The sequence below is a fragment of the Loxodonta africana genome, chromosome 10 (genome assembly GCF_030014295.1).
Source record: "Loxodonta africana isolate mLoxAfr1 chromosome 10, mLoxAfr1.hap2, whole genome shotgun sequence".
NCBI classification, from domain to species: Eukaryota; Metazoa; Chordata; class Mammalia; order Proboscidea; family Elephantidae; genus Loxodonta; species Loxodonta africana.
In genome coordinates this window covers 32,885,406-32,957,494 of record NC_087351.1, presented here as the reverse complement: position 1 = coordinate 32,957,494, position 72,089 = coordinate 32,885,406, and the positions used below count along the sequence as shown (strand labels likewise).

The following is a 72,089-nucleotide window of genomic DNA, read 5'->3' as shown; positions in this document are numbered from 1 at the left end:
TTGCGGCAAATTTTCCCAATGAATATGTCACTTGATTTCTTGATCAGTACTTCCATGAACATCGATCAATTGTGGATCCAAGTAAAATGACACCTTTGACAACTTCAATCCTTTCTCCATTTATTATGATGTTGCTTTTTGGTCCAGTTGTGAGGATTTTTGTTTTCTTTATGCTGAGCTGTTATCCATAATAAAGGCTATATAGTCTTTGATCTTCATCAGGAAGTGCTTCAATCCCTCTTCACTTTCAGCAAGCAGGGTTGTGTCATATGCATATTGCATGTTATTAATGAGTTTTCCTCCAATCCTGATGTCGCATTCTTCTTCATATAGTCCAGCTTCTCTGATTATTTGCTCAGCATACAGGCTGAATAGGTATGGTGAAAGGATACAAACCTGATGCACATGTTTCCTGATTCAAACCCTTGCTCTGTTTGAATGGCTGCCTCTTGGTTTGTGTAGAGGTTCCTTGTGAGCACAATTAAGTGTTCTGGAATTTCCATTCTTTACAATGTTATACATAATCTGTTATGATCCATAGAGTTGAATGCCCTTGCATAGTCAATAAAACGTAAATAAATATTTTTCTAGTATTCTCTGCTTTCAGCCAAGATCCATCTGACATCAGCGATGATATCTCTCATTCCACATCCTTTTCTGAATCCAGCTTGATTTCCTGACAGTTCCTTGTTGATGTACTGCTGTAATCATTTTTGAACTATCTTCAGCAAAATTTAACTTGTGTGTGATATTAATGGTATTGTTTGATAATTTCCTCATTCTGTTGGATCACCTTTCTTTGCAATGAGCACAAATACAGATCTCTTCCTGTCGGTTGGCCAGTTAGCTGTCTTCCAGATTTCTTGGCATAGATGAGTGAGCGCTTCCAGCGTATAATCTGTTTGTTGCAACATCTGCAAAAATTCAACATATACATTAGTGGTTATAAACCAGGAGAGACTTTGTATTCCAGAAGACAATTAACAATGTTTGGAGACATTTTTGATTGTCACACCTGGGGAAGCAGTGCTACCGGCATCCAGTAGTAGAGGCCAGAGACACTGATAAATATCCTACAACATACAGAACAAACCCCCAACAAAGAATTATCTGGTCCCAAATGTTAATAAAGCCATTTCTCAGTAGCTTTGATATAACAATGCTTTTCGGTTCAAGTAATTCTCTGCCATTTTCTTCTCCCTTTTATCTCTTTCCCAGTCCTTCCCAGCTGCACCTTACCTATTCCTTTTTTCTTTATTTCTTTTTATTTTTCTTCTCTTTGAGGTTCTGATCTTATACGAGGTACAGGTATGGTTTAGAGAAGTACAGAGGTTGGAAATAATTTCTGGACAAATAAATGGAAACTCATATTGGTTTCTGATAGTAAGAAACATGGATTTATGAAACTATAATATTAAAGAAATACGAACCAAATTGTTCTGTTTTCATCTCAAGCTTTATTTTGACTCTTGGAGTCTCTCTTGGGGTTAAAAAAGCAGAATCAGTGATAAAAAAAAAAAAAGGATCATGTAACTAAGTTGAAAATACATGGAATATATTCCTTCTCAAGTGTCATTAAAAATTTTGGGGGTCTACATACCTCTTGATCCCCCACTCATGCCCTGGGCTATACTATTAGTTGTCTTCCTTTTTCAGACATTTTCAGATTTCTTTCAGCCGTTAGTCCTCCTGAAAACCTAAAGAAAGTTTCCTCAGGTTAGCCTGCCCTCTTGTGGACTAAAGCCTAGAGCTAACACCACTTCATAAGCAATGCCTCAGCCCAACTCAGGGTTTTTGAGTCTAGTCTTAGGCATCAACAGTGTATTTTTAGGAAGGCACAGAGTGGTTCAGGAGAACAGAGAGTGGCCAAGTTTCTTTAGAAATTGTTACTCTGGATGGAGATTTTAGGTCAGAGCAGTCCACAAGTTATGACCCCTGGAGAATGTTGGCTATGGGAACTAAGAGATCACCCTTTATTGCCATAAGAGGGAGCTCCTTGGAAAAGAAGAATGGTATCCTCTCTGTATTCCCTGTACTTAACATGTTTCAGCACACAGGTGAAGTTTTGAATTTACCTTTTGGAGACTATGATTCTCATTTTCAGGTTTTTATATTTTTTAGTTCATCATGCGAGGCAGTTCACAAAACACTGCTAATCCTCACAATAACACTGTAAAAAAAATACTTATAAATTCCTACAATACTTATAAGTAAATTGATACTCACAAAGTTAATATAAAATGCCCAAAGTGACAGGCCAGTAAGTGGCAGAGCCGTAAGAAAACCCTCACTTTTTTCACAGTGTCATGTTGCTTCTCAGGGAAAGTGACATGTAAGAATAGTAATTATGAAAAGACACTGGGTGATCTTTGGAATGGGAGTTCAATGGATGAAACTTTAAGGGGAAGCTTTTGGTGTGGGCTACTGGGGTAGTGTATAGGTTAAAAATTTAATTAAATAACTTTTGGAATCTAAAAGTAAGTAAAATGTAAGACTGTAATTTTTAATTATTTAAATAAGTGGCTGAGTCCACAGACTGGGACTCTCTTATATATAGGTGGTTATAATGTTCCTTGGTATTGACTATGGATTTTTATCTTCCTTTTTGCTGCATTTTTGAAACTATATAAAAAAGGATATGAGATATAGAAATTGACATTAACTATGGTTAAAGGACTTAGATTGAAAAACTATATTCCATAGTCTTCCATGAGTGTAAGAGATTAAAACCAGAAATTTAAAAACTAGACCTCTCTAAATGGAAGGTGAAGTTTTTTTTTTTTAATAAAAAAAAAATTGTAGGAACAACGTAGTAGTATAGACAGAAGCACCATGCCATCAGGCTGCATCAAAGACCTGAACAACTAAGTAAAACAGATACAAATGTCAGTCCTAGGATCTTAAGCCTCAAATGAAAGGATAAAGAAGTCAATCAAGCACCAAATGGAAAAGAAACAAACAAACAAAAAAAAGCAGAGAATGAGCAGAGCTATGGAGTGAAGATCCTCTACAGCTATCTTGGCACAGATTTGTCATCTTGGACTATAGCCACCAAGGAACACAGACAGGGAGTACAGGAAGGCAACTTCATGGAGCTCCCAACAGAGACAGAACACCTGCTCCACAGATCACATCATCTCCCTTTCCTCCTGTCTGCACCCTGCACCAAGCTCTGGGCCCTGAGCAGCACTGGCACAGACCCCCAGACACCTGGACACCTGGACCCTGCTCCACACTGCCCCCCTGCTCCGTCTTGTTGGCCCCAACTCATGCTGCAAGTGACTTACCCCTACCCCTCCCCCCCACTCCCACTGGACCTGGCCTGTTGCACCATAGCTGAGTGACGGACCCTGCCCACCTGGACAAGGTGGTGAAAAGTATCATGCCCACAGATGAGCATGCAACAAAACCCACCCAGTCTGCCCACTCTGACATAACCAAAAAAAACAAAAAAGCAGGATGAAACAAACAAATCTACAATCAATAAATGAAGCAAATAATTCCTGAATGTCCCAGAGACAGCAGCCAATACCAAAACATATAAAAACAACAGGATGGCTCCAGAAAACGACTGAAATAAAACACCAGATGGCCTTCCAATAGAAGAAAAGGCACTAGAACTACCTGATAGGGAGTTCAGCTCTAATATTCAGGCATCTCTGAGGGATTAGGAATGAGATGAAGGAAAAGGCAGACAAAAATAAGGAAAAAATAGACAAAATCATGGAAAATACAGACAAAATCATAGAAAATACAAAGAAATGGAAGAATTCAAGAAAATAATACAGGAATGAAATGTCAAAATAAATACACAACTAGAAATCATACAAAAGAGCTATTAGAAACCCAAAATATAAACACAAGATTTCAGAGATGGACAGTGCAATAGAAGGTTTTAGGAGGAAATTTGAAACTGTGGAATGCAGCATCAGCAAAATTGAAGACAAATCCTTGGATACTACTTTGTTGGAGGAAAAATCAGAGAAAAGGATGAAGAAAAATGAAGACACCTGAGAACAATGTGGATACAACCAAAAGCAAAAATTTGCATGTGATCAGAGTTCCAGAAGAGGGTAAGAAAATGGCAAACAGAGAAGAGTGTTGAAGATTTGCTAACAGAAAACGCCTCTAACATCATGAAAGATGAAAAGCTGACCATCCAAGAACCTCAAAGAACCCCGTATGGGATAGACCCCAAAAGAAAGTTACGAAGACACATCATAATCACACTCACCAAATCAAAGACAAAGAAAGAATCCTGAGAGCAGCTTGAGAAAAACAAAATTAAAGCTAATTCTATTTACGACTTTTTTGTAATTAGGTGATTGTTTTTAATTTCTAAAAAAAAAAAAAAGCAAAATCTCAGGAAAAAATTACAAGAACATTAATACTTCAACAAATATGTATGACCAGTATAAATAAAGATCCCTTCTTTGTACATGCACAGCAATGTGTTCATTTTTTTTTTTCTGCACTTACACCTAAAAACATAAAATTACAAATCTGATTCATGTCAGCCATTTTTCAGTTAAGATTATGTTTAGTGCAAGTAAGAAAAAAACAAATATTGGTTTATTAAAATTTTCCTGCCAGAATAAATCTGGGGGCAAGATTTAACTTGGCATCGAAAGGACTGTCAGGCATGGGATTTGAGGGGAGAATGGGTTATGATTTTACTTTCTTTACATAAAGTTATCACTTCCATGTTTCAAGAAGAAAAAAGGAGGAAGAGGACAAGAAGACATAGTGCTTGTACCAGGAGAGCAAAAACATAATAGGAAATCCCTACCAGATTTCTGATTAAGTCTCATTGGTCAGAACTGTGCTTATAGCAATCCCTAGGTACAAGAGAGAGTACAAAATGCAGTGTTTTGTTGTTGTTTTTAAGCTGGGCATAGAGTTGCCCAAATAAAAATTCATAGTCCTTTTAATAAGGATGCAGAAGGGAATGGTGATTAGATTTGCAACTTTTGGTGTCTGCCCTCTTAACTACTATGGGGTCTGAGGTTATTTAACAGAGATTAGCTCATTGTCTTGAGGAGTCAGTAAACATCTTGGAGTAGGCATAGCATTAGTTAGGGGAATTAATAATAATATTTATGATTATTTATGGGGCTTTTTACTGAGTACTTGTGTGAACATGTTAGTATACATTATATATATAATTTCACATATTTTATCTCATTTAATTCATAACTATTGAGCAAGTTTCCAGTTGTGGTCAGCCGATGGGCTAGCAGGAAATCACAGGAATGAAGAAGAGTGAAGTCAGGCTATTTATTCCCCTGGTTTCTTCTCTGGAGGGTTGCCTTGGATTGTCTGATTTCCCCCAGCCTAAAGGCACAGCTTATTTCAGTGCAGCCTCTCCACAATGCTTTCTGCTCCTGGTTTCCCGTGATTCTTCCCATCCCTTTCAAACCTATGGATGGTACTAGCTCAGCTGTTTCTGGACCTTTGTATTGCACTATCCCTTCTGATTTTCCTGCACACAGTTTATAATAATTTCTTTATTAAACTTTGAGTTGTCCTAATTCGTGTGTGCCAACTATTTTCTACTCAGATCCAAACTAAGAGAGTTTTTCACACTCATTTTTTCCCCAAAGTGCATTGAAGACTACTGAGTAAGTCTTTACTCAAAAATTTACTTTACCCGAGAATCAATTGTAATCCTGAGCAAAGTTTCCCTTGGAGAGACTTTTTAGCACACTCTTCCTTGTCTTGTGCACCTTCAGAACTCAGTTCCATAGTAAATCTGGCCCAATTTTTGTCTTGACACCTGATGAAGCACCTGGAATACACACCCATCAAGTAAAACCAAGTCATTCATAGCATTTAACTTCAGAAATACTGACGTTTGGGGTACCCTGAATCCTCCTGCTCCTACTCATTCAATCATGATTTGTAGGCAAACTGCAGAGCCCAAATTTCACCCATCTTTTTCTACACAGTCTCAGAATATCAAATACTATGATTTGAAACAGCAACTTGATATAAACATATCACACACACACAGACACACAGACACACACATGAAATGCCTGAGGATTGATTTTCATTCTAGTTAGCAGACCCCCCAAGTGTACAGTAGCCATACGGACTGCAGTTTGTGGGTACAATGTCTTCACCTCCGTCACGAAGAGATTTCAAAACAATTTAGAGAAAAATTCTTTTTCCTTACTAAATACTGCTTTCTTCTCTCTTTTAGATCAAATTTGAGAAATATTTAACAGTTATAACTGGGTATTATATAAAAAACCAAAAAACAAACCCATTGCTGTCAAGTCAATTCCGACTCATAGCGACCCTACAGGTCAGAGTAGAACTGCCCCATAGGGTTTCCAAGGAGCAGCTGGTGGATTCAAACTGCCAAACGTTTGGTTAGCATCCAAGCTCTTAACCACTGGACCACAAGGCAGACTATAAAATCAAGAAAAGCACAAAAGGAGGATAACTGAAACATTAACTTGTGAAAAGCCATACACTTAGTAGATGATGGATTCAGTATTTTAATTGGTTTGTTCCATGATCTGCAGGCAAACTGAAGAAATTAGGATCTTAATCAATTTATATGCTGAAATCTGATCCTCTAAGACTAGAAAATTTTGTTGGGGCTATATCATAAGGGGTGTTGAAAGTGTAGTTAAAAAGTTCAAAATTTAGTTAGTTATGAACATTAAAAGCAAAGCCAAGCAATGTCCTGTTTCCTCATACAGCAGTTTTGAACGTGTGCTACTCCCTACATTTCTATAGGGAAAATGTTCAGATTTCCGTATTTGGCTTTTCTGGGAATATATGGTTTTATTATTATGCTTTATTTTTTTTTAGAATTCACTTTCTTGTCTTCATATAAGATTTATTATCTATTTAGTAGATGTATTTATTTGTTTTATCTGTTACTTATTATATCTGTTTATTATCTGTGATTTTTATTTATTTATTTATTTTATCTGTTACTTATTATATCTGTTTATTATCTGTGATAATACATATCCACCTGGAAAAATGCATTCCCCATGGAGGAATAATTCATAACATTATTCCCATTGTGCAAGATGTGATTTTAATTTGCATTTTGAATAATTTTACAGAGCAGTCGTCCTGGGAGCTTCAAGTTTATTTTGACGTCTGCTTAATTCATCTGCTTAACAATCAAGTTATGATGCTACAATTGTGCTGTCAAAAGAAACCATCAATGCTATACTAGTCTTAGCTGCATTGCCTTCTAGGCTTTTGTAGAAATCTAACCAGCAAAAGGCACAAACAAGCATTTGGGGTATAGAATCATAAACTGACTTCCAGATTATCTGGCCAGTTGTTTAACCATATTTTTTTTTTATTTTATTTTTATTATTTTTTATTTTTTTTATAATAACTTTTATTAAGCTTCAAGTGAACGTTTACAAATCCAATCAGTCTGTCACATATAAGTTTACATACATCTCACTCCCTACTCCCACTTACTCTCCCCGTCTTGAGTCAGCCCTTTCAGTCTCTCCTTTCTTGACAATTTTGCCGGCTTCCCTCTCTCTCTATCCTCCCATCCCCCCTCCAGACAAGAGTTGCCAACACAATCTCAAGTGTCCACCTGATATAATTAGCTCACTCTTCATCAGCGTCTCTCTCCCACCCACTGACCAGTCCCTTTCATTTCTGATGAGTTGTCTTCGGGGATGGTTCCTGTCCTGTGTCAACTGAAGGTCTGGGGAGCATGGCCGCCGGGATTCCTCCAGTCTCAGTCAGACCATTAAGTTTGGTCTTCTTATGAGAATTTGGGGTCTGCATCCCACTGATCTCCTGCTCCCTCAGGGGTCCTCTGCTGAGCTCCCTGTCAGGGCAGTCATCGATTGTGGCCGGGCACCAACTAGTTCTTCTGGTCTCAGGATGATGTAGGTCTCTGGTTCATGTGGCCCTTTCTGTCTCTTGGGCTCTTAGTTGTCATGTGGGCTTGGTGTTCTTCATTTTCCTTTGCTCCAGGTGGGTTGAGACCAATTGCTGCATCTTAGATGGCTGCTTGTTAGCATTTAAGACCCCAGACGCCACATTTCAAAGTGGGATGCAGAATGATTTCATAATAGAATTATTTTGCCAATTGACTTAGAAGTCCCCGCAAACCATGTTCCCCAGACCCCCGCGCTTGCTCCGCTGAGCTTTGAAGCATTCATTTTATCCCGGAAACTTCTTTGCTTTTGGTCCAGTCCAATTGAGCTGACCTTCCATGTATTGAGTGTTGTCTTTCCCTTCACCTAAAGCAGTTCTTATCTACTGATTAATCAATAAAAAAAACCCTCTCCCACCCTCCCTCCCTCCCCCCCTCGTAACCACAAAAGTATGTGTTCTTCTCAGGTTTACTATTTCTCAAGATCTTATAATAGTGGTCTTATACAATATTTGTCCTTTTGCCTCTGACTAATTTCGCTCAGCATAATGCCTTCCAGGTTCCTCCACGTTATGAAATGTTTCAGAGATTCGTCACTGTTCTTTATCGATGCGTAGTATTCCATTGTGTGAATATACCACAATTTATTTACCCATTCATCCGTTGATGGACACCTTGGTTGCTTCCAACTTTTTGCTATTGTAAACAGAGCTGCAATAAACATGGGTGTGCATATATCTGTTTGTATGAAGGCTCTTGTATCTCTAGGGTATATTCCTAGGAGTGGGATTTCTGGGTTGTATGGTAGTTCTATTTCTAACTGTTTAAGATAACGCCAGATAGATTTCCAAAGTGGTTGGACCATTTTACATTCCCACCAGCAGTGTATGAGAGTTCCAATCTCTCCGCAGCCTCTCCAACATTTATTATTTTGTGTTTTTTGGATTAATGCCAGCCTTGCTGGTGTGAGATGGAATCTCATCGTAGTTTTAATTTGCATTTCTCTAATGGCTAATGATCGAGAGCATTTTCTCATGTATCTGTTGGCTGCCTGAATATCTTCTTTAGAGAAATGTGTGTTCATATCCTTTGCCCACTTCTTGATTGGGTTGTTTGTCTTTTTGTGGTTGAGTTTTGACAGAATCATGTAGATTTTAGAGATCAGGCGCTGGTCGGAGATGTCATAGCTGAAAATTCTTTCCCAGTCTGTAGGTGGTCTTTTTACTCTTTTGGTGAAGTCTTTAGATGAGCATAGGTGTTTGATTTTTAGGAGCTCCCAGTTATCGGGTTTCTCTACATCATTTTTGGTAATGTTTTGTATTCTGTTTATACCTTGTATTAGGGCTCCTAGGGTTGTCCCAATTTTTTCTTCCATGATCTTTATCGTTTTAGTCTTTATGTTTAGGTCTTTGATCCACTTGGAGTTAGTTTTTGTGCATGGTGTGAGGTATGGGTCCTGTTTCATTTTTTTGCAAATGGATATCCAGTTATGCCAGCACCATTTGTTAAAAAGGGTATCTTTTCCCCAGTTAATTGACACTGGTCCTTTGTCAAATATCAGCTGCTCATACGTGGATGGATCTATGTCTGGGTTCTCAATTCTGTTCCATTGGTCTATGTGTCTGTTGTTGTACCAATACCAGGCTGTTTTGACTACTGTGGCTGTATAATAGGTTCTGAAGTCAGGTAAGGTGAGGCCTCCCACTTTCTTCTTCTTTTTCAGTAGTGCTTTGCTTATCCGGGGCTTCTTTCCCTTCCATATGAAATTGGTGATTTGTTTCTCTATCCCCTTAAAATATGACATTGGAATTTGGATCGGAAGTGCGTTAAATGTATAGATGGCTTTGGGTAGAATAGACATTTTTACTATGTTAAGTCTTCCTATCCATGAGCAAGGTATGTTTTTCCACTGAAGTATGTCCTTTTGAATTTCTTGTAGTAGAGCTTTGTAGTTTTCTTTGTATAGGTCTTTTACATCCTTGGTAAGATTTATTCCTAAGTATCTTATCTTCTTGGGGGCTACTGTGAATGGTATTGATTTGGTTATTTCCTCTTCGGTGTTCTTTTTGTTGATGTAGAGGAATCCAAGTGATTTTTGTATGTTTATTTTATAACCTGAGACTCTGCCAAACTCTTCTATTAGTTTCAGTAGTTTTCTGGAGGATTCCTTAGGGTTTTCTGTGTATATAATCATGTCATCTGCAAATAGTGATAACTTTACTTCTTCCTTGCCAATCCGGATACCTTTTATTTCTTTGTCTAGCCTAATTGCCCTGGCTAAGACTTCCAACACGATGTTGAATAAGAGCGGTGATAAAGGGCATCCTTGTCTGGTTCCCGTTCTCAAGGGAAATGCTTTCAGGTTCTCTCCATTTAGAGTGATATTGGCTGTTGGCTTTGCATAGATGCCCTTTATTATGTTGAGGAATTTTCCTTCAATTCCTATTTTGGTAAGAGTTTTTATCATGAATGGGTGTTGGACTTTGTCAAATGCCTTTTCTGCATCAATTGATAAGATCATGTGGTTTTTGTCTTTTGTTTTATTTATGTGATGGATTACATTAATGGTTTTTCTGATATTAAACCAGCCTTGCATACCTGGTATAAATCCCACTTGATCTGGGTGAATTATTTTTTTGATGTGTCGTTGGATTCTATTGGCTAGAATTTTGTTGAGGATTTTTGCATCAATGTTCATGAGGGATATAGGTCTATAATTTTCTTTTTTTGTAATGTCTTTACCTGGTTTTGGTATCAGGGAGATGGTGGCTTCATAGAATGAGTTGGGTAGTATTCCGTCATTTTCTATGCTTTGGAATACCTTTAGTAGTAGTGGTGTTAACTCTTCTCTGAAAATTTGGTAGAACTCTGCAGTGAAACCGTCCAGGCCAGGACTTTTTTTTGTTGGGAGTTTTTTGATGACCGTTTCAATCTCTTTTTTTGTTATGGGTCTATTTAGTTGTTCTACTTCTGAATGTGTTAGTTTAGGTAGGTAGTGTTTTTCCAGGAATTCATCCATTTCTTCGAGGTTTTCAAATTTGTTAGAGTACAATTTTTCATAATAATCTGAAATGATTCTTTTAATTTCATTTGGTTCTGTTGTGATGTGGTCCTTCTCGTTTCTTATTCGGGTTATTTGTTTCCTTTCCTGTATTTCTTTAGTCAGTCTAGCCAATGGTTTATCAATTTTGTTAATTTTTTCAAAGAACCAGCTTTTGGCTTTGTTAATTCTTTCGATTGTTTTTCTGTTCTCTAATTCATTTAGTTCAGCTCTAATTTTTATTATTTGTTTTCTTCTGGTGCCTGATGGATTCTTTTGTTGCTCACTTTCTATTTGTTCAAGCTGTAGGGACAGTTCTCTGATTTTGGCTCTTTCTTCTTTTTGTATGTGTGCATTTATTGATATAAATTGGCCTCTGAGCACTGCTTTTGCTGTGTCCCAGAGGTTTTGATAGGAAGTATTTTCATTCTCGTTGCTTTCTATGAATTTCCTTATTCCCTCCTTGATGTCTTCTATAACCCAGTCTTTTTTCAGGAGGGTATTGTTCAGTTTCCAAGTATTTGATTTCTTTTCCCTAGTTTTTCTGTTATTGATCTCTAGTTTTATTGCCTTGTGGTCTGAGAAGATGCTTTGTAATATTTCGATGTTTTGGACTCTGCAAAGGTTTGTTTTATGACCTAATATGTGGTCTATTCTAGAGAATGTTCCATGTGCGCTAGAAAAAAAAGTATATTTTGCAGCAGTTGGGTGGAGAGTTCTGTATAAGTCAATGAGGTCAAGTTGGTTGATTGTTGTAATTAGATCTTCCGTGTCTCTGTTGAGCTTCTTACTGGATGTCCTGTCCTTCTCCGAAAGTGGTGTGTTGAAGTCTCCTACTATAATTGTGGAGGTATCTATCTCGCTTTTCAGTTCTGTTAAAATTTGATTTATGTATCTTGCAGCCCTGTCATTGGGTGCGTAAATATTTAATATGGTTATGTCTTCCTGATCAATTGTCCCTTTTATCATTATATAATGTCCTTCTTTATCCTTTGTGGTGGATTTAAGTCTAAAGTCTATTTTGTCAGAAATTAATATTGCTACTCCTCTTCTTTTTTGCTTATTGTTTGCTTGATATACTTTTTTCCATCCTTTGAGTTTTAGTTTGTTTGTGTCTCTAAGTCTAAGGTGTGTCTCTTGTAGGCAGCATATAGATGGATCGTGTTTCTTTATCCAGTCTGTGACTCTCTGTCTCTTTATTGGTGCATTTAGTCCATTTACATTCAGGGTAATTATAGATAAATAAGTTTTTAGTGCTGTCATTTTGATGCCTTTTTATGTGCGTTGTTGACAATTTCATTTTTCCACATCCTTTTTTGTGCTGAGGCGTTTTTCTTAGTAAATTGTGAGATCCTCATTTTCATAGTGTTTGACTTTATGTTAGTTGAGTCGTTACGTTTTTCTTGGTTTTTGTCTTGAGTTATAGAGTTGTTATACCTTTTTGTGGTTACCTCATTATATACCCCTATTTTTCTAAGTAAAAACCTAACTTGTATTGTTCTATATTGCCTTGTATCACTCTCCATATGGCAGTTCAATGCCTCCTGTATTTAGTCCCTCTTTTTGATTATTGTGATCTTTTACCTATTGACTTCCATGATTCCCTGTTATGTGTATTTTTTTTTTAATTAATCTTAATTTGTTTGTTTTTGTGATTTCCCTATTTGAGTTGATATCAGGACGTTCTGTTTTGTGACCTTGTGTTGTGCTGATATCTGATATTATTGGTTGTGTGACCAAACAATATCCTTTAGTATTTCTTGTAGCTTTGGTTTGGTTTTTGCAAATTCTCTAAACTTGTGTTTGTCTGTAAATATCTTAATTTCGCCTTCATATTTCAGAGAGAGTTTTGCTGGATATATGATCCTTGGTTGGCAGTTTTTCTCCTTCAGTGTTCTGTATATGTCGTCCCATTCCCTTCTTGCCTGCATGGTTTCTGCTGAGTAGTCAGAACATATTCTTATTGATTCTCCCTTGAAGGAAACCTTTCTTTTCTCCCTGGCTGCTTTTAAAATTTTCTGTTTATCTTTGGTTTTGGTGAGTTTGATGATAATGTGTCTTGGTGTTTTTCTTTTTGTATCAATCTTAAATGGGGTTCGATGAGCATCTTGGATAGATATCCTTTCGTCTTTCATGATGTCAGGGAAGTTTTCTGTCAGAAGTTCTTCAACTATTTTCTCTGTGTTTTCTGTCTCCCCTCCCTGTTCTGGGACTCCAATCACACGCAGGTTATCCTTCTTGATAGAGTCCCACATAATTCTTAGGGTTTCTTCATTTTTTTTAATTCTTTTATCTGATTTTTTTTCAGCTATGTTGGTGTTGATTCCCTGGTCCTCGAGATGTCCCAGTCTGCATTCTAATTGCTCGAGTCTGCTCCTCTGACTTCCTAGTTCGTTGTCTAATTCTGTAATTTTATTGTTAATCTTTTGGATTTCTACATGTTGTCTCTCTATGGATTCTTGCAACTTATTAATTTTTCCAGTATGTTCTTGAATAATCTTTTTGAGTTCTTCAACAGTTTTATCAGTGTGTTCCTTGGCTTTTTCTGCAGATATCCTAATTTCATTTGTGATATCATTAAGCATTCTGTAAATTAGTTTTTTATATTCTGTATCTGATAATTCCAAAATTGTATCTTCATTTGGGAAAGATTTTGATTCTTTTGTTTGGGGGGTTGGAGAAGCTGTCACGGTCTGCTTCTTTAAGTGGTTTGATATGGATTGTTGTCTCCGAGCCATCACTGGGAAACTAGTTTTTCCAGAAAATCTGCTAAAAAAAAACTGCAGTCAGATCCCTATCAGAGTTCTCCCTCTGGCTCAGGCTATTCAGATGTTAATGAAGCCGCCTGGGGAGGGTGGGGGAGGGAACAGAGAGATAGGAGAGTAGCACCTCAGAATATAGCCAGAGTTGCTTGTCTTGCTTGGAATGACTGTTATATCTGAGATTCCCGCAGGCGCGTCGCCTATGTGTGCTGGCTGTGTGGAGATTGCCCCCAGGGAGTATGGCCCGCTGGAGTCACGGTCAGATCCTCCGCTTCCAGCCCCACGCCCAGCGTCAAGGCTCCCCTGCTGGGATGGTGCACTCAGGACTCCAAAATCAGTCGCTGCCTCCCGGGGACTTCTCGTCCCTCTAGCCGCGTGGCCGTGCCACCTCCGTAAACCAGGTGGGCCCCCTCCCGGGGTTAGTTCAGATGGGTGGAGTAGCTCCCCGTGCTTGTGCCGCGACCGAGTGTCCCAGCTGGAACGCTCTTCTCCCCGCTCCAATACCAGTCGCTGCCTCCCGGGGACTTCTCCTTCCGGCTGCGTCCCACGCCGCCCGCGCGACCCGGCTGGTTCCCTTCCCGGGGTTAGTTCAGGGGGTGGAGCAACCCTCCGTGTTTATGGCGTACCTGCGTGCAGTCCAAATCCCTGCGGGACGGTTCCCCGGCTCGGATGCTGCTCTTTCTGCTCCAAGATCAGTCACTGCCTCCCAAGGACTTCTGCTACCGGCTGCGTCCCACGCCACCCGTGGAACCGGCTGGTCTCCCTCCCCGGGTTAGTTCAGGGGGGTGGAGCAGGTCTCTGTGCTTGTGCCGTACCTGACTGGTACGCTGGCTCCAGGCTCTGGAAACTATCGCTGCTTCCCCGTATTAGTTCGTTCTCCGTCTCTAAATCTGTGTTTGTTGTTCAGGGTTCGTAGATTGTTATGTATGTGATCGATCCACTTGTTTTTCCGTGTCTTTGTTGTAAGAGGGATCCGAGGTAACGTCTGCCTAGTCCGCCATCTTGGCTCCCTAACCATATTTTTAATATCTCAAGGTTTTGAATAAAATGAGAAAAGCTCAAAAAGAAAAAAAAAAAAAGAAAAAGAACATTAAAAGCTCAGGGTTTAGTAAGCAGGGCTGGGCTGTAGAGAGTTGAGTTCTAACAATCCTGCACCCACCATACTCCTCTCAAGAGAGCCCAGGTGGAGGCAGCAACTCCAACAATTCTCAGGGGCAAATTGCTATGATCAAGCGACTTGTAAGCTCAAATTTTTAGTGCTTCAAGCAGTGGTCCACATTTCCAGAGGTTTGTTTTCTCACAGAGGGTGCTTGTTCGCCAGTGGATGTAGCAAATGTTTTCTGGAATGGCGGCAGAAGGGTTTCACATGGGGCTGAGGCTGTTATCATCGGTCGGGCCAAGCGCAGTGTGAGGAGGAGCTGGAGCAATGCAGCTTCAGTGGAACTGGGGCCCTGTGGCAGGGTTTGGATACAGGTGGCAGGTGCCCTGAGAGTGCTGTGCTCCTGCACAGAGGTAGAAGGCTGTGTCCTCAGGCTGCACTACAGCAATGTGCAGGGAGCTGTCCTTTCTTGCCTCACCAAGCTGAGCTGTCAATCTCTTCTGCTTCTTCATGTCTCCCCCCTTAGTTAACACCAACACGAGGACAGGGCCTTCTCCAGGCTTCTGCCTGTACCATTGAAATGTGGTAAAAACGCTTGAGGAGTTGCAGTAGGTAGTGAAAATTTCTCCCTCCTGGATGCTTAGAAACCGAGGACTCTGCTCTAGCTGCTGGGTGTTCTCCCCTGTTTAGAAACAAAGCGGAAAACACTAAACCCACTGCAGTTGAGTCAATTCTGACTCACAGTGACCTGATAGGACAGAGGAGAACTGCCCCATAGAGTTTCCAATGAGCGCCTGGCAGATTGGAACTGCTGACCCCTTGGTTAGCAGCTGTAGCCCTTAACCACTACATCACCAGGGCGGAAAACACTAGGGAAGGAAATTAGGGAATCTTCCCAGGAACTTTTTCCCAACCTGGAAATGATTTTCCCTTCCTCCGTCCTCCCCTCTTTCTCTTGTTCCCTCCCTTTCTGCCTTACTTCTTTAATGCTTCCTTTCATATTTTGCCATAAAATAACCAGCCCTCGGAGATTTTCCATCTCTTTAGGATTTTTTGGGAATTGAGAACCTCCCAAAGTCACACTCACATGCTAATTGAATCCAAAGGATGAACACTGAGAATATCAGGAGCATTGTTTCTTCCTTTCACTATAAAGGAGTCACTGACTTTAGCTAACACCTGTTGCCACCCATTTTGATCTCAGTAGGAAAGGCAGGGGCCTGTGTGGGGCAGCCAATCGATCACTCAACCCTGTCCCACACCTCCACCCTGCCCTTCCTCCATCCCAACTCTGCTTTGACTCTGGGAAGGGTTCTGCCTTTTGAAACACTACCCTCCTGTGGAGAGAGAGAAAAGTTATGACCAGATAAAAATAGCTCTCTTTTAATTTTACTTTCAATAATGCTTCTACATCTCCCAGTTGCTTTCAGTGTGTATCGAGACTTAATTAGGAAGAGTCTAGCCACCTTCTTCAAAACTAGAAAATATATTCTTTTGAAATATTGATCGTTTTTAGCCAGAAAAATAGATAAGGAAAATATTACCATTTCTGGTATCCTCAAGAATCACACTGAGTCGTGTAGTGTCTATGTAACTGTATTTGTAGGGGTGTGTGTCTGTGTGTGTGTTGTGTATGAAGCTATATTTTAAGAGTCAAAAGGCATGCGGAAGTATCCTATCTAAATATATTACCAAATTAAAGATAATCCAGGTCATATTATCTAATTTACGATACTTTTCTGGTACCCTAAGCTCCCTGGTTCATGCTTATCAGAGCCCTTACCACATTGTATTTTAATCGTACTTGTTGGACTCACCTACAAGTTCCTTGAGGAAGAGTGTACCTTTTTCCCTTTTATGACTCCAGCAACTACTAGGCAGAAAAATGCTAAAGCATAGTTAATAAATGTTGGGTTAATATGTAAATGTGTGTATATATATTAATATAGTGATTCAACAGTGCAGATATTTTTGTGTGATTCTGGTGTGTATTCAAATATCTCAAAATTTTGGGTGAATGAGATCCTGGTTATTTTAGCTCCTGGTCACACTCACTAGTAAAGATTACCAGTGTTGAACATGTGATTATTTATAAAAACCCCAAATGGGGAAATGGTAATGCATAAGCATTTTCTTTCTTTCTTTCTTTTTTTTATTTTAGCTCTATAGAGAAGTGGAGAAAATGGCTAAGCACTTGACTACAAGTTGAAATGTTGGCTGTTCAAACCCAGTCAGAGGTGTTTCAGAAGACAGGCATGGTGTTTCCAAAAGGTCACCACCTTGAAAACCCAATGGATTTCTACTCTGTACACATGGGGTTGCCATGAATTGAAATTGACTCAACAGCAACTAGCAAGTAATAACAATAGTTCTACAGAGGGTGTGTGAGACGCCAGAGTCTCCAAGAAGGGCTTAAAACAGAGGGCTCACCTTTAATTCTTTCAGGCTGATAGAAAAGCAAGAGGCTACTCAAGGATCACAAACTATTGACTGATTTTGAGGCATCCTGTAACTGAAATGTGTATTCTCTCCAAAGTGGAGTAATGGATGATGGTGGTGAGAACAAACTTTCCCTGGTGCTGGAAATAACTTCCAGAGCCATTATACTGACTAGGATTCTTGAAGGATCTTTTATGAGATGCCTGCATCTCCTGATGTCTTCATCCAGAAGAAGAGCCCTGCCACAGTTTACAAAGGGAGAATGGGATCCAGAATAGCCTGGCTAGGATCACATCTTCTTCTTGGGATTATTACTTATTATTTCTAGGTATGAGAGAGGAAAACATGGACTGGCTTTGGTTGATGATAAAGTGGAAACATCTCCAAGCACCCCTATGGTAGAATGTTTCAAGCATAAACCAGCTCTCACTAACCAGTACTTTTGTCAAAAGTAAATTAAGAGATTAAAGAGTGTTTAATTAATTCATTGGTATGCATTTACAGAATGCATTTACAGAATGTCAGGACAGTAATATCAGTTTGGAATAAAGGGATGAATACAAAATGGTCCCTATCCTTGAGGAACTTGGACTAAGTGAGAAAATAAGAAACAAAAACTACTGATAATATAGCTTGTGTGTGTTCTTGCAAAAGTATGTGCAAAACGCTAGAAGAGGAGGTGGACAAAAAATTGTAACTTAGCTAACACGAAAAAAGGTTTTATTAAAAGAAGTGATATTTACTAGGCTTTGAAGATGAGTAGAACTTTGCCAAGCTTAGAAGAAAAGATCAGAGTGAGTTCCTTTGATATGGCTGAAATTCAGAAATTGTGGAGTAATGATGGGAATGAAGATGAAAAGTTACTTGAAGAGTGGAGATGGCCACCTAAACTTTGGTTTTAACTTTTGGGTAATGGGTGGAGTGACTACGGAAGGTCCTGGGATTGTGTAGTGATCTAATCAGGTGTGTGTGTTAGAATGATAATAACTGGGAAGGAGTGACTATAGAAGGTCCTGAAATAGTGTAGTGATCTAATCAGATGTCTTGGTTAGAATGATAACTCTGGCGATGAAGATAGATTGGAGAGGTAGGAGCCAAGGGGTAGAGGAAGCGCTAAAGAAGTTATTTCAATGCACTAGGTGAGAGACAATGAAGAGAAAATGAGAGTTAGAATGAGGAGAATAATGAGGGGACTGAAAAGGAGTGGCTGAATATCAGAAATATTTAAAAGATAGAATTGATATGACTTGGTAATTCAGTCAAGTTTGACTGTGGTCATGCTCAGTACAAACAACTTCAAAATCACAGTAGCGGAGGCAGAGCCAAGATGGCGGAAGAGACAGATGCTTCAGTCAAGCCCTCTTTACAACAAAGACCAGAAAAAACAAGTCAAACGAGTATATTTGTGACACGCGGGGAGCCCTGAGCATCAAAGGCAAGCTTAGACAACGAACTGAGGGGTAGGGGAAGGAAGAGGCCGTTCAGAAGCGGAGAGGAGTTACCGGACCTGAATCGTGGGGAGCCCTCGGGCACCAATCCTGGAGCAGCAGCGGCTGCGGCAGCGGTGGCGGTGGGCTGGTCCTAGCATTCAGCTACAGTTTCCTCAGGGAGAAGCGGCAGCCACACAACCCACTTACACCTCTGGAACCTGAGCAGAAGGGCGCTCTCAGCAAAAGCTAAGTACTTGCATATAGTTTCCCGCCCCCCGCCCCCCACGGTGGCTTCAGTGGCTGAATCCCTGGGCCTGAGATAGACCCTGGTGAGCATCTGGAGCCGTCTTCCCGGCCATGGGGAAGGAAAAAATTTGCATTTGGGGGAAAAGATAATTTGCTAGCGTCATCAACTGGGGGAGCTCAGGACAGAGGTGGCTCCTGTCAAGGCATAAACCATCCGTGGGACTTGAGCACATTTCCCTTCTGCATAGACCTGTGTGGGCCTATTTCGGGAGAATAGGCCCATGTTAGCAAACTCCAACCATTTCAGTGGTGCGGTGGAGAGGGGGTGTTTGATGTTTGACATTGCTTTAACTATTAAACAAGGTCCTCACCTAGCCACATTAGGGACCTAAGGACTGGTAGCTCCACTCAGGTCACCCAGCCAACTGTGATGGGGTCCAAAGATAACTGGTACCTCCCAGTCCTTAGAACCAAAAACTTTGGGTGCCCACGGTCCCTCTGCAGAACCCACCCACCAGCATGCTCTAGGGAACAGAGATGCATTTTCCTCAGAGACACTTGGAGGTCAGTTCTTAGCCCCCTGCCTGGTTCAGAGCGTGACCCCCTGCTTCAATCAGATACCGGTATATATGCCAATCGCCCCTGCCCCTCTAAGACTGTAGGACAGAGCCTGTACCACACACTTGATGATCAGCTACCTGGAAACATGAGCTGAATTCATACAAGAAAACTGAATGGACTCCTAGACTGATATACCTGATAACAGCTCTAGCCAGCTGGGGACAGGACACCAGAGCTCCAAAGTGAAAATAATCAAGCTAGCTCACTCAAGCAACCCATTGGGGTATACAAAAACAAAACAAAGCAAGAAGCTACGACACAGTAAGCAAGCAGAAACTAATACAATAGCTTATAGATGGCTCGGAGACAACAGTCAATATCCAGTCACATAAAGAAACAGACCATGATCACCTCAAAAGGCTTTCAAAACAAAGAATCCAGGGGTCTTCTAGATGAAAGTGCATCCTAGAATTACCGATGCAGAATACAAAAGTTTTATATAGAGAACCCTTCAAGACATCAGGAAGGAAATGAGGAAATATGCAGAACAAGCCAAGGAACACACAGATAAAACAACTGAAGAAATTAGAAAGATTTTTCAGGAACATAATGAAAAGTACAATAAGCTGGAAAAATGAATAGACAGCAATCAGAAATTCAGAAATTAACAATAAAATTACAGAATTAAACAACTCAATAGCAAGTCAGAGGAGCAGAATTGAGCAAATAGAAGCTAGAATTTCTGAATTCAAAGATAAATCATTTGGCACTAACATATTTGAAGAAATATCAGATGAAAGAATTAAAATCAATGAGGAAACCTTAAGAATTGTGTGGGACTCTATCAAGAGAAATAACCTACAAGTGATTGGATTACCAGAACAGGGAGGGATACCAAAAAATACAGAGGAAATTGCTGAAGATTTGTTGGCAGAAAACTTCCCTGATATTGTGAAAGATGAGAAGATATCTACCCAAGATGCTCATCGAACTCCACATAAGGTAGATCTTAAAAGAAAGTCAGCAAGACATATTATAATCAAGCTTGCCAAAACCAAAGATAAAGAGAGAATTATACGAGCAACGAGGGATAAACCAAAAGTCATCTACAAAGGATAGCCAAGAAGAATAAGCTCGGACAACTCAGCAGAAACCATGCAGGCAAGAAGGCAATGGGATGACATGTTTAAAAAATTGAAAGAAAAAAATTGCCTGCCATGAATCATATATCCATCAAAACTGTCTCTTAAATAGGAAGGTAAAATTAAGACATATCCAGATAAACACAAGTTGAGGGAATTCATAAAAACCAAACCCAAACTGCAAGAAATACTAAAGGGAGTTTTTTGGTTAGAAAATCAATAACATCAGGTATCAACCCAAAACTAGAACACTGGGCAGAACAACCAAAAGTCAACCGAGACAGGGAAATCCAAAAAAAAACAAAATTAAAAAAAAAAAAAAAAGCCCAACACAGGGTAACAGCGATGCTATTATATAAAAGAAGACAGCATTAAAATAATAAAGTAGGACTAAGAAATGTAATCATGTACTTTCCATATGGAGAGGAAGATACAGTGATACAAAGAAATAAAAGTTAGTTTTAAATTTAGAAAAATAGAGGTAAATAATAAGGTAACCACAAAGGAGACAAACTATCCTACTCATCAAAATAAAATACAAGGGAAAAATACAGACTCAGCAGAAACAAAATCAACAACAACAATTATGAGGAAAGGACAATATATAAAGAATATCTACTCAGCACCTAAAGTCAGGTGGGAAAAAGAAACTGCCAGCACACAAAAAGAGACATCAAAATGATACCACTAAATTCATACCTATCCGTAATTACCCTGAACGTAAATGGATTAAATGCACCAATAAAAAGACAGAGAGTGGCAGAATGGATTAAAAAACAAGATCCATGTACATGCTGCCTACAAGAGACACACCTTAGACTTAGAGACACAAAATAAAGCTCAAAAGATGGAAAAAAATATATGAAGCAAACAATGATCAAAAAGGGCAGGAGTGGCCATATTAATTTCTGACAAAATAGACTTTAAAGTTAAATCCATCAGAAAGGCTAAGGAAAGACACTATATAATGAATAAAGGGACAATACACCAAGAAGGTATAACCATATTAAATATTGATGCACCCAATGACAGGGCTGCAAGATACATAAAACAAACTCTATCAGCATTGAAAAGTGAGATAGACAGCTCCACAATAATAGTAGGAGACTTCAACACACCACTTTCGGGGAAGGACAGGACATCCAGAAAGAAGCTCAATAAAGACACGGAAGATCTAAATGCCACAATCAAGCAATTTGACCTCGTAGACATATACAGAACACTCCACCCAACAGCAACCAACTATACTTTCTTTTCTAGTGCACATGGATCATTCTCTAGAATAGACCACATATTAGGTCATAAAGGAAGCCTTAGCAGAATCCAAAACATTGAAATATTACAAAGCATCTTCTCTGATCATAAGGCCATAAAGTGGAAATCAATAACAGGAAAAGCAGGGAAAAGAAATCAAACACTTGGAAACTGAACAATACCCTGCTCAAAAAGACTGGATTATAGAAGACATTAAGGATGGAATAAAGAAATTCAGAGAATCCAATGAGAATGAAAACACTTCCTATCAGAACCTTTGGGACACAGCAAAAGCAGTGCTCAGAGGCCAATTTATATCAATAAATGCACACATCCAAAAAGAAGAATTGGAAAAATCAAAGAACTATCCCTACAACTTCAACAAATAGAAAAAGAGCGACAAAAGAAACCCACAGGCACCAAAAGAAAACAAATAATAAAAATTAGAGCTGAACTAAATGAAATAGAAAACAGAGAAACAATTGAAAGAATTAACAAGCCCAAAAGCTGGCTTTTTGAAAAAATCAACAAAATTGATAAAGCACTGGCCAAACTAACAAAAGAAAAACAGGAGAGGAAGCAAATAACCCGAATAAGACATGAGATGGGTGGTATTACAAGAGACTCAACTGAAATGAAAAGAATCATATAAGATTACTATGAAAAAGTGTACTGTAACAAATTTGAAAACCTAGAAGAAACGGATGAATTCTTAAAACACACTACCTACCTAAATTAACACAAACAGAGGTAGAACAATTAAATAGACCCATAACAAAAGAAAAGATTGAAAAGGTAATCAAAAAACTCCCAAGAAAAAAAGCCCTCATCCGGAGAGCTTCACTGCAAAGTTCAACCAAACTTTCAGAGAAGAGTTAACACCACTACTACTAAATGTGTTTCAGAGCATACAAAATGGTGGGATAATACCAAACTCATTCTATGAAGCCACCATCTCCCTGATACCAAAACCAGGTAAAGACACCACAAGAAAAGAAAATTATAGACCTATATCCCTCATGAATGTAGATGCAAACATCCTCAACAAAATTCTACCAATAGAATTCAACAACATATGAAAAAAATAATTCACCATGACCAAGTGGGATTCATACCAGCTATGCAGGGATGGTTCAACATTAGAAAAACAATTAATGTAACCCACTACATAAATAAAACAAAAGACAAGAATCACATGATTTTATCAATTGATGCAGAAAAGGCATTTGACAAAGTTCAACACTCATTCGTGATACAAACTCTCAGTAAAATAGGAATAGAAGGAAAATTGGTCAACATAATAAAGGGCATTTATACAAAGCTGACAGCCAACATTACTCTAAATGGAGAGAGCCTGAAAACATTCCCATTGAGATCGGGAGGCAGACAAGGATGCCCTTTATCACCACTCTTATTCAGCATTGTGCTGGAGGTCCTAGCCAGAGGAATTAGACTAGATAAAGAAATACAGGGCATCTAGATTGGCAAGGAAGAAGTAAAAGTATCTCTATTTGCAGATGACATGATCTTATACACAGAAAACCCTAAGGAATCCTCCAGAAAACTACTGAAACTAATAGAAGAGTTCAGCAGAGTATAGGGGTACAAGATAAATATACAAAAATCAGTTGGATTTCTCTACACCAACAAAAAGGACATCGAAGAGGAAATCACCAAATCAATGCCATTTACAGTAGTCCCCAAGAAGATAAAATACTTAGGAATAAATCTAACCAGAGAGGTAAAAGACTTATACAAAGAAACATACAGTACACTTTTGCAAGAAACCAAAAGAGACTTACACAAGTGGAAGAACATACCTTATTCGTGGATAGGAAGACTTAACATTATAAAAATGTCTATTCTACCAAAAGCGATCTATACATTTAATGGAATTCTGATCAAAATCCCAATGACATTCGTTAATGTGATGGAGAAACAAATCACCAACTTCATATGGAAGGGAAAGAGGGCCCGGATAAATAAGGCATTACTGAAAAAGAAGAACAAACCGGGAGGCCTTACTTTACCTGCTTTTAGAATCTATTATACCTCCACAGTAGACAAAACAGCCTGGTACTGGTACAACAACAGATACATGGACCAATGGAACAGAATTGAGAATCCTGACATAAATCCATCCACATATGAGCAGTTGATATTTGACAAAGGCCCCAAAAGAGTTAAATGGGGAAAAGACAGTCTCTTTAACAAATGGTGCTGGCATAACTGGGTATCCATCTGCAAAAAAATGAACCAAGGCCCATACCTCACTCCATGCACAAAAACTAACTCAAAATGGATCAAAGACCTAAACATAAAATCTAAAACGATAAAGATCATGGAAGAAAAAATAGGGACAATGTTAGGAGCTCTAATACATGGCACAAACAGTATACAAAACATTATAAAGAATGTACGCAAAAAACTAGATGACTGGGAGCTCCTAAAACTCAAACACCTATGTTCCTCCAAAGACTTCACCAAAAGAGTAAAAAGACTACCTACAGACTGGGAAGAAGTTTTTAGCTATGACATTTCTGATCAGCGCCTGACCTCTAAAATCTACATGATACTGTAAAGACTCAACTGCAAAAAGACAAATAACCCAATTAAAAAATGGGCAAAAGATATGAATAGACCACTAAAGAAGACATTCAGGTAGCTAACAGGTATATGAGGAAATGCTCAGGATCATTAGCTTTTAGAGAAACGCAGATCAATACTACAATGAGATTTCATCTCACTTCAACAAGGCTGGCATCAATCCAAAAAACCAAAATAATAAATGTTGGAGAGGCTGTGGAGAGATTGGAACACTTCTACACTGCTGGTGGGAATGTCAAATGGTACAACCACTTTGGAAATCAATTTAGCGCTTCCTTAAAAAGCTCGAGATAGAACTACCATAAAAAAAAAAAAAAAGCTACCATAGGATCCAGCAATCCCAGTCCTTGGAATATATCCTAGAGAAATAAGAGCCTTGACACGAACAGATATGTGCACACCCATGTTTATTGCAGCACTGTTTACAATAGGAAAAAGATGGAAGCAACCAAGGTGCCCATCAAAGGATGAATGGATAAATAAATTATGGTATATTCACACAATGGAATATTACACATCGATAAAGAACAGTGAGGAATCTGTGAAACATTTCATAACATGGAGGAATCTGGAAAGCATTAAGCTGAGTGAAATCAGTCAGTTTCAAAAGGACAAATATTGTATAAGACCACTATTATGAGAACTTGAGAAATAGTTTAAACTGAGAAGAAAACATTCTTTTGTGGTTACGAGGGGGAGAGGGAGGGAGGGTGGGAAAGGGGCATCCACTAATTAGATAGTAGATAAGAATTACTTTAGGTGAAGGGAAAGGCAGCGCACAATACAGGGGAGATCAGCACAATTGGACTAAACCAAAAGCAAAGTTTCCTGAATAAACTGAATGCTTCGAAGGTCAGCGTAGCAGGGGCAGGGTTCTGGGGACCATGGTTTCAGGGGACATCTAAGTCAATTGGCATAATAAAATCTATTAAGGAAACATTCTGCGTCCCACTTTTAAGAGTGGCATCTGGGGTCTAAAACGCTAGCAAGCAGCCATCTAAGTTGCATCAATTGGTCTCAAGCCACCTGGATCAAAGGAGACTGAAGAACACCAAGGACACAAGGCGATTACGAGCCCAAGAGACGGAAAGGGCCACATGAACCAGAGACTACATCATCCTGAGACCAGAAAAACTAGATGGTGCCCGGCTACAACCGATGACTGCCCTGACAGGGAACATAACAGAGAAACCCAGAAAGAGCAGGAGAGCAGTGGGATGCAGACCCCTAATTCTCATAAGACCAGACTTAATGGTCTGTCTGAGCCTGGAAGGACCCTGGTGGTCATGGTCCCCAGACCTTCTGTTGGCCTAGGACAGGAACCATTCCCGAAGCCAACTCTTCAGGCACGGATTGTACTGGACAATGCGTTGGAGAGGGATGCTGGTGAGGAGTGAGCTTCTTGGATCAGGTGGACACTTGAGACTGTGTTGGCATCTCCTGCCTGGAGAGGAGATGAGAGGGTGGAGGGGTTAGAAGCTGGTGAAATGGACATGAAATGAAAGAGTGGAGGAAGAGAGCGGGCTGTCTCATTAGGGGGAGAGTAATTGGGAGTGTGTAGCAAGGTGTATATGGGTTTTTGTGTGACAGACTGACTTGATTTGTAAGCTTTCACTTAAAGCAAAATAAAAATTATAAAAAAAATCACAGTAGCTCACAACAAAATTTAATTTGTTTTTCATGGTATTACCTGTGGGTCAGCTCCCGTTCTCATGCTCTCAGGCTCTCTTCATGGCTAAAAGTGGAATGCAATTCTGTCTTTTTATTCTCGACCGTGGGTCTGCTTCACATAATGGAATAAAAGCTGAAAGAACAACCAGCATCTGGTACATATAGGGCAGAAACAAAATGGATAGAAACAAACCACGTGAATAGATTTAGTTTCTGCTTTGGTGTGGCACACTTCCCAAGCACTCACATTCCATTGGTCAAAGGTAGTCACATGGCCAAATCCAAAGTCAATGAGGTGGGAAAGTATATATAGGAAGCATAATCTGGTCAAAAGTTAGCACCATCACCCATCCGTCAGTTTGTTGTACTGTGCTGGCTTGTGTGTTGCTGTAATACTAGAAGCTATGCCACCAACATTTCAAATACCAACAAGGTCAGTCATGGTGTACAGGTTTCAGGTGAGCTTCCAGACTAAGACAGACTAGGAAGAAAGGCCTAGTGAGCTACTTTTGAAAATTAGTCAACGTAAACCCTATGGATAACAACAGAACAAAGTCTTATATAGTGATGAAAGATGAGCCCCCTAGGTTGGAAAAGCAAACCAAACCAAACCCGTTCCCATCGAGCTGATTCTGACTCATAGCAACCCTATAGGACAGAGTAGAACTGCCACATAGAGTTTCAAACTGCCAGCCTTTTGGTTAGCAGCCATAGCTCTTAACCACCACAACACCAGGGTTCCATTATGTTGGAAGGCACTCAAAAGACACGGTGGCTGCAGCAATGGAATCTAACATACCAACAATTGTGAAGATGAAGCAGAACCAGGCAACAAGTAATTCTGTTGTGCTCTCTCTTGTGCCTCTAGTCACAGAGCCCTAGCACAGAAAGAATGCTATTTCTGAACATTTAGGCTCTGTTTTCCTTTCTAGGCCTTGATTTCCACTCCAACTTTTGCTTCTATCACTGAGTTTTTCCTCAGAATTCGTTCTAGCCTGGCTCCATCAGTCATTCTGTGGCAATATGGGGTAGAAATCAATCCCCTTCTAATTCTTGGACTGAGATCTCCCAGAAAAGAGCCTATTGCTATTGAAAGTGACAATGGCGGAGAGAAGAGTCATGAGTAGCTGTTAAAGACTGAGGTTTTAATAAAAGGAGGCTCACATGGGTATAGGAGATATTGCCGAGAAAATTGCCAGTGTTCCACTTCAGGTATATGCGATCTCATGCATTGATAAAATATATTAAGAAAACGTTCTGCATCCCACTTTGGACAGTGGCATCGGGGGTCTTAAACGCCAGTAAGCAGCCATCTCAGATGCATCAATTGGTCTCAATCTACCCAGAGCAAAGAAGAATGAAGAACACCAAAAAAACAAGGTAATTATGAGCCCAAGAGGCAGAAAGGTCCACATAAACCTGAGACTACATTAGCCTGAGATAGAAGAACTAGATGCTGCCCAGCTACAACCAGGGACTATCCTCACAGGGAACACAGCAGACAACCCATGAGGGAGCAGGAGAGCAGTGGGATGCAGACTCCAAATTCTCATAAAAAGACCAGACTTAATGGTCTGGCTGAGACTAGTAGTACCCCAGAGGTCATGGTCCCCAGACTTTCTGTTAGCCCAAGACAGGAACCATTCCAAAGTCAGCTCTTCAGACAAGGATTGGACTGGACTATGGAATAGACAATGATACTGGTGAAGAATGAGCTTTTTGGATCGAGGTGACACATGAGACTATGTTAGCATCTCCTGTCTGAAGTGGAGAGGGGCTCAGAAGCTGGCCAAATGGACACAAAAAGAGAGAGTGGAGGGAAGGAGTGTGCTGTATATAACTTTTTGTATGAGAGTCCGACTTGATTTGTAAACTTTCACTTAAAGCACAATAAAAATAAAAAGCTAGAAATAGAACCACCATACGGTCTAGCAATCCTAAACCTTGGAAGATATCCTAAAGAAATAAGAGCTTTTACACAAAGATGTATGCACACCCATGTTCATTGCAGCACTATATACAATACCAAAAAGATGGAAGCAACCAATGTGCCCACCAACGGATGAATGATAAATAAATTATGGTATAGTCACACAATGGAGTACTACACATTGATAAACAATAACGATGAATCCATGAAACATTTCATAACATGGAGGAATCTGGAAGACATTATGGAGAGTGAAGTTAGTCAGTTGCAAAAGGACAAATATTGGATAAGACCGCTATTACAAGAACTTAAGAAATAGCTTAAACAGAGAAGAAAATATTCCTTGATGGTTATGAGAGTAGGGAGGTATGGAGGGGGTATTCACTAATTAGAGAGTAGACAAGAACTATTTTTGGTGAAGAGAAAGACAACACACAATACAGGAGAGGTCAGCACATCTGAACTAAACCAAAAGCAAAGAAGTTTCCTGAATATACCGAACACTTTCAAGTCCAGAGTAGCAGGAATGGGGGTCTGGGGACCATGGTTTCAGGGAACACCTAGGTCAATTGCCGTAATAAAATCTATTAAGAAAACGTTCTGCATCCCACTTTGGTGAATGGCACCTGGGGTCTTAAATGCTAGCTGACAAGTGGCTATCTCAGAAGCATGAATTGGTCTAAACCCACCAGCAGCAAAGGAAACCAAAGACACAAAATAATTACGAGCCCAAGAGACAGAAAGAGCCACATAAATCCAAAATTACATCAGCCTGAGACCAGAAGAACTAGATGGTGCCTGGCTACCACCAATGACTGCCTTTACAGGGAACACAACAGAGAATTCCTGATGAGGTGAGCAGTGGGATGTAGACCTCAAATTCTTTTAAAAAGACCACACTTAATGGTCTGAGTGAGACCAGAAGGACCCGGAGGTCATGGTCCCCAGACTTTCTGTTAACCCAAGACTAAAAGCGTTTCCAAAGCCAACTCTTCAGACAGGGATTGCACTGGACTATAAGATAGAAAATAATAATGGTGAATAGTGAGTTTCTTGGCTCAAGTAGGCACATGAGACTATGTGGGCAGCTCTTGTCCAGAAGGGAGATAAGAAGGCAGAGGGGCGTGGAAGTTGGCTGAATGAACACAGGGAATACCCGGTAGAGAGGAGTGTGCTGTCTCTTTAGGGGGAGAGCAACTAGGAGTATATAGCAAGGTTTGTATAAGATTTTGTATGAGAGGCTGACTTGAACCGTAAACTTTCACTTAAAGCACAATAAAAATTAAAAAAAAAAAAGATCTCATGCACTGAATAATAGGACAATCTTAATCACCTCTCTTGTCAATTGCCTTAAATATTGTTTACAGAACAGTAGGAGAAAAGATTGTGTGACCCACCCCAGTTAATAAGCAGGGCTGTGTCAGGACAGAAGAGAAAGCATTTTCCATTTCATCGGTACAAGAAGTAGCTGAAAAGAACATGACATTTATAGCCCCACAGAGAAGTGTGGAACAGAGCTAGGGCAATGAATCACTCAAAGGTTAGAGAATGTTGGGCCAGGTTTTCTTTGATGGAGTCTGCGGCCCCAGTATTAAACAGACGTCAGGGAGTGTATCTATCTGTGTGATGGGATATGTAAATAGGTAATGTTTTTGGTGGTTTCAAAGTGTTTTTCCTTGTTTGCTCTCTTGCTCTCTGTCTCTGTGTCTCTCTCTCTCACTGTCCTTCTTCCATTCTGTCCTTCTTTTACTCCCAATATATAACCCCCCCGCCCCAAAAAACCCCACCCACTGCCATTGAGTCAATACCGATTCATAGAGACCCTACAGGACAGAGTTTCCTAGGAGCGCCTGGTGGATTTGAACTGCTGACCTTTTGGTTAGTAGTCGTAGCTCTTAACCACTACTCTGCCAGGGTTTCCCCAATATATAACAGAGGAGAAAATATGTCAGTCATGTCATAAATTAAAAATACTCTATTACATTTTATAGCTAGGAAGACCCAGATCTCAATTTACTCTCCATAACGTACTAAATGTGTGATCTTGAGAAAAATTCCTTATCATTTCTGGGTTTCCATTTTCTTACGTATGAAAACTTACTAAATTTTTACACTGTGCAACACTTGAAAAAAATTTTTTTCGTTTTGACATCAGGAGAACTTCTGAAAGGATTATTGTTATTATTCCCAGTATACAGATGAGAAAACTGAGGTTTAATAGATGTTTACCAACTTGGCTTGCCATAATTCAGTCAATGATAGAGCTTAGAGTGGGATACATGTCTACCTGATGCATAAACCTACCCTCTTAAAAGGCTTATCCTACTGCTTTACTTAACAGGGATTATTTCAACTTTCCATGTTATTATCATCGTTACACAACACACTATATGCATATAATCTTGCACAATACGTCACAGCAAATACACAACATAAAAAGAAGTGGAAGACAGACTGCTGGTGAGATTTGTGCCCTCTTACTCCTGGATAAGGAAGCATCAAGGAAATCTAATCCACATTTAGCTGAATTCTCATCCAAGCTCACCCATGCTCAGAAGGATAGGATCAGATATGACAGAATTGATTGAGTTATAGATTTTACCTTGTAGCTACACTGTCACCACAAGGATCTCCAGATGAACCAAACTAAACAAAGCTATATATCACCTCTTTTCTGTTCAGCAAGAGACCTGGTGGCGCAGTGTTTAAACACTCACCTGGTAACCAAAAGGTCTGTGACTCCAGCTGCTTAGAGGGAGCAAGGTGGCAGTCTGCTTCTGTAAAGATGACAGCCTTGGAAACCCTATGTGGCAGTTCTACTGTGTTCTGTTGGGTTGCTATGAATCAGAATCGTCTCTCCAGCAACAGAATTCTGTTCAGAAAGGAGTTCTGGTAGCACTATGGTTAAGGTTGCAACTGCTAACAGAAAGGTCATTAAACTCACCAGCCCTTCTGCAGGAGAAAAGACCTGACGGTCGGCTCTTGTAAAGATTACAGCTTAGGAAACCTTATGGGGCAGTTCTACCCTGTCATACAGGGTTGTTATGATTTGGGAATTCACTCAAGGCGACATAACATTCTGTTCAGAAGGTCTCTGGCTGACACAAATGGTTAGTGCTGGTCTATTAAACTAAAGGTTGGAGATTGGAACCCACTTAGTGACACCATGGAAGAAAGGCTCTGCTTCCGTAAAAATTGTTGTTTTTGTTAGCAGTTGTCAAGTTGATTCTGACTCATGGCGACATCATGTGTGCAGAGTAAAACTGCTCCATAGGGTTTTCAAGGCTGTGACCCTTCGGAAGCCTATCGCCAGGCTTGCCTTCCAAGGCGCGTCTGGGTGATTTCAAGATGCCAATGTTTGGCTAGTAGTTGAGTGTTTAACCATTGGTGCCACCCAGGGACTCCTCCATAAAGACTAAGACGAAGAAAGCCCTATGAACGCTTCTATTCTGCAACACACAAGGTCTTCATGAATCGTAATTAACTCCACAGCAAGGGATTTTATTCCGTTCAGAAATGTGTTCAGTATCACCTGAAGAAGTCAAGAGCCGGATTAAGCCACAGGGAAAGTATGAGATTTCCAGAGGCTTCCTCATGCTTTCTGAAAAGTATATTGAATTTCCACATCCTCAAAATGAAAAGAATACAGCTGCATAAAATCAGTTCATGAAGGACAAGTTCTAACCATTTATCTACAAGCATAACGCATATAAATAAACCATGTTTTCAGGCTTTCATTGTCTGTGAGGGGTAATGAGATCCCTCTCTGGGTCAATGATGAAGAAATGTGTGCTAAGAATCGAAGGAATTGACAGCTTTTCAAAAGTGTGTATGCCTAGTCAATGGCTTCTGATGGAAGGCAGTGTTGTTGATGTTTCAAAGTGTGGGTCTTGCAGTCAGGTAAGGGCACAAACCCTATTTTCCAGAGTTACTAAGTTAGTGACCCTGAACAAATTTCCTAACCCCTCATAGCCTGTTTTAACTTCTAAAATATGGATTATTATAACAGCTATATTAAAGAGTTATTAGGAGGATTCTATAAGGTTGTTATTGTTGTTAGGTGTCATCGAGTCAGTTCCCACTCATACAACAGAGAAGCTGCCTGCTTCTGCGCCATTCTAACAATTGTTGATATGCTTGAGCCCGTTGTTGCAGCCACTGTGTCAATTCATTTTGTTGAAGGTCTTCCTCTTTTTCACTGACCCTCTACCAAGCATGATGTCCTTCTCCAGAACTGGGCGCTCCTGATAACTTGTCCAAAGTATGTGAGACGAAGTCTCCCTAGTCTTGCTTCTAAGGAGCATTCCTTAGAATGGGTGTAAAATGGGTGGTATCGTAAAAGTTCAATAAAATTTAGTAACTAGTGCTATTATTATTGCTATGTTATGTTTCCTTCATTTCTCTTCCTCCTCATTCTCCTCACACCTTCTCCTCCTTCTACTTTTCTTTCTTCTAATGGTGATTTAGCAGAAGTTGGAGGTTGGATAGAGTGGTCAAGACTCTTCGAAATGTCTTCTTGTATGTTTTTTCCCCCTGAAAATATATTGGAAGCAGGGTATCTTCATTCCGGGATCCAATGGGGGCAAAGAATCATCTGAGATTGTGCTTTAGCTAAACCAACAACCTCTTGCTGAAAGTAAAAAGGAGAAAGGTTAGACTCTTTGCACCCTAATGTTTAGGGAACTTTCCTAACTCATTTGTAGAACTTGCCAAGTATCAGTCTTGCTTTAAACTCAACTTACCTTATTTACTTTAAAGCACACCCTTGCATACTGCTGTGTGTAAACGGAAGCAAGTGTGTGGGCCTCCCAATCAGAGACTCCAAAACAAGGCTTGGCTTGGAGCCAGCTGCAGGTTTGGGTACAGGCTGCAGGTGCCTGCAGAGCACTGTGCACTTGCTGCGCAGAAGTAGGTGGCTGAGTCTCCAGGCTGGGAGGCCGCAATATGCAGAGAGAGGTGTTTGGCACTTTTATTGACGAAGACTGTGAATCTTTCCTTTCTCTCCACAACTGATTGTGTAGCTATCAGGAATGCAGGGGCTTTATCAGGGGATTTTTTGTACCATGCGAAGTAATTGAATAGATTATTAGTGTAATCACAGTTCAAAATGGAAATTTCTCCTTCTTGGATCTTCAGAGATGGCGGATTTTGCTTAACCTCCTGGTCATCCTTCTCCTTGGGTTGACTATTCACCCCTGATTGGAAAGAAAGTAACAGATTTGAAATTTTATTCTTAAAGTCCCCACAGAAAACCTTCATGAGCCAAAAAACAAAACACTGTCAATTATCTCATCTCCCAGCCTTGTAGTGTATCTTGGAGTTTTTCTACTATATTCAAATTGCCCATCCACAACTCACAGTCTGACTGAAGCCACAGAATCAACAATAATGCTCTCAGGAGCTTGTCCATTCTTCCTGTGAAGACTCACACTGTCTTCTGTCCTTCCCCAGGCAATAGTAAATCTGGCCCCAACTTCCTGCACGTCATTCATTTCCTTCCACAGGCCTTTCTACTTCACGCATGAATAGCTTTGTGAGTGTGTGTGTGAAAGTTATTTCTCTTTATGAAAGGAAGCACTGCCCCCTTTGGTACATATGTAGAACATTTCTGAAAATGTAAACCCCAAGAATCAGCTTGTAATCCCTTCCCCATTTAAAAAAAAAAAAAAAAAGTTAAAATAAGAGATTGTAAGAGAAAGAAAGGTTTTCAGAGACCGCTTAATTTAAATGCATATTTTTGTAATAGTAGAAAATGATAACTGAGAATATAGAGAATTATACTAGGTCAATCATGTCCATTGCCATAAGGAGGCAAATACTTTATTTTAAAATATTAAGAATTGATGTTTATTGGGGACACATAAAGACATGTATCTATTGAATACAATCATGACAAATTTCAAACACAGGGAAAGTTTGGTAGCTTTACCTTTAACGTAATTGTATTCTGACACGGTCTTCAGATGTGTCCGGATTTTCCCTGGTTAAAGAAATGGCACATGATAATTAAATAAGAAGTAAATTTTGAGTGCCTCTCTTAAAAATACGAATCAACACAACAAAATTCAACCTCTGTGTTAGATCACCCTCTGAGTGGGATTATCTCTTGGAATTTGGCGGAGATTACTTAATGTGTTCTGCAGTCTCAAATGAGAAAAAATGACATGATCCTGTAAATCTATAAACAGCATAAGACCATGACCTCGAAAGTTACAGAAGATGCCAAAAAGACAGCATATTTGTTTGCCTTTGCTCTTAACCTATGTATGCTGTATTTCTCCACAGTTTAATATGACAGAAGAGACAGGAAGAATCTATTATGCTTTTCATGTTAAGTCAGTAGGGCAACTCAGAATAAATTCCAACACAACCATGATAATAAGTTTGATCAAAGACATAGATACCACAAAATAAAATAATATCTGATGCATGTATTACTACGGGAAGAAATGTTTTGAAATTTCACTTGAATAATAAAGAAACCAATTTTCTGGGAGTCACAAAGCCTCAATTAAAATTCTATTAAGTCCACACTAACAGCAATGGCAATGAGTTTGGTTTTTTGGTTTTTAATTGTCCAGTTCAGGAGAAACTTATCAGTTGTCCATGTTCCATATCATACTTAAAACCCATTTATTTTAGACCTTGTAGTGATGAATTTTCATTGATCCTATTACATACTTATATGTTTAATCAGCATTTATTTAGTTGCTATGAGGTATCTGGTACTGTGCTTGAGTTTGGGTTTCAAACATGATGATGGAACAATCCTCATTCTGAATATACAGTCTAAAGAAAAAGACAAACGAGTAACTACATACTTACAACATGGCGTTGTGTGTGAGAGGTTTCAAAGAGGGAAACCTAAAGGTGATCAATTAGTTCTGTGGAGAAGGGTAGCAGTGTGCAGTCAGGAAAGGTCTCACAAAGGTGGGGCTCCTTCAATTGCTTTTAACAGGTGAGATTGACCAGGTGGTTATGGTGCGAAGGGCTCTCCAGGTGAAGTTATCAGCAATTTCAAAAGCACGCAGGCAAGTTATAGCCAGGAGTGCTAAGGAAAGATATGTGGTTTTTCTTTAGTGGAGTTTAGTGCCTATGCATAGGAAATTTATGAGTTGATGTTAGGAAGGGCAGCTACGTTACATGCACACTGTGAGGAGCCGTGTAGGATGGACTAAGAAGGCTGACTTTCCAGGTGCTGGAGGACTATTGGAGTATAACACACACACAGAAACACAAACGCGCACAGGCAAGCATACATTATTTAGGTAAAATTAAATACATAACGCACAAACTTCAGCACAAACACAAGCAGAATCATTGAATATGGACGACACACTGTCTCCATACAGGAAACGGATCTGGTTGAAGGATGGAATGAAACAAGCTTTTTTCAGCAAGCTATGTGGGTGATTGTGGCTTATTGACAGCTTACAGTTTTAGCTTTGTGAAACTTTGAAAAGAAGAAGAAATCTTCTAATCCTCATCTGTAAACATGTATCATAGTTACATGGCAATATTCCTGCAATGTCCACTTCCCTTGCAGTTCTTCTCACTGGGCAATACATGGCTGAGTCTTCTTTCTCAGCTAGCCATTTCTTCAGACGGAAGGATGTTTCATCCTGGTCCAGGTCTGCCGTGAAACCCCATTGCTGTCTTCTGAGGTGTGTCTCAGAAGAAATTGAAGGCCTTGGACAGCATACTAGACTTGATAGGAAAGAACAGGGACTCCATAGTGTTGATAACTGAGAAGTTACACCTCACCTGCCCCAGAGCCCTGTCAGAGGCAGAGACCTTGTTCTTGGGCTGACTGACTGCCTGGATTCTGCTTCTCCTGTGATATCAATACTGGAACAGGGAGAGACCCTCATACTGAAGAACATGTGTCGGTAAAGAGACTCTAAATCACATCATAGAACAATTACAATGCAATAGAACTGGAATTTTTTTTTTTTTTTTTTTAATGAGAGTGATGATCATTACAAGAGCTGATGATGTTTCAGTTTCCCAAAAGCAGAAGGCTCCTTTCTGGAGGTGGAAAGATTTCAAATGGTTTGAGCCTCCAGAAGAGCAGATGATGAATTTATGAAATGCTCAGCTTTCCATCAGGGACTGTCCTAAATAATGCAAACAGTGGTTGTCACCACCCAAAGGATGCTATGATAATTCTTGTTGGCACTCTCATTCCTAGAGAAATCACTCCTGTTATGAGCCAGGACCTCAGCCTTGCAGTTTTCTTGACAAGTCCATGCAGAAAACTGGAGGTGGGTGACACAGCTGTCTCTGGAAGGGAAGTTGGCTCAGATGGGAGAGAGGATGGGACAAGATGTCAGAGTGTATCCACACTCATATTTTCAGAGGCTGAACCGAGCCAGTCGATATGTTTAAAGAAGCGTCTCTCTCCTAATAGACTCTATGCTACCAGGAATTGTGGGGCATTTAGTTTATTCCTTTGATACCTTTACTCTGCCAGAATTAGAATGGTATTTTAAAAAATATTCACAAGATTATATTGCAAGTAATTCCTTTGCGTACCTTCCTGGTGAGTTTTTTTTTTTTTTTTTTAATTAAAAGTATGTGATTCCTAGATCCCTGTATGGTGATAAATATGTCTCCTTCCACACAACATCTCATGGGAACAGAGGCCACATCACTCTTTTTTCTCTGCTTTCCATTTCAACCCATGTTGCTGTAAGTGCGTTCTTTGAAGTTCTACTCTTTTCCGGTTATACGACTTTCTGAAAAACAATCAGAACATTTCTTCCAACAGGTATCTGGACGCACATGTTTTAAAGAGCAAACCTTCCCCTTCCATCTGCTGGAAGCTGCTGAGCGTTTCTGTGTCTGCCTGCTACATCTGAGTACGACGGCCTTCAGCCAGCAACGGCTGCTGTTTCACTTCTGTTCTCTGTATGTCACACTGGTGGCTTTTGGGCCAGTTCTAATCTGGTATCGTACAAAGAAGGGAATTTGGGGAAAGTAGGTTTCCAGCTTAATATAGTACGAACTACCATCACCCAGCCCTTGTCAACTTTGCATTGAATCATACCTCATTTAATCATATTTAACTTCCAGAGAAGACAAATGTAGGCCAATGTATAGGGACCAAAGTTTATTAGTGGTCACCAGGGGTGGGAGGGAGCGCGAAAGAGGGGTTCACCGCTTAGGAGAAACTGAGCTTCTGTTAAGCATTACAGAAACCTTTGGAAACAGACAGTGGTGAGGATTGCACAACATGATGAATGTAATTCATTTTATGGAACAGTACATGTAAAAAATGTTGAAATGGCAAATATTTTGCCATATATATACCGAAAACCCACTGCCGTTCAAGCCTATTCTAACTCATAGCTACCCTAAAGGACGGAATATAACTGCCCCATAAGGTTTCCAAGGAGCACCTGGTAGATTTGAACAGCCGAGGTTTTGGTTAGCAGCCACAGCTGTTAACCACTACCTACCAGGGTTTATATATATAAAAAAAATGTGTGTGTATATATATATGTGTGTGTACATATATGTACGTGTGTATAATTTTTTTATATGTATATGTATGCGTATATATATATATATACACACTTTCATGTGTGCATATATATACACATGCATATAAACATACAGGAAATCCTGCTGGCATAGTGGTTAAGTGCTACGGCTGCTAACCAAAAGGTCTGCAGCTCGAATCCACCAGGTGCTCCTTGGAAACTCTGTAGGGCAGTTCTGCTTTGTCCTATAGGGTCGCTATGAGTCGGAATCGACTTGACCGCACTGGGTTTGGTTTTGGGTTTTGGATGTATATATGTATGGGAAAATATATACATATGTGTGCGTGTATATATGTATGTACATATATGACGAAAACCCTGATGGTGTAGTGGTTGAGTGCTATCGCACCTAACCAAAAGGTCAGCAGTTTGAATCTACCAGGTGCTCCTTGGAAACTCTACGAGGCAGTTCTACTCTGTCCTATAGGGTTGCTAAGAGTCGGAATTAACTCGATGACAATGACTGAAGCATATATATATATATATGCTTCAAAACCAAGAAAACCAAACCACTTGTCACAGAGTCGATCCAACTCGTGGTGACCCCATGTGTGTCAGAGTAGAACTGCCCTCCATAGGGTTTTCAGTGGTTGATTTTTCAGGCCTTTCCTCCGATGCACCTGGGTCGACTTTAAGTTGCCAACTTTCAGTTAGCAGCTGAGTATGGAAGCTGTTTGCAGCACAATTAAAAAAAGAGAGAGAGGCAAAAAAAGAAACTCCAGTATCAGCTACCCTGCAAGAGCCAGAAAATCTTTTTTTTTTTCCTCTTAAGAGAATACTCTTTTATATATTTCCTGAGTTTTAAAAGCAATTGTTGCCTTTATTCAGTAGTCAAAACCTATCATGTAATCCATTTGTGCAGGCATCTCCTTCCTTTATAAGAGAATTTGGGCCTCTGGAGAATTAATGTCTTCTTATTGCTAATTAGCTTCATGATTCTTTTCACTGATCCTCATCGCAATTACCCCCATCTGTGCTCCGTGAACATGTAAACATGCTTGGTGGTTTTTGTTCCCCATGTCCTTCACCTGACCACAATTCATTTCCAGGATATTTTTTCAATTCTCCCATAAAATGAGAGTCACCCCTGCACATTACTTTATTATCTGCAAATTACTTTCTAGGTTTTAAATTTGCCATTATCTTCCTTGCTTTCAACCTATAAATATTATTCCATCAAATTGAGGCACTTTCCTTTATTCTCTTTTGTCCTTCATTCTGATTAACTCCTATTAAACTTTTGAGTTTCAGCTGTGGTATCACGTACCTTAGGAAGCTGTGTCTGACTTTTTTTTTTTTTTTATAAAACTCTTCACTTTCCCAGTTTAGTCCTTTTTTCACCTTACAGGAAGTCTCTGAAGACAAGAATGTATTCCCCACTAGACTACATATTTAGCAAGGGAAGGAAGTCTTTATTTATTCAAAGCTCCCTACCCACTACCTAACAGATACTCAATAAATAGTTGTTGAATAATGGAATGTATGAGCCTTGTGAGAAATGGTTTATGGGAAATCTCATTACAGATGAGGGTTCTGAGACGAGGTACAAAGAAATTGACTCACTTGCTCAAAGTGATATAGCATACTCATGGCTGGAAGTTAGCTTTTTTCCAATGGTCTTTCCAAAGTATAACCAAGAATGAAATGATATAAATAGGCAGTATTGAATATGAACACACTGAACCATTTAACACACTGTAAGAATCTGGAACAAAAAACTAAATGAGGTGTCACAGGGCATAACATTTTTTTTCCTTTGACACTAAGGTGTTACTCTGTTATGATTTCCCTTTATACATGAGTATAATGTAGGGTAAGAATAAACGGTACTCATTTATTCATTTAAATGTTCATTTTACCACAGAGGCTTATTACTGGGTTTGAGGGGTCCTCTAACTCAAATTGCTCATTCACTGTATCCCTGATTTAGAGATTAAGACCTTAGAACTTGTGTTTAGGACTAGACTGAATATTGTCGTTCTTGTTAGATGCCGTCGAGTTGGTTCCAACTTATAGTGACCCTATGAACGAAACACTGCCTGGTCCTGTACTATCTTCACAATCATTGCTATGTTTGAGCCCATTGTTGCAGCCACTGTGTCAATACATCCCATTGAGGATCTTCCTCTATTTCACTGACTGTCTACCTTGCCAACCATGTTGTCCTTCTCCAGAAACTGGTCATTCCTGATAACATGTCCAAAGTGCTTGAGATGAACTCTTGCCGTCCTCGCTTCCAAGGAGCATTCTGGGTGTGCTTCTTGCAAGACAGACTTATTCATTCTTCTGGCAATCCATGGTATATTCAATATTCTTTGCCAACACCATAATTCAAAGGCATGAGTTTTTCTTCAGTCTTCCTTATTCATTGCCGTGTTGCATATGAAGCGATCAAAAATATCACAGCTTAAGTCAGGTTGACCTTAGCATTCAAAGTGATACCCTTGCTTTTCAACATTTTAAAGAGGTCTTTTCCAACAGATTTGCCCAATGTAATACATCATTTGATTTCTTGACTGCTGTTTCCATGGGTGTGGATTGTGGATCCAAGTAAAGTCAAATCCTTAACAACTTCAATATTTTCTCTGTTTATCATGATTTTGCTTATTGGTCCAATTGTGAGGATTTTTGTTTTATGTTGAGGAGTAATCCATACTGAAGGCTGCGGTCTTTGATCTTCATCATTAAGTGGTTCAAGTCCTCTTCACTTTCAGCAAACAAGTTTGTGTCATCTGCATATTGCGGGTTATTAATGATTCTCCCACAAATCTTGATACTATGTTCTTCTTCATACAGTCCAGCTTCTCAGATTATTTCCTCAGCATATAGATTGAATAAGTATGGTGAAAGGATACAACCCTGACACACACCTTTTCTGGTTTTAAACCACTCAATATTCCATTGTTCTGCTTGAATAAGTGCTTCTTGTTCTATGCACAAGTTCAGTATGAGCACAATTAAGTGCTCTGGGATTCTCATTCTTCACTATGTTATCCATAATTTGTTATAATCCACACAGCCAAATTCATTCGTGTAGTCTAAAAAACACAGCTTTCAGCCAAGATCCATCTGATATCAACAATGATATCCCTTATTCCACATCCTCTTCTGAAACCAGCTGGAATTTCTAGCAGTACCCTGCAAGGTTTTGAATTATCTTCAGCAAAATTTTACTTGTGTGATATTAGTGTTGTTTGGTAATTTCCACATTCTGTTGGATCACCTTTCTCTGGAATGGGCACAAATGTAGATCCCTTTCAGTCAGTTGGCCAGGTAGCTATCTTCCAAACTTCTTGGCACAGATGAGTGAGTACTTCCAGTGCTCTATCTGTTTGTTGAAGCATCTCCATTAGTGTTCCATCAATTCCTGGAGTCTTGTTTTTCATCAATGTCTTCCGTGCAGCTTGGACTTTATCCTTCAATACCATCAGCTTTTGATCTATGCTACCTCCTCAGATGGTTGAACATTGACCAATTCTTTTTGGTACCACTGTGCCACCAGGGCTTAGATCTTGAAATGTTCTTTTTGATTATGAATGTGACATCATTCATTCCCAGTATAGTAGACCATATGATTGTCTGATTCAAAATGGCCAACACCAGTCTATTTCAGCTCACTAATGCCTAGGATATGATCTTTATTCATTCCATCCCGTTTTTGATGACGTCCAATTTTCGTATATTGAATATTTATCAGCATTTCCAGTTTCTTTTGAAGTAGACATCACTTTGATTTATCAAGTGTGCAATTCTCAGCACCATGCTAAAGGTGAGTAACAATGTGCAAGACATTTCTGTCTTGGGTTTGGGAAGAGCAGCCACATGTCTGGGTTCAGGGCTCAGGGTTCAGGTGCTTGGGAAACCCTGTGCCATCACAACACAGAGGTAGGTGGCTGATCTTTGGTCTTGTATGCAGGAAGTTTTGCCAATTCTTTGTACTAACGATGCCCTTTATTTTTCCTCTTCCTTTCCTTCCTCATTTAATGCATTAGAAGAAAGATCTTGGAGCTTTGCCAGGGTTCCTGTCTGTACCAATGTAAGCCATAGAAAGATATGGAAAGGAAAATGTAGGTGAGATTTGTGCTTTCTTGCTCTTGGACATGGAAAGATTGAGTACTCTGCTCCACATCAAGTTGGCTGCTCACTCCCACTCAGAAGGATAGAATTGTATGCGAGAGAGGTGATCCCTCTAAGGATTTTACCTAATAACCCCATCTGCACAGGGACCCCCATATGAACCATGTATGTGCCTGATCTGTAGCTCATTTAGAAATATACTCTGCATGAATCAGGAGATGCAATTTTATTCACATTAGGCCCCTACTCCCACACTAGAGTTTGGGTTAGTTCTCAGCTATGTTTTTTTGTATGGGCTGCAGGTGTTTAAGGGCACTGTGCTTCTACAGCACAGAAGAAAGTGGCTGAGTCCCCAGGCTGGGAGTCTCTGATGTATAAGTGGCTATAACGTTCCTTGGTACTGACTGTGGCTTCTAATCTTCCTTTTTGTTGTACTCCTGAAGCTATATAAAACAGGAATATGAGACGTCCTCCAGGATTTTGTTGGAACCACTGCACACCGGCCATGGCGACAGAAGTATTGCACGTCAGAGAGGAATTTCTCCCCTCCTGTAAGATCAGGACCCCGGGACTCTGCTCCACCTGCATCTCCACTCTTATCCCTGTTGGGAAAGACAAAAAATAGGCACAAGTGAGGGTCACTGCAAAATTACTTTTACTGTTTTCAAGTGTAGGAAATTTCTCTGCAGTTTTCTTCCTCATGGTAGAAGATACAGCCCAAGAGACTTGTGTTCTGTCTCTTCCTCCATCTCTTCCTCCTCTCCCTTGCTTTTTTTCCAAATTTAGTTGTGACAGTCCTCCAAGTTTCCTCTGGAATGTTTTTACTTACAGCAAATCTGTATCCACAGAAGGGCCATCAAGACCCCTACTTGTGTCTTCATGATTTTTCACTCTTGCTATAGGGACACACTTTGACACCAAGTCCCTTTAAATACTGGTGTGTATCATATCTTGAATTTGGAGCTGATTTTGTTCCTGTAACTGATTAGTTTGGTGAGATAGATTCAGCAACAGTTACTCCTTGGCCTTGTCACTGAACTTTTTAATGGGCAGCTCCGCCTACCTGTGGTATACTTCTACCTTCTAAAAAAGAGGACTCTGTTTTTTTTCTTAGAGCTGTGGTGCATATGTGTGAGTGCTTGTGTGTGTGTGTGTGTATGTATGTGCGTGTGTGTGGATTGTGGGGGGTGGAGAGATTTCTTTTTAGGGTTTAAGAATTTTTTTTTTTGTATGTATGGAGAATAATTTGCATGAAGAATTGGGAGATGGTAGCTTAGAATGAGAGGAGAGAAATAGTTTTTATATCTACGAAGAGCCAAGGATGAGATATTTACCAGCCTAAAACCTGAGACACGATCAGACTGAGAAATTATTCTGAGTTGTGAATGATTTATATAAAAACTTTTTATAAAGATATATAAAATCAACTTCTATTTTTTATACTCCATGTATTGTGCTTATTGAATTTATTAAAATAAAATGATATAATAGTTCTCCAGGACCACTGTAGAAGTAAGAAATGTATCACAAGAGTAGAAACAAAAATGTTCATCTTCACGTTTTCAGTTATTTTTTTGTACATAAACGGCTTAATAGCTTGTTTATGTTGTTGTTGTTATTAGGTGCCATCAAGTCAGTTCTGACTCATAGCAACCCCATGCACAATAGAGCAAAACACTGTCGTGTCCTGCACCATCCTCACAATTGTTCCAAGTTTGAGCCCAGTGTTGCCGCTACTGTGTCAATCCATCTCATTGAGAGTCTTTCTCTTTATAGCTTACCCTTTAATTTACCAAGCATGATGGCCTTCTTCAGGGACTGTTCCCCCCTCATAACATGTGCAAAGTACATGCAATAAAGCCGCCATGCTCAATTCTAAGGAGCATTCTGATTCCAAGACAGATTTGTTCATTCTTCTGGCAGTCCGTGGTATATTCAATACTTTTCACCAACACAATAATTCAAAGGCATCAATTCTCCAATCTTCCCTATTCATTGCCCAGCTTTCACATTCATATGAGGGAACTGAAAATATCATTGCTTGAGTCAGGTACTCCTTAGTCTTCACAGTGACCTTTTTGCTTTTTAATATTTTAAAGAGGTGTTTTGCAGCAAATTTTCCCACTGCAATATGTCACTTGATTTCTTTATTGGTACTTCCATGAACATCGATCGATTGTGGATCCAAGTAAAACGACATCTTTGACAACTTCAATCCTTTCTCCACTTATCATGATGTTGCTTTTTGGTCCAGTTGTGAGGACTTTTGTTTTCTTTATGTTGAGATGTTATCCATAATAAAGGCTATATAGACTTTGATCTTCATCAGGAAGTGCTTCAATCCCTCTTCACTTTCAGCAAGCAAGGTTGTGTCATGTGCATATTGCATGTTATCGATGAATTTTCCTCCAATCTTGATGTCACATTCTTCTTCATATAGTCCAGCTTCTCTGATTATTTGTTCAGCATACAGACTGAATAGGTATGGTAAAAAGATACAACCCTGATGCACATATTTCCTGATTTTAAGCCATGCAGTATCCCCTTGCTCTGTTTGAATGGCTGCCTCTTGGTTAACTTAGAGGTTCCTCGTGAGCACAATGAAGTATTTCGGAATTTCCATTCTTTACAATGTTATACAGATCTGTTATGATCCATAGAGTTGAATGCCCTTACATAGTCAATAAAACATAGATAAACATTTTTCTAGCATTCTCTGTTTTCAGCCAAGATCCATCTGACATCAGTGATGATATCCCTCATTCCACATCCTCTTCTGAATTCAGCTTGAACTTCTGACAGTTGCCTGCTGATGTATTGTTGTAATCGTTTTTGAACTATCTTCAGCAAAATTTTTCTTGTGTGTGATATTAATGATATTGTTTGATAATTTCCTCATTCTGTTGGATCATCTTTCTTTGCAATGAGCACAAACGCAGGTCTCTTCCAGTCAGTTGGCCAGGTAGCTCTCTTCCACATTCCTTGGCATAAATGAGTGAGCATTTCCAGCACTGCATCCATTTGTTGAAAAATCTCCAAAAATTCAGCATATAGATTAATGGTTATCAACCGGGGGAGAATTTGCATTCCAGAAGACAATTGACAATGTCTGGAGACATTTTTGGTTGTCACACCTGGGGAAGTGGTGCTACTGGCATTTAGTGAGTAGAGGCCAGAGATGCTGTTAAATATCCTACAACATACAGGTCAAATCCCCAACAAAGAATTATCTGGTCCCAAATGTTAATAATGCCATTTTTGAGAAGCTTTGATATAACAATGCTTTCGGTTCAAATAATCCTTAATCCTCTACCATTTTCTTCTTCCTTTTGTCTCTCCCCCAATTCTTCCCAACCATGCCTTACCTATTCCTTGTCTCTTTATTTCCTTTTATTTTTCTTTTCTTTGAGTTTTTGACCTTATATGAGGTATAGGCATGGTTTAGAGAAGTACGGTCAGAGGTTGGAAATAATTTCTGGACATATAAATGAAAGCTCATATTGGTTTCTGATACTAAGAAATATGGATTTGTGAAACTATGATAATAAAGAAATATGAAACAAATGTCCTGTTTTCATCTCAAGCTTTATTTTGACTCTTGGAGTCTCTCTTGGGGTTAAGAAAGCAGAATTGGTGATTAAAAAAAAAAAGCAGGATTGTGTAGCTAAGTTGAAAATACATGGAATATATTCGTTCTCGTGTGCCATTAAGAATCTTTTGGTCTACATACCTCTTGATCCCCTTCTTGTGCCCTGGACTAAATTATTAGTTGTCTTCCTTGTTCAGATATTTTCAGATTTCTTTCAGCCATTAATCCTCCTGAAAACCTAAAGAAACTTTTCTCATACTACCCTGCCCTCTTGTGGACTAAAGACTAGGGCTAACACCACTTCATAAGCCTCAGCCTAACTCAGGGCTTTTGAGTCTAGTCTTAGGCATCAACAGTGTATTTTCAGGAAGGCACAGAGTGGTTCAGGAGAACGGAGAGTGGCCAAGTTTCTTTAGAAATTGTTACTCTGGATGGAGATTGTAGGTCAGAGCAGTCTACAAGTCATGACCCCTGGAGAATGATGGCTATGGGAATTAAGAGATCACCCTCTATCACCATAAGAGTGAGTTCCTTGAAAAAGAAGAATGGTATCCTTTCTGTATTCTCTGTACTTAACATATTTCAGCACACAAGTGAAGTTTTGAATTTACCTCATGGAAGCTATGACTCATTTTCAAGTTTTTATCTTTTTTAATTCATCATGCTAGGCAGTTCACAAAACACTGCTAATCCTCACAATAAGACTGTAAATTAAATACTTACACTTTATTCCTACAATACTTATAAGTAAATTGATACTCACAAAGTTAATATAAAATGCCCAAAGTCACAGGTTGGTAAGTGGTAGAGCCATAAGAAAACCCTCATTCTTTTCACAGTGTCATGTTGCTTCTCAGGGAGAGCGACATGTAAAAACGGTGATTATGGAAAGACAGTGGGTGATCTTTGGAATGGAAGGAGTTCAATGTGATAAAACTTTAAGGGGAAGCTTTTGGTGTGGGCTACTGGGGTAGTGTGTAGGTTAAAAATTTAAATAAATAACTTTTGGAGTCTAAAATAAGTAAAGTGTAAGATTATAGTTCTTAACTGTTTAAGTAAGTGGCTGAGTCCCCAGGCGGGGAGTCTCTGATATATAGGTGGCTATAATGTTCCTTGGTATTGACTATGGATTTTTTTCTTCCTTTTTGCAGCATTCCTGAAACTATGTAAAGCAAGGATATGAGATATAAAAATTGACATTGACTTTATAGTTAAAGGACTTAGAATGAAAAACTGTATTCCCTAGTCTTCTATGAGTGTAAGAGATTAAAACTAGAAATTAAAAACTTGACCTGTCTAAATGGAAATTGAAGAAGTGTTTTTTTCTTTATAAAAAAATATAGGAACAACATAGGGCTATAGACAGAAGCACCATGCCATCAGTCTGCATCAAAGACTTGAACAACTAAGTAAAACAGATACAAATGTCAATCCCAGGATCTTAAACCTCAAATGAAGGGATAAAGAACTTGATCAAGCACTGAATGGAATAAAAAAATGACAGAGAACAGAGAACGAGGAGACCTATGAAGTGGAATTCCCCTACACCTATCATGGCACAGATTCGTCATCTTGGACTACAGCCACCAAGGAACTCAGACAGGGAGTGCAAGAAGGCAACTTCACTGAACTCCCAATAGGAGGCATAGCACCCACTCATCACATCACACCCTTGCCCTTCCCTCTTGCCTATCTGCACCCTGTGCCAAGTGCCATGTACCTGAGCACCAGTGGCACAGACTCCGGGACCCCTGGTCCCTGCCCCACACTGCCCCCCTGCCTAACCTTGTCAGCCCCAGTTCATGTGTAAATGATCTATCCTTGCATCTTCTCCCCCCTCACCTGCTGGACCTGTCCTGTTGCACCATAGCTGAGCAACTGTTCCTACCCACCTGGAGAACGTGGTGAGAAGTATCATGCCCACAGATGAACAAGCAACAAAACACGCCCAGCCCACCTGCTCAGACATAACCAAATAAAACAAAAAAGCAGGACGAAACAAACAAATCTATGATCAATAAAAGAAGAAAATAATTCCTGAATGTCCTGGAGACAGCAGACAATACCAAAACATTAGAAACCAACAGGATGGCTCCAGAAAAAGACCAAAATAAAACACCAGATTGCCTTTCAGTAGGAGAAAGAGCACTGGAACTACCTGATAAGGAGTTCAAAAGTCTAATATTCAGGGATCTCCAAGGGATTAGGAAAGAGATGAAGGAAAAAGCAGACAAAAATAAGGAAAAAATAGACAAGATCATGGAAAATACAGACAAAATCAGGGAAAATAGAGACAAAGAAATGGAAGAACTCAGGAAAAGAACACAGGAACAAAATGTCAAAATAAATAAATGACTGGAAATCATACAAAACCAGCTATTAGAAATCTAAAATATAAACACAAGATTTCAGAGACTGAGTGTGCAATACAAGTTTGAGGAGCAAATTGGAACAATGGAACATACCGTCAGCAAAATTGCAGACAAATCCTTGGGTACCACTTTGTTTGAGTAAAAATCAGAGAAAAGAATGAAGAAAAATGAAGAAACCTGAGAGCAATGTGGATACAATCAAAAGCAAAAATTTGGATGTGATCAAAGGCCCAGAACAGGGTGAGAAAACAGCAAACACAGAGAGAAGCATTGAAGATTTGCTAACAGAAAACTTCCCTAGTATCATGAAACGTGAAAAGCTGACCATCCAAAAAGCTCAATGAACTCCACATAGGATAGACCCCAAAAGAAAGTTGCCAAGACATATCATAATCATACTCACCCAAATCAAAGACAAAGAAAAAACCCTGAAAGCAGCTTGAGAAAAACAAAATTAAAATTATTTCCCTTCACAACTTTTTTGTAATTTGGTGATTGTTTCAAAATTTTTTTAATTTCTAAAAAAATTTAAAAATCTCAGGAAAAACTTATAAGAGCATTAATACAAATATGTATGACCAATATAAATAAAGGTCCCTTCTTTGGATACATACAGCAATTTGCTCATATTTCTTTTTCTGAACTTACACATGGAAACATAAAATTGCAAAGGCATTCTTTGTCAGACCTACTTCAGTTAAGGTTGTGTTTACTGCAAGTAGCAAAAAACTTAACCAAATATTGGTTTATTAAAGTTTTCATGCCCAAATAAATCTGGGGGCAAGATTTAACTTGGCATCGAAAGGACTATCAGGCATAGGATTTGAGGGGAGGACGGGTTATGATTTTACTTTCTTTAAAGTTATCACTTCCATGTTTCAAGAAGAAAAGGAGGAAGAAAGGACAAGAAGACATAGTGCTTGTACCAGGAGAGCAAAAACATAATAGGAAATCCCTACCAGATTTCTGATTAAGTCTCATCAGTCAGAACTGTGTTTATGGCAATCCCTAGGTACAAGAGAGTATACAAAATGCAATGGTTTGTTGTTGTTTTTAAGCTGGGCATAGAGTTGCCCTAATAAAAATTCATAGTTCTTTTAATAGGATGCAGAAGGGAATGGTGATTAGATTGGGAACTTTTGGTATCTGTCCTCTTAACTACTATGTGGGCTGAGATTATCAAACAGAGATTAGCTCATTGTCCTTGAGGAGTTAGTAAACATCTCAGAGTATGCATAGCATTTAGTTAGGGGAATTAATAATAATATTTATGATTATTTATGGGGCTTTTTACTAAGTACTTGTATTGTGTGAACATGTTAGTATATATTATATATATAATTTTATGTATTTTTTTTTTTTTTAACTCATAACAATTGAGCAAGTTTCCAGTTGTGGTCAGCCCATGGGCTAGCAGGAAATCATAGGTATGAAGAAGAGTGAAGTCAGGATATTTATTCCCCTGGTTTCTTCTCTGGAGGGTTGCCTTGGATTGTCTGATTTCCCCCAGCCTAAGAACACAGCTTCTTTCAGTGCAGCCTCTCCACAATGCTTTCTTCTCCTGGTTTCCAGTGATACTCCCTATCTCTTTCAAGCCTAGGGCTGGTACTAGCTCAGCTGTTTCCAGACCTTTGTATTGCACTATCTCTTCTGATTTTCCAGCACACGGTTTGTAATAGTTTCTTTATGAAACTTTGAGTTGTCCTAATTCGTGTGTGCCAACTGTTTTCTGCTGAGATCTTAACTACCTAAGAAAGTTTTGCATATTCATTGTTTTCCCCAAAGTGCATTGAAGACCACTGAATAAGTCTTTACTCAAAAATCAATTGTAATACTAAGCCAAGTTACCCTTGGAGAGGTCTTTTTACCACATTCTTTCTTGTCTTGTGCATCTTCAGAACTAAACTCCATAGTAAACCTGGCCCAATTTTTGTCTTGGCACCTAGTGAGGCACCTGGGATATATGCTCATTAAGTTACATGGAGTCATCATACCATTTAACTCCAGAAATACTAATGTTTGGGGTATTCTGAATCCACCTGCTCCTACTCATTCAATCATGATTTGTAGGTAAACTGAAGATGCCAAATTTCACCCATCGTTTTCTACACAGTCTCAGAATATGAAATATCATTATGATTTGAAACAACTACTTCATATATACACATCACACACACACGAACACACACACACATATACACGCACACACATATATGAAATCCCTGAGTATCTCTTTTCATTCTAGTTAGCAGACCCTCCAAGTGGGTATCATGTCTTCACCTCCATCACGAAGAGAAATTTCAAAACTAGTTGGAGAAAAACTCTATTTTTCCTCACTAAATGTTGCTTTCTTCTCTCTTTTAGATCAAAGCTGACTAATATTTAGGAGTTGTAGCTGGGTATTACATAAGTGAATTGAAAAACAAACCCATTGCCATCGAGTCAATTCCGACTCACAGTGACCCTACAGGTCACAGTGGAACTGCCCCATAGGGTTTCCAAGGAGCAGCTGGTGGGTTCAAACTGCCAAACTTTTGGTTAGCAGCCAAGCTCTTAACCACTGGACCACAAGGCAGACTATAAAATCAAGAAAAGCACAAAAGGAGGATAACTGAAACATTAACTTGTGAAAAGCCATACCCTTAGTAGGTGATGGATTAGGTATTTTAATCAGGTAAACTGAAGACACTATGATCTTGATGACTTTGTATGCTGAAATCTGATCCTCTAAGACTAGCAAATTTGTTTGGAGCTGTATCATGAGGGCTGTTGAAAGTGTAGTTAAAAAGTTCATAATTTAGTTAAAAAGAAGATGAAAAGCTCAGGGTTTAGTAAGCAGGGCTGGGCTGTAGAGAGATGAGTTCTAACAATCCTGCATCCACCACACTCCTGTCAAGAGAGCCCAGGCGGAGGCAGCAGCTCCAACTATTCTCAGGGGCAAATTGCTATGATCAAACGACTTATAGGCCCAAATTTTTAGTGCTTGAGGCAGTGGTCCACGTTTCCAGAGGTTTGTTTTCTCACAGAGGGTGCTTGTTGTCCAGGGGATGTAGCAAATGTTTTCTGGAATGGCGGTAGAATGGTTTCACAAGGGGCTGAGGCTGTTATCATTGGTCAGGTCAAGCACAGTGTGAGGAGGAGCTGGAGCAATGCAGTGGCAGTGGAAGTGGGGCCCTGTGGCAGGGTTTGGATACAGGTGGCAGGTGTCCTGAGAGTGCTGTGCTCCTGCACAGAGGTAGAGGGCTGTGTCCTCAGGCTGCACTGCAGCAATGTGCAGGGAGCTGTCCTTTCTTGCCTCACCAAGCTGAGCCATCAATCTCTTCTTCTTCATGTTTCCCCCCTTAGTTAACATCAGCACAAGGACAGGGCCTTCTCCAGGCTTCTGCCTGTACCATTGAAATGTGGTAAAAACGCTTGAGGAGTTGCAGTAGGTAGTAAAATTTTCTCCCTCCTGGATGCTTAGAAACCGAGGACTCTGCTCCAGCTGCTGGCTGCTCTCCCCTGTTTAGAAACAAAGGGGAAAACACGAAATCAAACTAAACCCACTGCAGTCGAGTCAATTCCGACTGATAGTGACCTGATAGGACAGAGTAGAACTGCCCCATAGAGTTTCCAAAGAGTGCCTGGGGGATTGGAACTGCTGACCCCTTGGTTAGCATCGGTAGCACTTAACCACTATACCACCAGGGCGGAAAACACTAGGGAAGGAAATTAGGGACTCTTCCCAGGAACTTTTTCCCAACTTGGAAATGATTTTCCTTCCCTCCTTCCTCCCCTCTCTGTCCCTTGTTCCCTCCCTTTCTGCCTTAACTTCTTTAATGCTTCCTTTCATATTTTGCCGTAAAATAACTGGCCCTCGGAGATTTTCCATCTCTTTAGGATTTTTTGTGAATTGAGAACCTCCCAAACTCACACTCACATGCTAATTGAATCCAAAGGATGAACACTGAGAATTTCAGGAGCATTGTTTCTTCCTATCACTATAAAGGAGTCACTGACTTTAGCTAACACATGTCGCCACCCATTTTGATCTCAGTAGGAAAGGCAGGGGCGTGTTTGGGGGAGCCAATCAGGTCACTCAACCCTGCCCCACCCTCCACCCTGCCCTTCCTCCACCCCAACTCTGCTTTGACTCTGGGAAGTGTTCTGCCTTTTGAAACACTACCCTCCTGTGGAGAGAGAGAAAAGTTATGACCAGATAGCTCTCTTTTAATTTTACTTTCAATAATGCTTCTACATCTCCCAGTTGCTTTCAGTCTGTATCGAGACTGAATTAGAAAGAGTCTAGGCACCTTCTTCAAAACTAGAAAATATATTCTTTTGAAATATTGATCATTTTCGGCCAGAAAAATAGTTAAGGAAAATATTATCATTTCTGGTATCCTCAAGAATCACACTGAGTCGTGTAGTGTCTATGTAACTACATTTGTAGGGGTGTGTGTGTGTCTGTGTGTGTGTTGTGTATGAAGCTATATTTTAAGAGTCAAAAGGCATGGGGAAGTACCCTATCATAAAAAATTACCAAATTAAAGATAATCCAGGTTATATTATCTAATTTACAATACTTTTCTGATACCCTACTACATCACTCTGCATTTAGCTCCCTGATTCATGCCTATCAAAGCATTTACGACACTGTGTTTTAATTGTACTTGTTGGACTCACCCACAAGTTTCTTGAGAAAAAGTATACCTTTTTCACTCTTATGACCCCAGCAACTACTAGGCAGAAAAATGCTAAGACATAGTTAATAAATGTTGAATTAATATGTAAATGTGTGTATATGCATTAATACAGTGATTCAACAATGTACATATTTTTGTGTGATTCTGATGTGCATTCAAACGTCAGAAAATTTTGGTTGAATGAGATCCTGGTTATTTTAGCTACTGGACACACTCACTAGTAAAGATCACTAGTGTTGACCATGTGATTATTTATAAAAACGCCAAATTTGAAAATGGTAATGCATAAGTATTTTCTTTCTTTCTTTTTTTTCTTTAATTTTAGCTCCATAGAGAAGTGGAGAAAATGGCTAAGCACTTGACTACAAGCTGAAATGCTGGCTGTTCAAACCCAATCAGAGGTGTGTCAGAAGACAGACCTGGTGCTTCCAAAAGGTCACCACCTTGAAAACCCAAAGGAGTTCTACTCTGTACACATGGGGTTGCCATGAATTGAAATTGACTCAACAGCAACTAGCAAGTAACAACAATAGTTCTACAGAGGGTGTGTGAGACGCCAGACTCTCCAAGAAGGGCTTAAAACAGAGGGTTTACCTTTAATTCTTTCAGGCTGATAGAAAAGCAAGAGGCTACTCAAGGATCACAGACTATTGTCTGATTTTGAAGCATTCTGTGATTGAAATGCTTTGAACGTAAATGTGTATTTCTCTCCAAAGTGGAGTAATGGATGATGGTGGTGAGAACAAACTTTCCCTGGTGCTGGAAATAACTTCCAGAGCCATTATACTGACTAGGATTCTTGAAGGATCTTTTATGAGATGCCTGCATCTCGTGATGTCTTCATCCAGAAGAAGAGCCCTGCCACAGTTTACAAAGGGAGAATGGGATCCAGAATAGCCTGGCTAGGATCACATCTTCTTCCTGGGATTATTACTTAGTATTTCTAGGTATGAGAGAGGAAAACATGGACTGGCTTTGGTTGATGATAAAGTGGAAACATCTCCAAGCACCCCTATGGTAGAATGTTTCAAGCATAAACCAGCTCTCACTAACCAGTACTTTTGTCAAAAGTATATTAAGAGATTAAAGAGTGTTTAATTAATTCATTGGTATGCATTTAGAGAATGTGAGGATAGTAAAATCAGTTCGGAATAAAGAGATGAATACGAAAGGGTCCCTATCCTTGAGGAACTTGGACTAAGTGAGAAAACGAGAAACAAAAACTACTGATAATATAGCATGTGTGTGTTCTTGCAAAACTGTGTGCAAAACTCTAGAAGAGGAGGTGGACAAAAAATTGTAACTTAGCTAACATGAAAAAAGGTTTTATTAAAAGAAGCGATATTTATTAGTCTTTGAAGATTGAGTAGAACTTTGCCAAGCTTAGAAGAAAAGATCAGAGTGAGTTCCTTTGATATGTCTGAAGTTCGGAAATCGTGGAGTAATGATGGGAATGAAGACGAAAATTTACTTGAAGAGTGGAGTTGGCCACCTAAACTTTGGTTTTAACTTTTGGGTAATGGGTGGAGTGACTATGGAAGGTCCTGAAACAGTGTAGTGATCTAATCAGATGTGTTTATTAGAATGATAACTCTGGCGATGAAGATAGATTAGAGAGGTAGGAGCTGAGAGGTAGAGGAAACACTTAAGAAGTTATTTTAATGAAATAGGTGAGAGACAATGAGAGTTGGAATGAGGAGAATAATGAGGGGATTGAAAAGGAGTGGCTGAATATGAGAAATATTTAAAAGATAGAATTGATATGACTTGGTAAATCAGTCAAGGGTGACTGTGGTCATGCTCAGTACAAACAACTTCAAAATCACAGTACAGGAGGCAGACCCAAGATGGCGGAAGAGACAGACGCTTCAATCAAGCCCTCTTTACAACAAAGACCCGAAAAAACAAGTAAAACGAGTATGTTCATGACAAGCTGGGAACCCTGAGAATCAAAGGCAAGCTTAGACAATGAACTGAGGGGTAGGGGAAGGAAGAGGCTGTTCAGAAGTGGAGAGGAATTACTGGACCTGAATCATGGGGAGCCCTCAGGCACCATTCCTGGAGCAGCAGCGGCGGCGGCGGTGGCAGCGGGCTGGTCCTAGTGTTGGGCAGCAGTTTCCTTAGGGAGAAACATCCAACTACACAGCCCATTCAAACCTCCAGAACCTGAGGAGAAAGGCGATCTTGGCAAAAGCTAAGTACTTGTGTATATTTTACCGTGCCCCACCCCCCACTCCCAAGCCCACTTCAGCGGCTGAATCCCAGGGTCTGAGATAGACTCTGTTGAGCACCTAGAGTCATTCTCCCAGACTTGGGGAAGGAAAAAATTTGCATTTGGGGGAAAAGATTATTTGCTAGCTCCATTAACCGGGGGAGCTCAAGACTGAAGCGGCTCCTGTCAAGGCATAAACCATCCATGGGACTTGAGCACATTTCCCTTCTGCATAGACCTGTGTGGGCCTATTTCGGGAGAATAGGCCCATGTTGGCAAACTCCAAACATTTCAGTGGTGCGATGGAGAGGTGGGCGTTTGACGTTTGACATTGCTTTAAGTATTAAACAAGGTCCTCACCTAGCCACATCAGGGACCTAAGGACTGGTAGCTCCACTCAGGTCACCCAGCCAATTGTGAAAGGGGTCCAAAGATGACTGGTACCTCCCAGTCCTTAGAACCAAAAACTTTGGGTGCCCACGGTCCCTCCACAGAATCCACCCACCAGCATGCTCTAGGGAACAGAGACGCATTTTCCTCAGAGACACTTGGAGGTCGGTTCTCAGCCCCCTGCCTTGTTCAGAGCGTGACCCCCTGCTGCAATCAGATACTGGTATATAAGCCAATCACCCCTGCCCCTCTAAGACTGTAGGACAAAGCCTGTACCACACACTTGATATCAGCTACCTGGAAACCTGAGCCTGAATTCATACAAGAAAACTAAATGGACTCCTAGACTGATACACCTGATAACAGCTCTAGCCAGCTGGGGACAGGACACCAGAGCTCCAAAGGCGAAAATAATCAAGCTAGCTCACTCAAGCGACCCATAGGGGTATACCAAACCAAAACAAAGCAAGAAGCTACGACACAGTAAGCAAGCAGAAACTAATACAATAGCTTATAGACGGCTCGGAGACAACAGTCAATATCCAGTCACATAAAGAAACAGACCATGATTACCTCAACAGGCTTTTAAAACAAAGAATCCAGGGATCTTCTAGATGAAAATGCATTCCTGGAATTACCAGATGCAGAATACAAAAGTTTTATATACAGAACCCTTCAAGACATCAGGAAGGAAATGAGGCAATATGCAGAACAAGCCAAGCAACACACAGATAAAGCAACTGAGGAAATTAGAAAGATTATTCGGGAATATAACGAAAAGTTTAAAAAGCAGGAAAAATCCATAGACCGACAGCAATCAGAAATTCAAAAGATTAACAATAAAATTACAGAATTAGATAAATCAATAGAAAGTAAGAGGAACAGAAATGAGCAATTAGAAGCTAGAATTTCTGAACTCGAAGATAAATCACTTGGCACTAATATATTTGAAGAAAAATCAGATAAAAGAATTAAAAAAAAATGAAGAAATCTTAAGAATCATGTGGGACTCTATCAAGAGAAATAACCTACGAGTGATTGGAGTACCAGAACAGGGAGGGATAACAGAAAATACAGAAAAAATTGTTGAAGATTTGTTGGCAGAAAACTTCTCTTATATTGTGAAAGATGAGAAGATATCTATCCAAGATGCTCAACGAACTCCACATAAGGTAGATCTTAAAAGAAAGTCACCAAGACATATTATAATCAAGCTTGCCAAATCCAAAGATAAAAAGAGAATTATACGAGCAATGAGGGATAAACAAAAATTCACCTACAAAGGATAGCCAATAAGAATAAACTCAGACAACTTGGCAGAAACCATGCAGGCAAGAAGGCAATGGGATGACATATTTAAAAAATTGAAGGAAAAAAATTGCCTGTCAAGAATCATATATCCATCAAAACTGTCTCTTAAATAGAAAGGTGAAATTAAGACATATCCAGATAAACACAATTTGAGGGAATTCATAAAAACCAAACCAAAACTACACGAAATACTAAAGGGAGTTCTTTAGTTAGAAAATCAATAATATCAGGTGTCAGCCCAAGACTAGAACACTGGGCAGAGCAACTAGAAGTCAACACAGACAGGGAAATCCAAAAAAAAAAAAAAAAAGCCCAACACAGGGTAACAGCGATGCTATTATATAAAAGAAGACAACATTAAAATAATAAAGAGGGACTAAGAAATGTAATCATATACCTTCCATTTGGAGAGGAAGATACGGCAATACTAAGAAATAAAAGTTAGTTTTAAATTTAGAAAAATAGGGGTAAATAATAAGGTAACCACAAAGGAGACAAACTATCCTACTCATCAAAATAAAATACAAGGGAAAAATACAGACTCAGCAGAAAAAAAATCAACGACAACAAATATGAGGAAAGGACAATATATAAAGAATATCTACTCAGCACATAAAATCAAGAGGGAAAAAGAAACTGCCAACACACAAAAAAAGACATCAAAATGATAGCACTAAATTCAAACCTATCCATAATTACCCTGAACGTAAATGGACTAAATGCACCAATAAAGAGACAGAGTGGCCGAATGGATTAAAAAACAAGATCCATGTATATGCTGCCTACAAGAGACACGCTTAGACTTAGAGACACAAACTAAAGCTCAAAAGATGGAAAAAAATATATCAAGTAAACAATAATCAAAAAGGGCAGGTGTGGCAATATTAATTTCTGACAAATTAGACTTTAAATTTAAATCCATCAGAAAGCATAAGGAAGGACACTATATAATGATTAAAGGGACAATACACCAAGAAGATATAACCATATTAAATATTGATGCACCCAATGACAGGGCTGCAAGATACATAAAACAAACTCTATCAGCATTGAAAAGTGAGATAGACAGCTCCACAATAATAGTAGGAGACTTCAACACACCACTTTCGGGGAAGGACAGGACATCCAGAAAGAAGCTCAATAAAGACACGGAAGATCTAAATGCCACAATCAAGCAATTTGACCTCGTAGACATATACAGAACACTCCACCCAACAGCAACCAACTATACTTTCTTTTCTAGTGCACATGGATCATTCTCTAGACTAGACCACATATTAGGTCATAAAGCAAGCCTTAGCAGAATTCAAAACATTGAAATACTGCAAAGCATCTTCTCTGACCATAAGGCTATGAAAGTGGAAATCAATAACAGGAAAAGTAGGGAAAAGAAATCAAACACTTGGAAACTGAACAATACCCTGCTCAAAAAAGACTGGATGATAGAAGACATTAAGGATGGAATAAAGGAATTCAGAGAATCCAATGAGAATGACAACACTTCCTATCAGAACCTTTGGGACACGGCAAAAGCGGTGCTCAGAGGCCAAATTATACCAATAAATGCACACATCCAAAAAGAAGAAAGGGCCAAAATCAAAGAATTATCCCTACAACTTAAACAAATAGAAAGAGAGCAACAAAAGAAACCCACAGGCACCAAAAGAAAACAAACAATAAAAATTAGACCTGAAATAAATGAAATGGAAAACAGAGAAACAATTGAAAGAATTAACAAGACCACAAGCTGTTTTTTTGAAAAAATCAACAAAATTGATAAGGCACTGGCCAAACTGACAAAAAAAAAAAAAAACAGGAGAGGAAGCAAATAACCCAAATAAGACATGAGATGGGTGATATTACAAAAGACACAACTGAAATTAAAAGAATCATATCAGATTACTATGAAAAAGTGTACTCAAACAAATTTGAAAACCTAGAAGAAACAGATGAATTCCTAGAAACACACTACCTACGTAAACTAACACAAACAGAGGTAGAACAACTAAATAGACCCATAACAAAAAAGAGATTGAAAAGGTAATCAAAAAACTCCCAAAAACAAACAAAAAAAAACCTTGGTCCAGACAGCTTCGCTGCAGAGTTCTACCAAACTTTCAGAGAAGAGTTAACACTACTACTACTAAATGTATTTCAGAGCATAGAAAAGGACGGAATACTACCAAACATATTCTTTGAAGACACCATATCCCTGATACCCAAACCAGGTAAAGATACCACAAGAAAAGAAAATTATAGACCTATATCCCTCATGAATGTAGATGCAAAAATCCTCAGCAAAATTCTACCAATAGACTTCAACAACATATGCAAAAAATAATTCACCATGACCAAGTGGGATTCATACCAGGTATGCAGGGATGGTTGAACATTAGAAAAACAATTAATGTAATCCACCACATAAATAAAACAAAAGACAAGAATCACATGATTTTATCAATTGATGCAGAAAAGGCATTTGACAAAGTCCAACACTCATTCATGATAAAAACTCTCAGCAAAAAAGGAATAGAAGGAAAATTCATCAACATAATAAAGGGCATTTATACAAAGCTGACAGCCAACATTACCCTAAATGGAGAGAGCCTGAAAGCATTCCCACTGAGATTGGGAAGCAGACAAGGATGCCCTTTATCACCACTCTTAATCAGCATTGTGCTGGAAGTCCTTGCCAGAGCAATTAGGCTAGATAAAGAAATAAAGGGCATCCAGATTGGCAAGGAAGAAGTAAAAATATCTCTACTTGCAGATGACATGATCTTATACACAGAAAACCCTAAGGAATCCTGCAGAAAACTACTGAAACTAATAGAAGAGTTCAGCAGAGTATCGGGATTCAAGATAAACATACAAAAATCAGTTGGATTCCTCTACACCAACAAAAAGAACATCGAAGAGAAAATCACCAAATCAATGCCATTTACAGTAGCCCCCAAGAAGATAAAATACTTAGGAAGAAATCTTACCAGAGATGTAAAAGACTTATACAAAGAAAACTACAGTACGCTTCTGCAAGAAACCAAAAGAGACTTACAGAAGTGGAAGAACATACCTTGTTCGTGGATAGGAAGAATTAACATTATAAAAATGTCTATTCTACCAAAAGCGATTTATACATTTAGTGCAATTCTGATCCAAATCCCAGAGACATTCTTCAATGTGATGGAGAAATAAATCACCAACTTCATATGGAAGGGAAAGAGGCCCCTGATAAATAAGGCATTACTGAAAAAGAAGAACAAAGTGGGAGGCCTTACTTTACCTGATTTTAGAACCTATGATACAACCACAGTAGTCAAAACAGCCTGGTACTGGTACAACAACAGAAACATGGACCAATGGAACAGAATTGAGAATCCAGACATAAATCCATCCACATATGAGCAGTTGATATTTGACAAAGGTCCCAAAACAGCTAAATGGGGAAAAGACAGTTTCTTTAACAAATGGTGCTGGCATAACTGGGTATCCGTCTGCAAAAAAATGAAACAAGACCCATACCTCACACCATGCACAAAAACTAACTCAAAATAGATCAAAGACCTAAATATAAAATCTAAAACGATAAAGATCATGGAAGAAAAAACAGGGACAACGTCAGGAGCCCTAATACATGGCATAAACAGTATACAAAACATTATAAAGAATGTAGATGAAAAACTAGATAACTGGGAGCTCCTAAAACTCAAACACCTTTGTTCATCCAAAGACTTCACCAAAAGAGTAAAAAGACTACCTACAGACTGGGAAAAAGTTTTTAGCTATGACATTTCTGATCAGCGCCTGATTCCTAAAATCTGTACGATACTGGAAAACCTCACCTGTAAAAAGACAAATAACCCAATTAAAAAATGGGCAAAAGATATGAATAGACACTTCACTAAAGAAGACATTCAGGTAGCTAACAGATATATGAGGAAATGTTCACGATCATTAGCTTTTAGAGAAACGCAGATCAATACTACAATGAGATTTCATCTCACTCCAATGAGGCTGGCATTAATCCAAAAAACACAAAATAATACACGTTGGAGAGGCTGTGGAGAGATTGGAACACTTCTACACTGCTAGTGGGAATGTCAAATGGTACAACCACTTTGGAAATCGATTTGGCACTTCCTTAAAAATCTCGAAATAGAACTACCATACGATCCAGCAATCCTACTCCTTGAAATACATCCTAGAGAAATAAAAGTCTTGACACGAACAGATGTATGCACACCCATGTTTATTGCAGCACTGTTTACAATAGGAAAAAGATGGAAGCAACCAAGGTGCCCATCAACAGACGAATGGATAAATAAATTATGGTATATTCACACAATGGAATACTACACGTGGATAAAGAACAGTGAGAAATCTGTGAAACATTTCATAACATGGAGGAACCTGGAAGGCATTATGCTGAGTGAAATTAGTCAGTTGCAAAAGGACAAATATGGTATAAGACCACTGTTATGAGAACTTGAGAAATAGTTTAAACTGAGAAGAAAATATTCTTTTGTGGCTACGAGAAGGGGGAGGGAGGGATGGTGGGAGGGGGTATTCATTAATTAGATAGTTGATAAGAATTACTTTAGGTGAAGGGAAAGGCAGCACACAATACAGGGGAGGTCAGCACAATTGGACTTAACCAAAAGCAAAGAAGTTTCCTGAATAAACTGAATGCTTCTAAGGTCAGCGTAGCAGGGGCGGGGGTCTGGGGACCATGGTTTCAGGGGACATCTAAGTCAATTAGCATAATAAAATCTATGAAGAAAACATTCTGCATCCCACTTTGAAGAGTGGCATCTGGGGTCTTAAACGCTAGCAAGCAGCCATCTAGGATGCATCAATTGGTCTCAAGCCACCTGGATCAAAGGAGAATGAAGAACACCAAGGACACAAGGTGATTATGAGCCCAAGAGACGGAAAGGGCCACATGAACCAGAGACTACATCATCCTGAGGCCAGAAGAACTAGATGGTGCCCGGCTACAACCGATGACTGCCCTGACAGGGAACATAACAGAGAAACCCTGAGAGAGCAGGAGAGCAGTAGGATGGAGACCCCAAATTCTCATAAGACCAGACTTAACGGTCTGACTGAGACTGGAGGGACCCCAGTGGTCATGGACCCCAGACCTTCTGTTGACCCAGGACAGGAACCATTCCCGAAGCCAAGTCTTCAGACATGGATTGGACTGGACAATGTGTTGGAGAGGGATGCTGGTGAGGAGTGAGCTTCTTGGATCAGGTGGACACTTGAGACTATGTTCGCATCTCCTGCCTGGAGGGGAGATGAGAGGGTGGAGAGGTTTAGAAGCTGGCGAAATGGACACGAAAGAGAGAGTGGAGGGAGAGAGTGGGCTGTCTCATTAGGGGGAGAGTAATTGGGAGTGTGTAGCAAGGTGTATATGGGTTTTTCTGTGACAGAATGACTTGATTTGTAAACTTTCACTTAGAGCACAATAAAAATTATAAAAAAAAAACAACACAGTAGCTCACAACAAAATTTAATTTGTTTTTCATGGTATTTAGCTGTGCATCAGCTCCCGTTCTCATGCTCTCAGGCTCTCTTCATGGCAAAAAGTGGAATGCAATTCTGTCTTTTTATTCTGGACTGTGGGTCTGCTTCACATAATGGAATAAAAGCTGAAAGAACAACCAGCATCTGGTACATATAGGGCAGAAACAAAATGGATAGAAACAGACCACGCGAATAGATTTAGTTTCTGCTTTGATGTGGCATACTTCCTGAGCACTCACATTCCATTGGTCAAAGGTAGACACATGGCCAAATCCAAAGTCAATGAGGTGGGAAGTATATATAGGAAGTATAATCTGGTCAAAAGTTAGCACTATCATGCATCTGTCAGTTTGCTGTACTGTGCTGGCTTGTGTGTTGCTGTGATACCAGAAGCTATGCCACCAACATTTCAAATACCAACAAGGTCACTCATGGTGTACAGGTTTCAGCTGAGCTTCCAGACTAAGACAGACTAGGAAGAAAGGCCTAGTGAGCTACTTTTGAAAATTAGTCAATGTAAACCCTATGGGTCACAACAGAACCAACTCTGATATAATGATGAAGGATGAGCCCCCTAGGTTGAAAAACGAAACCAAGCCAAACCTGTTCCCATCAAGTCGATTCTGACTCATAGCGACCCTACAGGACAGAGTAGAACTGCCACATAGGGTTTCAAACTGCCAGCCTTTTGGTTAGCAGCCATAGCTCTTAACCACCACAACACCAGGGTTCCATTATGTTGGAAGGCACTCAAAAGACACGGTGGCTGCAGCAATGGAATCTAACATACCAACAATTGTGAAGATGAAGCAGGACCAGGCAACAAGTAATTCTGTTGTGCTCTCTCTTGTACCTCTAGTCACAGAGCCCTAGCACAGAAAGAATGCTATTTCTGAACATTTAGGCTCTGTTTTCCTTTCTAGGCCTTGATTTCCACTCCAACTTTTGCTTCTATCACTGAGCTTTTCCTCAGAATTCTTTCTAGCCTGGCCCCATCAGCCATTCTGTGGCAATATGGGGTAGAAATCAATCCCTTTCTAATTCTCGGACTGAGATCTCCCAGAAAAGAGCCTATTGCTATTGAAAGTGACAATGGCGGAGAGAAGAGTCATGAGTAGCTGTTAGAGACTGAGGTTTTAATAAAAGGAGGCTCACATGGGTATAGGAGATATTGCCCAGAAAATTGTCAGTGTCCCACTTCAGGTATATGCGATCTCATGCACTGATAAAATATATTAAGAAAACATTCTGCATCCCACTTTGGAGAGTGGCATCTGGGGTCTTAAACACTAGTAAGCAGCCATCTCAGATGCATCAATTGGTCTGAACTCACCTGGAGCAAAGGAGAATGAAGAACACCAAAGAAACAAGGTAATTATGAGCCCAAGAGGCAGAAAGGTCCACATAAACCTGAGACTACATTAGCCTGAGATCAGAAGAACTAGATGGTGCCCAGCTACAACCGGTTACTGTCTTGACAGGGAACACAGCAGACAACCCCTGAGGGAGCAGGAGAGCAGTGGGATGCAGACTCCAAATTCTCATAAAAAGACCAGACTTAATGGTCTGGCTGAGACTAGAAGGACCCCAGAGGTCATGGTCCCCAGACTTTCTGTTAGCCCAAGACAGGAACCATTCCCAAAGCCAGCTCTTCAGACAAGGATTGGACTGGACTATGGGATAGATAATGACACTGGTGAAGAACGAGTTTTTTGGATCAAGTTGACACATGAGACTATATTAGCATCTCCTGTCTGGAGGGGAGATGAGAGGGTAGAGGGGGGCAGAAGCTGGCCGAATGGATACAAAAAGAGAAAGTGGAGGGAAGGAGTGTGCTGTCTCATTTGGGGGAGAACAATTAGGAGTATATAGCAAGGTGTTTATAACTTTTTGTATAAGAGTCCGACTTGATTTGTAAAGTTTCACTTAAGGCACAATAAAAATTAAAAAAAAAAATAAAGCTAGACATAGAACTACCATACGGTCTAGCAATCCTAAACCTTGGAATATATCCTGAAGAAATAAGAGCCTTTACACAAACAGGTATATGCACACCCATGTTCATTGTAGCACTGTGTACAATACCAAAAAGATGGAAGCAACCAATGTGCCCACCAACGGATGAATGGATAAGTAAATTATCGTATAGTCACACAGTGGAGTGTTACACATTTATAAACAATAAGGATGAATCCATGAAACATTTCATAACATGGAGGAATCTGGAAGGCATTATGGTAAGTGAAATTAGTTGCAAAAGGACAAATATTGGATGAGACCACTATTACAAGAACTCAAGATATAGCTTAAACACAGAAGAAAATATTCCTTGATGGTTATGAGAGTGGGGAGGTATGGGGGGGTCTTCATTAATTAGAGAGTAGACAAGAATTATTTTAGGTGAAGAGAAAGACAACACACAATACAGGGGAGGTCAGCACAACTGAACTATACCAAAAGCAAAGAAGTTTCCTGAATAAACTGAACACTTCCAAGTCTAGAGTAGCAGGAATGGGGGTCTGGGAACCATGGTTTCAGGGAACACCTAGGTTAACTGCCGTAATAAAATCTATTAAGAAAACATTCTGCATCCCACTTTGGTGAATGGCACCTGGGGTCTTAAACGCTAGCTAGCAAGTGGCTATCTCAGAAGCATCAATTGGTCTAAACCCACCAGCAGCAAAGGAAACCAAAGACACAAAGTAATTATGAGCCCAAGAGACAGAAAGGGCCACAGAAATCCAAAACTATATCAGCTTGAGACCAGAACTAAATGGTGCTTGGCTACCACCAATGACTGCCTTTACAGGGAACACAACAGAGAATTCCTGATGGAGCAGGTGAGCAGTGGGATGCAGACCTCAAATTCTTTTAAAAAGACCAGACTTAATGGTCTGAGTGAGACTAGAAGGACCCGGAGGTCATGGTCCCCAAACTTTCTGTTAACCCAAGACTAGAACCGTTCCCAAAGCCAACTCTTCAGACAGGGATTGCACTGGACTATAAGATAGAAAATGATAATGGTGAAGAGTGAGTTTGTTGGCTCAAGTAGGCACATGAGACTATGTGGGCAGCTCTTGTCCAGAGGGGAGATGAGAAGGCAGAGAGGGATGGAAGTTGGCTGAATGAACACGGGGAATACAGGGTAGAGAGGAGTGTGCTGTCTCTTTAGGGGGAGAGCAACTAGGAGTATATAGCAAGGTTTGTATAAGATTTTGTATGAGAGGCTGACTTGAACCGTAAACTTGCACTTAAAGCACAATAAAAATTAAAAAAAAAAAAAGATTTCATGTACTGAATAATAGGACAATCCTAATTACCTCACTTGCCAATTGGCTTAAATATTGTTTTCAGAACCGTAGAAGAAAAGATTGTGTGACCCACCCCAGTTAATAAGCAGGGCTGCGTCAGGACAGAAGAGAAACCATTTTCCATTTCATCGGTACAAGAAGTAGCTGAAAAGAACATGACATTTACAGCCCCACAGAGAAGTGTGGAATAGAGCTAGGGCAATGAATCACTCAAACGCTAGAGAATGTTGGGCCAGGTTTTCTTTGATGGAGTCTGCTGCCCCAGTATTAAACAGACGTCAGGGAGTGTATCTATCTGTGTGATGGGATATGTAAATAGGTAATATTTTTGGTGGTTTCAAAGTGTTTTTCCCTGTTTGCTCTCTTGCTCTCTGTCTCTGTGTCTCTCTCTCTCTCACTGTCCTTCTTCCATTCTGTCCCTCTTTTACTCCCAATATGTAAACCCTCCCCCCCAAAAAAAAACCCCACCCTCTGCCATTGAGTCAATACCGATTCATAGAGACCCTACAGGACAGAGTTTCCTAGGAGCGCCTGGTGGATTTGAACTGGTGACCTTTTGGTTAGCAGCCGTAGCTCTTAACCACTACTCTGCCAGGGTTTCCCCAATATATAACATAGGAGAAAATATGTCAGTCATGCCACAAATTAAAAATACTCTGTTACATTTTATAGCTAGGAAGACCCAGAACTCAATTTACTCTCCATAATGTATTAGACGTGTGATCTTGAGAAAAATTCCTTATCATTTCTGGGTTTCCATTTTCTTACATAGGAAAACTTATTAAATTTTTACACTGTGCTAGAATATAAGCTAAACATTTGAAAAATTTTTTTTCGTGTTGCAATCAGGAGAACTGAAAGGATTATTATTATTATTCCCAGTATACAGCTGACAAAACTGAGGTTTAATAAATGTTTACCAACTTGGCTTGCCATAATTCAGTTAATGATAGAGCTTAGAGTGGGATACAAGTCTACCTGATGCATAAACCTACCCTCTTAAATGGTTTATCATACTGCTTTACTTAACAGGGATTATTTCAACTTTCCATGTTATTATCATCATTACACAACACACTATATGCATATAATCTTGCACAATAAAAAAATACCTCACAGCAAATACACAACATAAAAAGAAGTGGAAGACAGACTGCTGGTGAGATTGGTGCCCTCTTACTCCTGGATAAGGAAGCATCAAGGAAATCTAATCCACATTTAGCTGAATTCTCATCCAAGCTCACGCATGGCCAGAAGGATAGAATCAGATATGAAAGAATTGATTGAGTTATAGATTTTACCTTGTAGCTACACTGTCACCACAAGGATCTCCAGACGAACCAAACTAAGCAAAGCTATATATCACCTCTTTTCTGTTCAGCAGGAGACCTGGTGGCGCAGTGATTAAACACTCACCTGCTAACCAAAAGGTCTGTGATTCCAGCTGCTTAGAGGGAGCAAGGTGGCAGTCTGCTTCAGTAAAGATGACAGCCTTGGAAACCCTATGTGGCAGGTCTACTGTGTTCTGTTGGGTTGCTATGACTCAGAATCGTCTCTCCAGCAACAGAATTCTGTTCAGAAAGGAGCCCTGGGGGCTCTATGGTTAAGGTTGCAACTGCTAACAGAAAGGTCATTAAACTCACCAGCCCTTCTGCAGGAGAAAAGACCTGACGGTCGGCTCCTGTAAAGATTACAGCTTAGGAAACCTTATGGGGCAGTTCTACCCTGTCATATAGGGTTATTATGAGTTGGGAATTCACTCAAGGCCACATAACATTCTGTTCAGAAGGTCTCTGGGTGGCACAAATGGTTAGTGCTGGTCTATTAAACTAAAGGTTAGAGATTGGATCCCACTTAGTGATACTATGGGAAGAAAGGCTCTGCTTCTGTAAAAATTGTTTTTGTTAGTCGTTGTCAAGTTGATTCTGACTCATGGCGACTTCATGTGTGCAGAGTAAAACTGCTCCATAGGGTTTTCAAGGCTGTGACCCTTCGGAAGCCTATCACCAGGCTTGCCTTCCAAGGCGCGTCTGGGTGATTTCAAGATGCCAATGTTTGGCTAGTAGTTGAGTGCTTAACCATTGGTGCCACCCAGGGACTCCTCCATAAAGACTAAGACCAAGAAAGCCCTATGAACGCTTCTATTCTGTAACACACAAGGTCTTCATGAATCGTAATTGACTCCACAGCAAGGGATTTTCTTCTGTTCAGAAATGTGTTCAGTATCCCCTGAAGAAGTCAAGAGCCAGATTAAGCCACAGGTAAAGTATGAGATTTCCAGAGGCTTCCTCATGCTTTCTGAAAAGCATATTGAATTTCCACATCCTCGAAACGAAAAGAATACAGCTTCATAAAATCAGTTCATGAGGGACAAGTTCTAACCATTTATCTACAAGCATAATGCATATAAATAAACCATGTTTTCAGGCTTTCATGGTGTGTGAGGGGTAATGAGACCCCTCTCTGGGTCAATGATGAAGAAATGTGTGCTAAGAATCGAAGGAATTGACAGCTTTTCAAAAGTGTGTATGCCTAGTCAATGGCTTCTGATGGAAGGCAGTGGTGTTGATGTTTCAAAGTGTGGGACTTGTAGTTAGGTAGAGGCACGAACCCTATTTTCCAGAGTCACTAAGTTAGTGACCCTGAACAAATTTCCTAACCACTTGTAGCCTGTTTTAACTTCTAAAATATGGATTATTATAACAGCTATATTAAAGAGTTATTAGGAGGATTCGATAAGGTCGTTATTGTTGTTAGGTGTCATCGAGTCAGTTCCCACTCATACAACAGAAAAGCTGCCTGCTTCTGCACCATTCTAACAGTTGTTGATATGCTTGAGCCCGTTGTTGCAGCCACTGTGTCAATCCATTTTGTTGAAGGTCTTCCTCTTTTTCACTGACACTCTACCAAGCATGATGTCCTTCTCCAGAACTGGGCGCTCCTGATAACTTGTCCAAAGTATGTGAGACGAAGTCTCCCTAGTCTTGCTTCTAAGGAGCATTCCTTAGAATGGGTGTAAAATGGGTGGTATCATAAAAGTTCAATAAAATTTAGTAACTATTACTATTATTATTGTTATTTTTCCTTCATTTCTCTTCCCCCTCATTCTCCTCACCCCTTCTCCTCCTCCTTCTACTTTTCTTTCTTCTAATCGTGATTTAGCAGAAGTTGAAGGTTGGATAGAGTGGTTAAGACTCTTGGAAATGTCTTCTTGTATGTTTTTTCCCCTTGAAAATATACTGGAAGCAGGGTATCTTCATTCCGGGATCCAATGGGGGCAAAGAATCACCTGAGATTGTGTTTTAGGTAAACCAACAACCTCTTGCTGAAAGTAAAAAGGAGAAAGGTTAGACTCTTTGCACCCTAAAGTTCAGGGAACTTCCCTAACTCATTTGTGGAACTTGCCAAGTATCAGTCTTGCTTTAAGCTCAACTTACCTTATTTACTTTAAAGCACACCCTTGCATACTGCTGTGTGTAAATGGAAGCAAGTGTGTGGGCCTCCCAATCAGAGACTCCAAAACAAGGCTTGGCTTGGAGCCAGCTGCAGGTTTGGGTACAGGCTGCAGGTGCCTGCAGAGCACTGTGCACTTGCTGCGCAGAAGTAGGTGGCTGAGTCTCCAGGCTGGGAGGCCGCAATGTGCAGAGAAAAGTGTTTGGCACTTTTATTGAGGAAGACTGTGAATCTTTCCTTTCTCTCCACACCTGATTGTGTAGCTATCAGGAGTGCAGGGCCTTTAGCAGGGGATTTTTTGTACCATGCGAAGTAATTAAACAGATTATTAGTGTAATCACAGTTCAAAATGGAAATTTCTCCTTCCTGGATCTTCAGAGATGGCAGATTTTGCTTTACCTGCTGGTTGTCCTTCTCCTTTTGCTGACTATTCACCCCTGATTGGAAAGAAAGTAACAGATTTAAAATTTTATTCTCTAAGTCCCCACAGAAAACCTGCATGAGCCAAAAAACAAAACACCGTCAGTTATCTCCTCCTCCCGCCTTGTAATGTATCTTGGGGTTTTTCTACTATATTCAAATTTCCCATCCACAACTCACAGTCTGACTGAAGCCACAGAATCAACAATAATGCTCCCAGGAGCTTGTCCATTCTTCCTGTGAAGACTCAGACTGTCTTCTGTCCTTCCCCAGGCAATAGTAAGTCTGGCCCCAACTTCCTACACTTCATTCATTTCCTTCCACAGGCCTTTCTACTTCACACATGAATAGCTTTGTGTGTGTGTGTGTGTGTGAAAGTTATTTCTCTTTATGCAAGGATGCACTGCCCCCTTTGGTACATATGTAGAACATTTCTGAAAATGTAAAGCTCAAGAATGAGCTTGTAATCCCTTCCCCATTAAAAAAAAAAAAAGTTAAAATAAGAGACTGTAAGAGAAAGAAAGGTTTTCAGAGACCGCTTAATTTAAATGCATATTTTTATCATAGTAGAAAATGATAATTGAGAATATAGAGAATTATACTAGGTCAATCACGTCCATTGCCATAAGGAGGCAAATACTTTATTTTAAAATATTAAGAATTGATGTTTATTGGGGACACATAAAGACATGTATCTATTGAATACAATCATGACAAATTTCAAACAAGGGAAAGTTTGGTAGCTTTACCTTTAACGTAATTGTATTCTGACACGGTCTTCAGATGTGTCCGGATTTTCCCTGGTTAAAGAAATGGCACATGATAATTAAATAAGAAGTAAATTTTGAGTGCCTCTCTTAAAAATACGAATCAACACAACAAAATTCAACCTCTGTGTTAGATCACCCTCTGAGTGGGATTATCTCTTGGAATTTGGCGGAGATTACTTAATGTGTTCTGCAGTCTCAAATGAGAAAAAATGACATGGTCCTGTAAATCTATAAACAGCATAAGACCATGACCTTGAAAGTTACAGAAGATGCCAAAAAGACAGCATATTTGTTTGCCTTTGCTCTTAACCTATGTATGCTGTATTTCTCTACAGTTTAATATGACAGAAGAGACAGGAAGAATCTATTATGCTTTTCATGCTAAGCCAGTAGGGCAACCGAGAAGAAATTCCAACACAACCATGATAATAAGTTTGATCAAAGACATAGATACCACAAAACAAAATAATATCTGATGCATGTATTACTACGGGAAGAAATGTTTTGAAATTTCACTTGAATAATAAAGAAACCAATTTTCTGGAAGTCACAAAGCCTCAATTAAAATTCTATTAAGTCCACACTAACAGCAATGGCAACGAGTTTGGTTTTTTGGTTTTTAAGTGTCCAGTTCAGGAGAAACTTATCAGTTGTCCATGTTCCGTATCATATTTAAAACCCATTTATTTTAGACCTTGTAGTGATGAATTTTCATTGATCCTATTACATACTTATATGTTTAATCAGCATTTATTTAGTTGCTATGAGGTATCTGGTACTGTGCTTGAGTTTGCGTTTCAAACATGATGATGGAACAATCCTCATTCTGAATACTCAGTCTAAAGAAAAAGACAAACGAGTAACTACATACTTACAACACGGCATTGTGTGTGAGAGGTTTCAATGAGGGAAACCTAACGGTGATCAATTAGTTCTGTGGAGAAGGGTAGCAGTGTGCAGTCAGGAAAGGTCTCACAAAGGTGGGGCTCCTTCAATTGCTTTTAACAGGTGAGATTGACCAGGTGGTTATGGTGGGAAGGGCTCTCCAGGTGAAGGTATCAGCAATTTCAAAAGCACACAGGCAAGTTATAGCCAGGAGTGCTAAAGAAAGACATGTGGTTTTTTTTAGTGGAGTTTAGTGCCTATGCATAGGAAATTTATGAGTTGATGCTAGGAAGGGCAGCTACGTTACATGCACACTGTGAGGAGCCGTGTAGGAGGGACTAAGAAGGCTGACTTTCCAGGTGCTGGGGGACTATTGGACTATAACACACACACAGAAACACAAACGCACACATGCAAGCATACATTATTTAGGTAAAATTAAATACATAACGCACAAACTTCAGCATAGACACAAGCAGAATCATTAAATACGGGCGACACACTGTCTCCATACAGGAAACGGATCTGGTTGAAGGATGGAATGAAACAAGCTTTTTTCAGCAAGCTATGTGGGTGATTGTGGCTTATTGACAGCTTACAGTTCTAGCTTTGTGAAACTTTGAAAAGCAGAAGAAATCTCCTGATCCTCATCTGTAGACAGGTATCATGGTTACATGGCAATATTCCTGCAATGTCCACTTCCCTTGCAGTTCTTGTCACTGAGCAATACATGGCTGAGTCTTCTTTCTCAGCTAGCCATTTTTTCAGACAGAAGGATGTTTCATCCTGGTGCATGTCTGCTGTGAAACCCCATTGCTGTCTTCTGAGGTGTGTCTCAGAAGAAATTGAAGGCCTTGGATGGCATACTAGACTTAATAGGAAAGAACAGGGACTCCATAGTGTTGATAACTGAGAAGTTGCACCTCACCTGCCCCAGAGCCCTGTCAGAGGCAGAGACCTTGTTCTTGGGCTGACTGACTGCCTGGATTCTGCTCCTCCTGTGATATCAATACTGGAACAAGGAGAGATCCTCGTACTGAAGAACATGTGTTGGTAAAGAGACTCTAAATCACATCATAGAACAATTACAATGCAATAGAACTGGAATTTTTTTTTTTTTTTTTTTTTAATGAGAGTGATGATCATTACAAGAGCTGATGATGTTTCAGTTTCCCAAAGGCAGGAGGCTCCTTTCTGGAGGTGGAAAGATTTCAAATGGCTTGAGCCTCCAGAAGAGCAAACGATGAATTTATTAAATGCTCGGCTTTCCATCAGGGACTGTCCTAAATAATGCAAACAGTGGCTGTCACCACACAAAGGATGCTATGAAAATTCTTGTTGGCACTCTCGTTCCTAGAGAAATCACTCCTCTTAAAAGCCAGGACCTCAGCCTTGCAGTTTTCTTGACAAGTCCATGCAGAAAACTGGAGGTGGGTGACACAGCTGTCTCTGGAAGGGAAGTTGGCTCAGATGGGAGAGAGGA

At 39.8% G+C, this 72,089-nt stretch overlaps 1 gene segment (V, D, J or C); it reads right to left on the bottom strand.

The window, feature by feature from the left end:
• Positions 1-41,985: 41,985 nt before the first annotated feature.
• LOC135232485 (T cell receptor alpha variable 22-like) lies at positions 41,986-42,381 on the bottom strand. The segment is given in 1 exon segment: positions 41,986-42,381. A coding segment is annotated over 1 exon segment (396 nt).
• Between the last annotated feature and the right edge of the window lie 29,708 nt (positions 42,382-72,089).